Below are 72,089 nucleotides of genomic sequence, written 5' to 3'. Positions count from 1 at the left end.
CATAGATTGGCAGACCATTTTTAACAATCCTGTCATCAATAAATGCTCTGCAATCAACAAGCAGATGACAGACACAACATTACATACAGTCATATAATAGTTTGGTGTGAGGAACAGGACATTATTATGTGAAAAGAGAACACACACACACACACACACACACACACACACACTCACACACACTGTGGGTGGGCGGAGGATATTAATATAACTGCACTTCTAAATGTGATGCATGGAAATAAAATACTTGTGGCACAAACAAAATCAAAACTAAACACAATGGAGGAAACAAAGATGACTGATATCAGGGGGACAGAACACACACACAGACACATAAAACATCACGATATAACCTTTCTGTAATCTATATAGTCTACTAGTCAACAGTTTTTAACAGTTAGATGTTTAATGTTTTGAAAGAAGTCTCTTCTGCTCAACAAGTCTGCATTTATTTGATCCAAAGTAAAGCGAAAACAGTAATATTGTGAAATATTTATACTGTTTAAAATAACAGTTTTCTATTTGAATATATTTTAAATGTAATGTATTCCTGTGATCAAAGGTGTATTTTCAGCATCATTCCTGCAGTCTTCAGTGTCACATTAATCAGAAATCATTCTTAATTTGCTGATTTGCTGATTATCAATATTTAAAACAGATGAGTAATTTTTTAGCATTCTTTGATAACTAGAAGGATCCACAGATCAGCATTTGTGTGATTTAATTTTTTATTTGTTATAAATTATAGAAAGTAATACTTTTATTTAGCAAGGATTCTTTAAATTGATCAAAAGTGATGATAAAGACATAATTTTACGAGAGATTTTTATTTCAGATAAATGCTGCTCTTCTGAACTGTCTATTCATCAAAGAAACCTGAAAAATATTATACTCTGTTGTTTTCAACATTATCATAATACAACATCAATAATATATATATATATATATATATATATATATATATATATATATATATATATATATATATATATATATATATATATATATATATATATATATATTTAGCAGCAAATCAGTATATCAGAATTATTTCTGAGGGATTGTGTGACTGGAGTAATGATGAAAAAAAAATGAAAAAAAGCTTTGAACTCTCAGTAAATTACATTTTGAAATATATTCAAATAGAAAACAGATATTTTAAATAGGCTAGTAAATATATTTCAAAATTTCACTGATTTGCAGTACTTGGATCAAATAAATGCAGGCTTGGTGAACAGAAGTGACTTTAAAAGATGATATTTACCTCTCCACTGATTCCGGGGACTCTGTGGTTCTTATTCTTTTAGATTTATCAGGTGATTTTGATATCATAGACCTCTCCTTACTATTATCTAGATTAGAGTCTTGGGTAAGTCTAAAAGCAAATGCTCGGAAATGGTTTCAGTCATACCTATCTGACAGAAGGTTTTTAGTGAAACTTAAATACATTTTGGAAACAGATTATTCTATTTCCTTCTAAAACAATTATTCATCTCACATATTTCTTGCAATTGTACTGAACTATTCTCTGAAACACTATCTTTATTGTTTCCAGAATACTGTGCACACTTGCTAAGTCCTTTACACCACCCTCTGAATGTGTTTCAGTGTGGGCCGTACTCGAGAGCTGATCGAAGATCGACCCAGCCACAGACTCACTGGGAAACACTGCCGAGCTTTCCCCGGGGATGCTGCTTCAACAACACCAGCTGCATCACAACTTTCAGATCAGCGTTGGCCTTAGTAATCATATAAGTGAAACGCCTGAAACAAACAGTATGTTTCAACATATGTGAGTCACTTCTGATTGGGATCTTTTTGATTGGAGAAACTAGTTTATCATATTGGGATAAAGACGGAGTTTTGTTTACAAAAGATGGTAACTTTTACATGTTCATTGGCTTTATCTGCACCATCAAGAAACAAATCTACTGGAGCAGTTCTTCTCTGGCCAGACAAAACCAAACTAAACTTGAAAAAAAAAACTAAACTTGACTTTGCCGTGCTTTCTGAAACACATCCATATGGATCACGGCCACACGCACAAACTCATAGTAATAAGATATAACTCACTGTATAATAAATTTTTAAAAGGCATAATAATACAGCTTCCTTTAAATAATAACCTCTCTCTGTTTATTGTAATATTACTAATAATTTAAAATGTCAAATGTAACAATCTCCAGGAAAACAATTCTTAGAAATCATGTGTGAAGAAAATATTTATGTTATTTCTGAAAAAAAGCTTGGATCTTTTCAGGTCATCAGGACTAACAGCATATTTCTAATATTTGTGCTCACTGGTCTGGAGTCCCACGGAGAAGCTCAATGTCATCTACTCTCCACTCGTCACAGTATACAGATCAGTCGTAGAATTAGTAGCACAGTGAATGTCCTTGTCTTTTATCCTTCTCTTTTTGGTTTAGTACAAGCCGTGGGTGAAATGAGTGACTGGTCAGATTGTTAGCAGACAGAAATGACAAATCATTGGAGAATGTTCAGCAGTTTAATCAATGTTCAGTTTAATCGACCAGTCGTGGTGCATGAGAAGGTGGGATCTCCAGAGAACGTCCAAGTGATGCAAATACATGTACATTTTATTGTTTGACTGGAAGCGGCACTGAGCAGACTGATCGGTGCATGACATCAAAGTAACATGAGAGCGATTGAAAAGCACAAGAAGCCATCTGCTCTCAAGAGCTCTCACGGTACTTTATACAACAGTTGGTCTGTGCAGTGAAACAAAGCCAAAACCTGGATAGTGTTTCAGTATTTGGTGTGAACCATTTTGCAGCAATAACTGAAATACAACAGCTTGTAGGAGTTTGAGCCCATTCCTCAGTACCAAACCACTTCAGATCTGTGATATTGGTGGGTTTCCTCCTATAAACTACTGGCTTCAGCTCCTTCCACAACATTTTCACTTGATTAATTCCAGACTTTGACTTGAACATTCCATAACATTGGTTTCATTCACTAATAATTGCAATTATTATTTTTTTATTTGTATGCACAGGATACATTCGTATATACATGAATATGTTCATATAACATATTTATTAAGTACATTACATAGGGTCAATTCTAAATTATATATTTTTAATATATAATATTTTAAATGTACATAAACCCGAAGGAATCCAAGGTAATCTAACCAGATGATTTAGACGTCCAAAGGGCTAGATTAAAATTGAATGGTGACTGGACATTTGCAGTTGTAGCTCTGAAGCGTTGGAATAATTTGCCTTTATATCTTAAACTTTCCCGTTCACTGAGCTGCTTTAAAATGAACGTGAGATTATATTTATTAGAGTTAGCCTTTGGCTCAATAGATTGATCTAACAACGTTGCTCTTGTTTACCTCTTGTGTTGTTGTTATGAGTTATTGTTAGTTTGTTCTCTTTTACCTTTAGTTGATTGGACGGCACATTGGTCAACCTTCCATTGTTTTAACCTGTTAACTGTCACTCACATTTTTAACATAGACCTGAAAGTGCATGATCCAAACTTACATTTTTATAATTCATGACTGAAAACATTTTGTAACATGATTTTGATGTACCATTTTCATGGTAATGCAATGTTTGAATTTAAATTAGGTTTCATAGGATGAATTTTGAGATTTTAAGTTTTCAAGTGATATATAATTTCTGATTATTTCTAAAGTGTGATAGAGAGAAAGGCAACAAAGAAGACTTTTTTTGACAAAGGTCAGAACTCTTTTGAGGTGCACTCTTGCCATAAATTAATCTATTACTTTTCCTACATAATCTTTTACAAAAAAAGCTTGGTAAAATATTCATTTTATGTAATATTTAGTTTTAGACCTTTCCAACAACATATAGTTTGTCATGATTAGATTAGGATTTAATTGTAATATAGTGAAGTAATAATAGGCGTCCCACAGAGGGTCAGGGTGACAGTTAATGGTACTCTAAAAAAAAATTAAAACGAACAAATGAAATTGATGAAAATGTATGCACTCATGGTCATAAATGCCATATATTGTGAATTGTTTACCATCAGGGTATTTTTATATTTCAACATACTGCTGTCTTGAGATCCTGTTTGACAAGTTATTGAGCTCAGCCTTCAAGGACAGTTTTATTTTTGTGAGTTTTACTGTAATATGATCACAAGGAACTACACAATTGGTTTCACACCATTACTGGACTTTACACTTTCATCTGTTGTAAAATGTGATCACACACATACTTTGTTTTATGAGACTGGACTGTTTAATAAACGTGCATCTACAACACAAGCAAAATTATAGCACCTCTTTCCTTAAAATGCATAGAAATGTAGCCAGAGCAACGTATTTTAATGAGTCTGGATGGCACGGTTTATAAGTTGTGCTTTAGAGTTTAAGTGCATCTGAAATTTAGCATTTGGCAACATAAAGTAATATATTTGTCCGGTGGTCCTCCTCTGAATTCACATGCTTGAGATGTTTCAATTTAAGAATTAATTAAAATTAATTATGTACTATATAGTACTATCAACAATCCAAGAATAATCACTATTTTGTTGTTCATTTTACAAAGTGAAACAAATGAGATTAATTTTGTCAGAACTTCCCAGTTCACTGTTTTGTTATAATAATGTGAGTGGCAAACTATGGCACACATGTGACATACATTCACCTATATGCTACTTCCTCATTTTTCCTTCATTATCCATACAAAAATAATATGAATTACATTTGACGGCAGGTTCTGTTCAGTGCAACATACAGAGATCTTTTCTCAAGCCTCAGAGGAGGGGAGCAATACTAAACATTTACACCATTTCTAAACACAGGAGCATCTGAAGAACGAATCACTCTCAGTAATTTACACTGATCGGGTAAGGCATACTAAACTGTATGAATAATAATAATAATAATTAACACTATTCTGAATTAGAGAAAGATCAGAAAAAAAGTAATTATAAAAATAGATGAAAAACTTGTTTGAGAAAGCATAAGGAAACATATGAAAGCATTACAAAAAATAATGAAACCTTTATAAACTCATTAATTAAATACTACTACTACTACTACTACTACTACTAATAATAATAATAATAATGTTAATGGATCTTACTGTTGTTTTTCTCGGTCAAAAATAATCAGAGATGGGGAGCAATCAGTCAGTTCTAAAAGACAAAGGCTACACAATAGTGAGTGAAGAAGAGAATAAAACACTGTTGAAAAATGAAAGTGGTGATCAGTTTGTCATTAAAAAGCTGAACGCTAACCAGGTGAGACAAACACTTTGATTATATTATTGTTTAAATGCAAAGAGAAATTCTGATTTATTTCTGTCTGTTTTCAGGATGATGTATCAAATTTTCTCGAAAAGCTCAAACATCCGCACATAGTTCAGCATAAGGAAACCATCAAAGGTTAAAATAAATTTACATTACTTGATCTGTGCTCAGTTAGTTTGAATGTGTTCAAACTTTAATCAATTATTTTAAAGTACACTGTAATGCATTAATCTGCTTTCAGATGATGACTGTCTGCATCTTGTAATGGAGGTCTGTGAGGGTGGAGATCTAACTCACAAAATCTATCATGAAAAGGAAAGAACTGTTGCATTTTCTGAGGTATGTTTGTAGATTCATAGAAGATAAAATTTAACCCATTTCCATGACTTCAATAATTAAACTGGTTTACAGTTGGAAGAGATGAAATGATCAATGAGAAAGAACTTAAAAGAAGACATTTATCTACAAATGTAATGTTATCTGTAAATGTGAACTGATATTATTATTTTGTCGCAGTTTTCATGTGTTGTTAGGTTAAATGTTTTCAAAATGCTGGTTTTCAAATTTTTAAAAAGTTGTTAAAAAAAAAGTCAGCATGAGACAGAATATGTGATTGTCTTTCCTCTTGTGGCATATATCTGAAATGGCTTCTCAATCAAAAATAAATGTAGGGCTGGACTTGATTTTGTCTATGGGGAATTGATTGGTTGGCTGAATGGGTGGGGTTTGCTATTAGTCAATCTTTTGTGATTGACAATCAGTGCCATTTGCAAGCTCGCGCCAGTAAACATGTCTTCATGAAAAAAGAGAAGAGGTTTTGGTGCGAAAAGGAGGGGAAGTTGTTTTGATTATCCTACAAGTCAAATTAATAATAATAAAAAAAATAATAATAATGATAATTAGGGGAGTGATGAGACAACTCACAAAAGAGAGGAAACACGAGAAATCCTCAATGATGAAATTCATGACTGGGAAAATATTCTGCAGCCGCATTTTGCAAAGTTTTAACTAATCACCTTGAAATTAATGTCATTTTAGTTTTACTGAGTATGAATTATCATATGCATTAAAAGGCAATGATATCCAAGCACTGTAAAAGGTTTTGCAAGAGACTCAACTGACTGGCTTCTCTCCTTTGTGAGTCTCGTCAGACCTTAGAACTGTATATGAATTATGAATTATGATTTCCTAACTGAAGTCCTTTCCACAAACTGAACATAGAAATAAAAACAGAATAAATAAAAATAAATATCAGTTTTTATTTTAGTCTTATTAAGTTCAAACATACACAGTACTCTTTCAACATTCAAAAAGCAAATGAATTAGTGAAAAAAAAAAATGTTCAAGCATGATACAGAATAAAAGATAGTCCAGCAAAAGATGGGTTCGATATTGGGAGATATTTTTGTACGTAGCCTAATTTGCGCACATCAGGGACCCGTTCTCAAAATGCTGCCAATTGAAATCACTTTTGAATGCCTGTGTTTTACTTTCGCTTTCGTATTCGATCACGCACACTCTGTGTAAAGGAATTGGCCAAGCTGAATGCCTCCGTGCTTCCCCCTGCAGCCATGATGTTTTCATAAGGGGCCAGCAACCTTCATTATTTCAATAAAAAAATGTGATTTACTATAAAGTATTGGACTGTTTTAGTGCCTAAACACAACTGAGTACAATTAATTTATACTTGCTCGTAATTGAGATTTCCCATTCAAGGACAACTTTGAACTGCGTCCTCTAGGGGTCGCTATGGGGGACACCTCGTCGTGACCCACGTCTAAAGCATACATTGAAAAAACACCAACGAGTTGACCGGCGACAGCCTCTGACGTCACTACGTATAAAAGGATAAATGGTGAACCTGACAGACATCAAGAAGAAAGAAAAGGCTTTCTTCTCGAAGCTCAGGTTTCGCCTTCTAACCTTTTTGGTATCTCCGGTAAGGCAGTAATCGAGAAGTTCATGGAGGCGAAGGCGTGCTCAGCTGCTTTCAGATCCTTTGTTCCATGAAGGTACAGGTCCGAGGCCGAACAACATAGGGATCCTGGCCGGTCTCGATCTGAGGATCAGAGACGGGCCCAGAAGGCTACTGTCGTGCTCACTCACGCTCCTCCCCCACCTGCTGGTAGGGGTAAAATGAATCTTGGGTCACGGGGAGGTAGGCAAGATCTAAGAGATGTGATCCAGAGGAGGCATCAGTGTTCTCATCCGAATCAGAGTGATACTTAATATCTACTCATTCTCTTTGGGGTTTTTTACATCGGCCCTTATGATCCCCTTCCTAATTCCCCTGTAACCACCAGCTCTGCACCTGGACAAGGTTAGGTGGGAACTTCTTGCATAACAGTCTCCTATGCAGTCTCCTTTTGGTTGGTTCTATATGAATAGTAACCAACTTACTGATGGTCCGGACTAAAAGGAGTCACCCCTTGAGTGGGGCTCCAGCACAGGAATCAGGGTGGGTCAGTATGATCCATGCTGTATAAACTTATATATGTATCAAATTGCTGGTGGTTATATAGGCACTGTATTTCGTTGCCTTGTGCCCACATGTGCAATGACAATAAAGTTACGATAATAACAATCAGGCAGCTAGATCATAGATTTCTGCGGGAGCCTTGTTGATCATCAGGCCCGGCACGGCACTGCAAGGGATTTCATGGATGTCCGGACAGGTCACCCTGAGGGGCTTCCTGGCCGCTTGGTTGTTGCTGATGCATCAAACCGGAAGTGGAGGTATCAGTTACGAAAGTTTTCTTGAATATGCAGGTGATGCTCACCTCATCAGAGGTTTGATCATTTGAGCTTGCCTCTCCCGTGCGGTTCAGCACCTCTGCGATGCTTAGGAACTTTTAAGTACACTTTGCACACTTTCTAAAATCCACTTAAGTGGTAAATGTGCATGCAAGACTCTGCACACTTTCTGATACCCTTTTGAGTAAGGGTTATGCGCTCAGCTTCATTCCTTTTCTTGAGAGGGCTAATTGGGCTGTTCTCATGGTAATTTAGCAGCGCTCCCCTTTACCAAGAAGGGTTGCCTATGAGTGCACTACTCTCTTTCTGAATTCTGAGTTCTCCTCTCATGTGAGATTGAGTTCTCTGTTTTTTCCCCAGAGCGCTCCAGCATTATTTCCACAGATCGAGTTGATGACTCTCAAACATATTGTTTTGGGATGGACCATTCCATCTATGAGCTGCTCTATCAGAGTGTCATGAGAGCCCCCTCCTTAGAAAAGTATTTAAAATCCATATTATGTTAAGTGTGCATGTGAAGTCTTTGTGCACTTTCTGAAATCCACACTGTGGTAAGTTTGCACTTAAAAACAATTCAAGGCGTATGTGCGACCTACATGTACTCTTCCGTAATGCCAGATGAAGATTTATTCATCACATTTATATAATTCATTACACTTATATAGCGCTTTTCTGCTTTCTCTACATTGTAAAGGGCTTATCTTCTTGTTTATATATATATATATATATATATATATATATATATATATATATATTTGACAATTAAATCAATAAAAATATTTTAGCCCCGCTCATAAAATATTTTGTTTAATTACTTTGAAGGGGAATTCTTTTATATAGGGTAAATCTGAAAATACCTTCAACATCCAGAAAAATGTAGATTCAAACCATTTCTTTTTAAATAAAATGTTGGATAAAATCATGCAAGTTATATATGGACAAACCCCTGTGTAAACCTCCAGGATAGTCTAAAGAAAGGACGGAAACTATAAAGTGTGTTGTATGTGCAGTGTATGTATGTAAGTGCTCCTGAAGTGGTTTTTACTGGCTCGGTGCAGGAGAAAATCTCATTTTAAGAAAGTGGCCTTGTGTCGCATGTGTTGTATTTGAAATCTACAGACGCAGATAGTGTATTTTTGATGTTTCCTTTCCACCTTAGTGTCTCACCTTAATTATTTTAATTTAATATTGCAGCTATAACCAAAACTTTGCTAAAATGAAACTGACTAAATGTGTTTTGTCTTATAACAGAGTGTATTTTTCACTGCATGTGGAACCATTCATCTGGGAGAATTTGGAAAGATTCATGAATGGTACTGGATGTGCTCATTTAATTCAAAGTGTAGCTTGACTATGAGAAATTGACATGAAATATTGTGATCTGTAATGTATTGATGTTCCTATCAGGTCCAATGATGCACAAACAACAAAAACTGAAGCTCTCTCATACGTTCCTCCTGAGATTTTAAGCAACAGACCTTATGATGACAAATCGTAATAAACATAAAACATTTCTGATATTTATACTGTTATGACTAAACAGTTTCCATAGCTGAATATTGAAACTCTACCCTTCATAATCTTCACATCTTTACAGTGAAATCTGGAGTCTGGGCTGTATCATCTATGAGATGTGCATGCAGAAGTGTGCTGTAAGATTGTTTTTCTTTCATCAAATTGAACCTGTTTACATCAATGTTAAGCTTTAATATAACAATATTAAAAGTACACTGATTTTGCAATATAGATATATTCTAGGTTACTCTCATTGAGAATCTATCACTCAACTAGAGATACTAGCTGATATTAAACTATCGGTCAGTCAGTACATTCGTTGTTTCGCTCATCTTGTTTTTTATTTAATCATATACTGTAGCACCTTGCAAGCTCACATAAACTACTCACTACTCCCAATTGCTGTATGTTACAATAAAAAAAAAAAAAATAAATAAAATCATATCATGAATTATATTGCATTGTGAGTGAATTGTTACATCCATATTGTTTTTGTATTACAGTATATTTAAAGTTCTCTGCAGCCATTCAATAATTTTCAAATCTTGTATATTCACGATTGGTATGCTGAATATCCACACAAGAAGCATAGTTTGTGTAAAAGTAACTTATGGAACATGACAGCTCCTGTTACTTTTCACTTGTCTGGAAAAGTGGGTATGAAATAAAATAAAATAAATAAAATGAGCCAAAGGAATGAAAAAAAGAAAAAAAGAAAGAATAGAATAGTAGAAAAGTAGATAGAATAGAGAATGCTAGTGTTAGAGGCTTTACAATAGGAATAATAGAAATAGAATAGAGACTGCAAGAGTTAGAGGGTCAAATGAAGATTACAGAGATGTTAACTAATCTAACTCAACTTTGATTTGGACTTGAAATTGGGCTGATTGTTTTGTCTCAGAAAACAGATTTTTGTCCAGTGATTTTTATTATTATTATTCTACAAACTATCTACAAAAGACGATTTTTTTCCCTGTCTTTAGTTTTCAGGAAGAAACACAGTTGAGATTATTTCAAAGATACTGAGCTGCTCCTACAAAGCTCTGCCAGGTACCTTCTCTGAGGACCTTCGTCAGCTGGTAAAAGAAACACTTCAGGTTAATCCAGCGAATCGACCGTCTGTCAGTGAGATCTTGATGAGGCCTTTCATTATTAAACACCTTTATGAAAAGGTAAGTTTATTAAAATGTTCACTTTTTTATATATTTTGTCATAAAACACTGAATGTTTTAGACACTGGCAATGATGTAAATAAAATGTAATTGAACAAAACACTGAACTGTCAAACACACAAAAAATATTTCATAAAACTTTTTTTTTTTTTTTTCAGAGCACACAAACTATTAAAGAGCTTAATGTGCATAAAAATTCCGAAGACACTCTAGAGACACCTGAAGAGGCTAAAGTCAGTCTAAAGGTACTGGAAGAGCTGGCTGATGGTTTGGAGACAGTCCACTACAACACAACGGTTGGCAGTCTCACAGGAGGAGTAGTAGGTCTGGCTGGAGGAATCACATCTATTGTTGGACTTATTCTCACTCCTTTCACTCTCGGAGCCTCTCTGATTGTAACAGGAGTGGGAATCGGTGTGGCTGTCGCTGGTGGAGTCACAGCTGGTGTGAGCAATGTAACAAAGATGGTTAACCAGCTTTCAAACCGCCAAAAGATCAAAATGATTATTGCAGAGTTACAAGAAAAAATTGCCTCCATAAGCTGCTGCATCCAAATCATCCAAATAGCAGTGGAAATTGAACAAATGAGATTAAACAATAGCAGAATATCATTGTCCAATGCACAGTCTGATGAGAATCTGTTTGCAAGTGCTGGAGCTCGACCTGGACGAGGGCTGGGAGGGATTCCAGAGCTCATACGTTTAGCTGAAGTCGCAAGTATTGGGAAAGTTGCAGCTCAGACCGCAAGATCTGTTCGTGTGGCTGAAGCAGCTACAGGGGTTCTGTCTGGACTTTTTGTAGCTGTTGATTAAATGAAGATCTGGAAATACTTAGAACTGTGCTACCAAACAGTTACAATTAAAAATTACGAGAGTGGCAGTCTATATAATACTCAGTATATTCCTTCAGTATTCAAGTATTGATAATAGTAGAAGCACATAACTGGGAATAGTTGAGCATATATTCTGGGTTTTTATTATGTCATTTCTAGTATGGTTATTAATCAGAGAAAACTTTTCAAGAGGAAAATAAAGAATCATTTATCTCGCTGCACTTCCAGTGATCTTATTTTAATTATCAATTAATCAATTTAATTGAATTAGTGTTTGTATGGCTCAAGTGGTAGAGCATTGCTTAGCAGCGCAAGGTTGTGGGTTCAATTCCAAGGGAACACGTTACGTAAATAATGTTAGCCTGAATGCACTGTAAGTCACTTTGGATAAAAGCATCTGCCAAATTGCATAATAAAAAAAAATATATATCTAATCATAATAATTGCGTTCTGAATGTATATTGGGCCTTTTTCTATTTAGAATAATATTTTGCCTAATCATTATTTCCTTGATGTTTTTAAATCTAGAATAATTGAAAATGTAATCACAAAAATTTCTTGAGTATGCCATATGTCTGTTATTTTTTTATTTTTTCTGCAGAGTAACTACAATCACAAATGGTAATTTTCAAGAAAATATCAATTGATTTGTCATTAAAATATATGCTCAATAAACAATTAATGAGAAGACTTTAGGCTGTGTTTAGTTTTTCAAGAAACAGTTAATTTAGAACTGTTAATCATAACATATATAACAAATACAAATAAATGATAATAAATAAACATCATTTTGTTAAAGTGTGAAATATTTCAGGAATTAATTATGTCTTTGGATGCAAGTCAAGTAGCAAAATAGACACTGGTTACACTGAGTACCTGCATCTTTACCCCGAGATCCCAGTTTTCAACACATTTGCACTGATGCTCCCAACAAAGACAGTCACAATTAATTCTAGCAAATTCATCAAAGCTTGTTCATCCAGCTATTATATTATCTTCTTGGAGGCAAGTTAGTAAAATTTGCAACAGAAATGTAGAATACATCACTAAAAACCAACTAAAAGAATAAGACATGAAATAGGATTTGTTTTAAATACTGAAGCCTGATTTGTTCATGTTCATGGAGCTGAACAAACAAATGATGCTTCAACCCACCAAAAATAGTTGAGCTGGCTGCTATATACAGTATGTCGGCTCTCACTGTAATTTCATCAGAATTTGTCTCCTTCAGTGCATAGACTGCGAGCAGCTTGATTTCCTTCTGCGGTTCTGAGGAGGAAGTTGTCACAGATGACTCCATGTCACTGACAACTTCAGATGCAGAGGAGTGGATGAGTTCTGGAAAAATTCAAACTGATAACTTTGTGAAACAGTCCTGAAACTGATAGATTTATTTTTACTATTATTATTTTTTTTAATCATTATTATTATTGTTATTCAATAGTGTTATATGCCTATAAGTAAGTGTCAAGGTACATTTACAAAATGTATACATTATGTTTCCTAATTATTGCTTAATTTAAAGAAAGTCAATTATATATATATATATATATATATATATATATATATATATATATATATTTCTATAGTTGTTGGTATGTTGGACAAAGTCAACAAATTAAAATACCCAACATTTTTATTTTGTTCTAACCCTGGTTTTTAAGACGCTATTACAAGCAAACACCCCAGACATGTAGCACCACCTTGTGGCCAGTTTTAACAAAAAAAAAAAAAAAAAGGTTTCAACATGATTCACCTCTCTTTGAAGCTCTTCTCATCTCTACTTGTTTACTGCCTCAATATCATTCACAACCCAAAACTGCTATAAGTGGGCACATTGGGACGCAGCGTCAGTGAATTTGTAGTTATTCACACGTCACATTAATAACATTTTGACCTCATGATGTCACCATGCTAATTATGGCAACAACAGCAATAAAAATAAATAAATAAAAATGACATAAAATGCTGAAGTTCATTTTAAAAAAAGCTGACTAAAAGCAAAAACAAGGGAATCATTACATAAACTTAATTTGTAATGTTTTGAAGTTTGTCACGTAGCAGTTCATATGATCGCTGGATGAAGTGATGTCATGCGTCTCACTGAAGTCAGGGTTGATTGATCTTCCCCAAGTTCACAGGTCAGAAGTCTTCAACTTTAAGCGGCATTCTAGATGTTGTTTCCAAGTAGGGGTTTGTGAATTATCTGAATTATTTAGTTTCAAATAAAAAAATTGGCAACAAGGTGTTTTGTACTGAGAATCAAATTTGTAAGAGCATAATAAAATATAGGACAAGCAAGATCTGATGGAGAATGTTTTGAGTTTAGTATCCAATCTCACTGTCAGGGACCAGTAAAGCTCTAATCACCTGTCAGCTCACTGGCTCTGCATTCTTTTGGCTCCACCGAGGCCTGTCTGCCCAAGGACTCCTCCAGGCTCCCTTGTTCATCCAGACAAACCTCGGTTGGTCGTCGCTCAGCTACCCCCATGGACTTCCGGGTTTCCGGCTTCGCCTCAACCCTCCTCCCCTTCGGCTTCACCAGGCTCCTCCCTTCCTCCGGTTTCCCTATCGTCCTCGCTTGCTCCTACGTTGCCCTGGTCAACTGAATCTCCGGCTCTGCCTCAGGCACATGAGCCAACCGTTCAACCTTGGGCTTCCAGCCCTGTGATGTCGACTCTCCAGTTCACTGGGTCCGCCATCTACCCTTGTTCCTCCCACTGTCGGCTCCACCATGGTATTGGCCTCCTCAAAATTATCCAGGCTCCACATCCCCATGGCAGACCCCCACGACATCAGAGGGCAAGGTCCGCTGGCATGGATAGATTTTAAAGTGTTTGGGGATCCTGTAGATGTCTCTTCTGACAGTGACCAACTAATACAAATATGTTAAGAGGTTCCGGTCCCCGTCCGTTGTTCTTCCTCTGAAATCTCTCTTGTTAAGCCAGAAGAGGCTCCCAATCTCCTGTTAGGCACCAAAGAGGCTCCCGAACTATCAGATTTTCTGGTCCCATTTCCTCCACTGGTTTTAGCCAGTCCTCTGAATTCGTCGGTCCTACTGTTGTTGTCCAGCTCTTTGGCTCTGCCTCTGCCGCTAGCTTATTGCGGCTCATCAGCCTCACCTCAGGCTTCCCTTCCACCAGCTCGGGATTGCAGAGTCCCCTGCTGCACTTTGGCCCTCCAGACCCATGTCTCCACCGAGGCCTGTCAGCCCGCCGGCTCGGCACCAGCTCTGCATTCCTTTGGCTCCACCGAGGCCCGTCTGCCCAATGACTCCTCCAGGCTCCCTCGTCCATCCAGACAAACCTTGGTCGGTCGTCACTCAGCATCCACCTCGGACTTCCGGGTCTCCAGCCTCGCATCGACCCTCCACCCTTTCAGCTTCACCAGGCTCCTCCCTTCCTCCAGTTTCCCTGTCATCCTCGATTGCTCCATCATCGTCCTGGTCAGCTGAATCCCTGGCTCCACCTCAGGCACACAAGCCAGCTGCTCCATCTTGGGCTTCCAGGCCTGCGATGTCGACCTGGTCCGTCAATCTCTCTGATCCGCTGGTTCCACCTCCGTGGATCGGCCTCGGGGTGTCGCCCACTCCTTCTGTCAAACCTCCCCCCTGGTTCCTCCCACTGTCAGCTCCACCATGGTGTTGGCCTCCTCAAAATTCTCCAGTCTCCACGTCCCTGCGGCAGACCCCCACAAAGTCGTCAAGAAAGATCCGCTGGCGCAGACCCTGGAGGGGTGGGGTAGTGTCAGGGACCAATCAAGCTTTAATCACCCACACCTCATGCTCACCATTAGGAATTTCATCACAGCACAATATAAAACAATAACTACAGCTCCAGTTCAATGTCAATTCTCCAACAGGAACAGACCATATGATGTTGTCTCCTGACCAACAGATGCACCGCAGATTCTAAGACTTAACGTATACTCACCTTTGAAACACTAACCTCTATGTCATTGTTCTACTGCCCCCAGGACTCCTGAGCATTTCCCCGTTACCTGAAATCCAGCAGTCTCCTGTGTTTCCTCTGAGCTTGCTTGATAGCTTCCGTTTCTGAAAGAGTAAGAGACATTTATTTACGGTACTGCGACTATGTAGTATTGACATATCTGTAAAGGACGTACTCACCTGATTTCAACGCCGCACTGAGTGATCTGCACCGGACCTGCACCTGAAATCACTGACTACTTACCCTGCACTTGTGATTCTGAAAATAAACACTGTGTTTGGATTCACTTACCTCTGTCTCTCGTCTATACCCTGTCACCCACGGAGAGCATTCTGGGAGATCCACTGTCCAGTTTCAGCTCTCAGCAAAAATGATTAATGTTATCCCTACTCAAAAGCACTATACGATAACTTCCATCTTACAATTTATAGTGAAATCAAATCAATGAAACCAAATATTGCACCTTATTTCAAATAAATAAACTGAACAAGCAGCAAAAGTATTTGGAGTGTTTTAGGTTTTATATTCTATCAAATATTTAATAAAATTGTACTTACCCGCAAGTTTGTCTCTGTAATGTTTTAGTAGTAGGGTGATAAAAACCCTAAATGTGCATGTCAGTGTTATTTATATTAATATTTTATATATACATCATCAAGACAGTTTGGCAAAATCTCACATTTCAACTTCTGTAATTCTGAGACTAAATTAACAATGCTATTCATGTGAAACATGACATAATGCAAACTAAACGAAATACAGTTGAAATCGATCCAACCACAAAATTAAAGATCCCTGTTAACATCCTGATCACAAGGTCACACACATTAAGCATTTGATTACATGATAAGAAGTAAATTCAAATAAAAAAAATAAAAAAATCTGTTCAGGAACAAATGTTAAAGAACTAATAAACTTGTGAAACTTGAGCGCACTTTAATGAGAAAACACAACTACCACTTAATCAACTAAATCAACCATAATATGAGTGAATGCATGATGCACTAATAATAAGGACTTCCTGTGTTGAAAAAGGATTTATGGATTTATAGTTGAATATGATTAGTATGCATGACCAGTAATCAATGAAACACTTTACAGAGGATGAGTCCAATGTTTTTAGCACCAAAAAAAATGAACACTGATCTACATACAGACGAGTTAAAGCACTGTCTCTTCACTTACATTTTAGATTCATAGCAATCTGAATGGACCGATCTAAAGCTCTTTACTCAAAACTGCTACATTTTTTTCTGGATTTCCTGGTATCAGTGGGTCAGATTTAAATTCAATTCTGTGCACATTCATAGTTGCTAAGTCATGAAAATGGCAAACATTTTAAACATTTATTACCATAAATGTTGTCATCTATATACTCCGACTCTCAGTGTGAAAGCCTAATATGGGGGACAGATGAATATTTGTCTGTCACTTCACTGAATTGATGGTCAGAACTCATTTATTGACTTTTGCAAAAAGAAATTTATATGAGTTCACTTAAATAAAATACAGTTAGAGCTACACACACACACACACACAGAGAGAGAGAGAATGAGAGAGAAACAAACACTGTGTGAGACCATCACCAAACATTAAAGCAAGCACAATATGACAATAAAGAAATTCACTCATACGATTACTAGCTGATAACATCTAATTGTTTTAGTGGAAAAGTTTAATTATAATAATAATAATAATTATTACTTTCAATCCAATTTATATATATATATATATATATATATATATATATATATATATATATATATATATATATATATATATATATATATATATATATATATATATATATATATATATATAATAGCACAAGCTTATGTGTCAGGTTGTTATGATATAAAAGTAAATATATCCTAGGAAATGAGAAAATATTAAAAGGAAAATCTATCCTTGTAACAAGTAGTCTGTCTAAATATTGATTTAAGACAGGATGTGTAACAGACACTTTCTGCAGATGCAAAGAATGGAGTAATGATTTTTGTTTGTGTGTGTTTCTTAAAGTAAAGTGTCTAAAAGCTTTAGATCTTAAGTCTTCTTAAGTCATTGTATTTAATGTTGAAAACACATGTATTGTACTATTCTTTTCCTCTGTTAAAATGTAGAGAGGTTTTGCATTTTTGATGATTACGATGTGTTCATCTCCATGATTATTCAGAAGCCCTGTTGTCCCCAAAGGAGGAATTCAGGCCTTATTATTTGTTATTAAAGAATATACATTCACAAACCACTGTTAATATTAATAGAAAAGCAAGCATACATGAAGCAATTATAGGGATGAAAGAACCTGAGATACTTTGATTTCCTGAGAAACAGACAATACAAACACACACGGGCATCTTCGAGACACCCCACAGAGTGGAGGAGCAGGAGACCTCCTTCTCTTCTGGCCATTTGTTTCATTCTAAATCCCTTCACCCATGCTTCCTTCTACTCAATCTGCTCAAAATTATGACATGAAAATGTCAATGCAAATGAACTAACACTCATGTCTAGTATCATTTGAAATGTCTCATTGCAACTGGTACAATGGCCTCAATCATACAAAAGTAGATAAGAAGATAATACAGAACCTAAGAGTGAAGAGATATCTTGATTACTGTGATGGGAGTGAAATCTTTTGTAACTATATTATTAAAAACTGTGTAATACAGTGGGTCAGTATTTTTTATTTTCATTTTATTACTTAAAAATTAATACTTTTATAATTAGTACTTTTCATAATAATGTGTTAACTGATAATACTGATAGTACATATTGTGATAAATACTTTCTATTTTAAAAATCCAGTATCACAGGTTATAAAATAAACATTAAGCAGCATAACTATTACATTGATAATAAATCATCATATTAGAATAATTTCTGAAGGATCATGTGACACTGAAGACAAGAGTAATGATGCTGAAAAATGATGCTTCAACATAAATTTTTCTTAGGGCCTCCAAATGTCTAGAACCGGCCCTGGGCCCTTACACAGCAACACTTGAGAAGAAAGGTCTGAGAATTAGCAATCACACAGTAACTGTACTTTTTTAATTGTTGCATGAATATAATACAATAGGTATCAAAATATATTCTATTTGTGTTCTCTGAATGTAATATGTAACATTATGTGCTGCTCTGGATGTGCTGTTTTGGATCATTTTATATGGACATTGAAAGATTATTGATAGCCTATCTATCATCTACTGTATCATGTCTTGTTGCCCCATTAAAAAAGCTGTTGGATACACTGAAAACCGTGGTATTCTACTGAAGAAGAAGAAGAAAGCACTGGTATCAGCACTGGTATCAGATTAGTATTGGATGATACTCAGAATCTTGGTATTTGACTGGTTCTTAAAAAATAATATCGGTGCATCCCTAGGTATTTTTAAAAGGTGCTTTAAACCTGAATCAACGAACTGAACTAACAAATATTGCTACAAGTGTGATCATATAATATCATATAATAATTGCTGTTAACAATGTTCATCGTCTGGCTGACTACGTCTTGTATTAGTTTTTCTGAAAAATCCTTTCATATGCACATAAACTGACAATCACCACTTATAAGCTACTACTAAATATTGTAGAAACGTAATTTTCTGTAAAGTTGTTTTGTAATGATTTGTACCGTAAAAATCACTATACAAATAAGCTTGAATTGAACTGAATTGAATTTACTGTATTTTGAACTATGCATTCATTGTGCTGTGTTTAAGGATTAACAAAATAATAGATAATGTTCTGGGAGAAAATAATGTCCAGGCCAAAAACGTCATATTCCTGCAAAATACATTGCATAATGAAAACAACACTACACCAGTAAATGTACACAACCAGAGAAATTAAAGAACTCTGTCTACACTGAATACATAATTGATCAGAAGATGATCACACTTAAAGTGTCTGATTACAAACAACAAAGTATGGCATTAGATATCCTACGGTTATGGTTTCTGTTTACAGCAAATACATCAACTGATAAAATGTATAACTTGTGAACAATGCACTTTGGATAAAAGCATCTGCAAAACGTGTAAATGTATCTACAATAATCTTTTCTGATTCTGATACTGATATTTGAAGACCACACCACTGGCAGTGAATCAATATGACCTAAGCACATATCAGTTCATGCATCTCTACACACAGCTCTAGAGAAAAACCTTAATGTCATCATCCAGCTCAGTTGAGTTCAATTTTCATCCAATAGTGTCTGTGCAATCAAGTTGATAATATTGACAAATATCCAGTGTCCCCAACTGAGCAAGCCAAGAGGTGACAATGGCAAAGAACCCAAACCCAAATATGAAATTGTTTTGTGTGTAAACCAGGTCAAAGTGATGGGTCTTTAATTTAGATTTAAAATGACAGTGTCTGCCTCCAAAACAGCTCTAGGAAGACTGTCTGAATGCTAAATAGTAAAAGGAGCTAGTACTACAGGGCTAAACCTTTTGGGGCTTTAATTATAAGTAATAAGCAATATTTAAAAATGTATTTGTTGTTCAATATGGAGCTAGGGCAGAGTTGACAGAACCGGGCTAATTTTGTCATACTTCCTGGTTCTAGTAAAAACTCTGCTGCTGCATTTTGGACTAGCTGTAGTTTGTTTATTAAATGCACAGAGCAACCACCCAATCAGTCATTACATGGGGAAGTTGTGACCTAGTGGTTAGAGAGTTTGACTCCTAACCCTAAGGTTGTGGGTTCAAATCTCGGACTGGCAATACTACGACTTTTGTGCCCTTGAGCAAGGTATCGAACCCCCAGCTGCTCCCCAGGTGCCGCAGCATAAAAGGCTGCCCACTGCCATGTGTTTGTGGATGCAGAGCACAAATTCTGAGTATGGGTCACCATACTTGGCTGAATGTCATGTCACTTTCACTTTTTTTTCAATAATCTGACCTTGAGGTGATGAACGCATTAATTGATGCTTCTGCATTTGACATTTAGAACATATGTTAGATATATGCAAAAGAGAAAAATGCAGTATTACAAATGTTAGAAACATGGTTTTCAAATGAAGAATTGCTATCAAATAGCACACCTAGGTTCCTAACTGATGACTGAGAATTAACAGAGCAGACATCAAGCATTAGACAGTATTCTAGGTTACTACATGCAGAGGTTTTTGGTCAGTAATTAACAACTCCTTTTTTCTTTCTTTTTTAATCAGAATTTAGTAATAGAAAATTACTAGTAATCCAATTTTGTATATCTAATGCACTCTGTTAGCTTTGTGAATTGGTATGTTTCATCAGGCTGTGAAGAAGTATAAAGCTGAGTATCATCAACAGTGAAACTATATTTCCCAACAGTATAATGTGCAGGGTGCAACGGTCCTAGTACTGAGCCATGTGGAACTCCATACTGGATTGTGACTGATATAATACCTCTTTCATTTACTGCTACAAACTAATAACTGTCAGATAAGTATGACTTCAACCATGCCAATATAATCCAAAAAATATACCAACATAATATTTGAGGTTATTCAAAAGAATGTTGTTGTTGATGGTGTCAAAAGCAGCGCTAATAACATCCTGACTTAACATGAGGATTACGTTTATGGAGCAATGTTCCAAATTATGTACTGTATGTAATTGTCTCTTATCAGAATAAAGGCTTACAGAAGTGAGGGACACTTTTGTAATAGGTCCATTTAATGTTGAATATTCATATATCAGATACCGCATTTGGTTGGGAGGGACTTATTCAGCAATAAATAAACATAATGTCTGAGCACACACTTATTGAACTAGTCTCTCTTCATAGACTGCTGGTGTGTATTCATTGTAATACCTACAATAGCAAATTTTTTGGTTTGCAATTTTTTGTGAGGGCATAATATTCATCATGTGAATAATATATTGGATAAATTATAAATCTAACAATTGTTTAGAAACTAAAATGTATAATATAAAATGTATTATTTTCTTTAAAAGCAGATAACTGCTGAATTTTGAAGGTCTTCTGTGAGGCTGATACATTGACGGATTCCAGGTGAGTGAAATGTTTATGCACTCTCTACAGCAGGTCAAATTATAATTAGAATGAAAAATAAAATAAAATTATGACAGTATTTAAAAAAATATATATTATAAATTAGCTACATTTGTTTCATAAAACTGTCAACTGATCACAGTTGTAACAAAGCTCTTTGTTGAAAAAAAGACTTAAAGTAGCTGTGCTACTATTCTTTAATCATGTTTCCTATCACAAAACTGACAGTTTTATTAGGTGGCAATTGATCAAACTATCGACTGGGCTATATGGCATTTCTTTGTGTTAATGAGAATGATAAATTATTCTTTCATATGCTGAGGTGATGTAATGTGTTTTCTTAATCAGGATGGCCATACGTGTGATTTTGTTACTAACACTTTTTACTGGGCTGTGTGTTGCTAATTTGAAAGGTATGTTTAGAAAAAAATATTAGTAAAACAGATTTAAAAATCTGTAATCATTGTGTGTCTTCATATTACATATCAATCAGAATAAATTATTAAAATTGAATGGTCATTGAAACCTTGTGATAAACCTTTTTTTATCGACTGTGTAGGGAATCTTGCTTTTAATGCCAGGGTGGTGCAGTCCTCCTTAGGAAACTCACAGGGAGCTGCTGAACACGCAGTAGACGGAAACAGAGATGCAAATTACGCGAAGGGCTCATGCACCCTCACTAAAGCGGAGTTTAACCCATGGTGGAGAGCTGACCTTGGAAATGTCTACAGTATAAGCAATGTTTCTATCACTAATCGTGGAGACTGTTGCAAAGAACGACTCCGAGGAGCTCAGATTCGCATTGGTAACAGTCTGGAGAACAACGGAAACAACAATGACCTGTAAGAAATGTTTCAAATGTTTAATCCTCTTGCAATATTTATAATGTTTTGTCTAACAAAACGGGAGGCAAAATTGTACCTCCTCCATAAACCAACCACTCAGTGAGCCGCTGTCATTGAGTGTCAATTGTACTTTAACTTTTTTGTGATTAGACATTTATTAGTTTAGACCACTGTTTATTATAGCAGTGTGATATAAAACATGAACAATCATTTATGAATAGTCTTTTTATTTCAGTACAGTTGAATATATTTTTTAGGCATGTGTTTAGGGCATGTGGTTTTCACTTTTACAATGTTCTTTATGTATTTCTAGGGCTGCAACTGTTCTTACTGTTCCTAATGGAACAGTAACGTTTGTGTTTGAGCCGGTTAACGGACGATATGTCAACATATTTTTACCTGGGAACGATGAAATCCTTACTCTGTGTGAAGTCGAGGTGTTTGCAGGTGAGGGATAAAGAGAGAACACAACTCTGTGATAGAATGTGTTTATGTACTGACTAATGTGTGTATTATATTAACAGAAAAGGACAAACCATTGTACACTTGTGGTCCAAGTGAGTGCTCTTCATTTATTTGAATGTTGTCAGTAACACATATATGAGACCTGTGATGGCCAAATTAGTCAAAATGAGCACATTTTCAAAAATGAGTTCTCTTATTCACATTATACATTAAAATACCTAAATACCTTCAAAATGATATAAAACTTATATATCATATGTTATAATGATATATATATATATATATATATATATATATATATATATATATATGTAATGTTAAACAGGGAATCTTGCTCTTGGAGGCAAAGCTGTTCAGTCCACTACAAACAGTGGATTAGGAGTTGCTCAAAATGCTATCGATGGTAACAGACAGTCAATTTACGCGCTCGGGTCATGCAGTGTGACTAACGGGGACAAGGACCCCTGGTGGAGAGTTGACCTGCTGGACGTCTACAGGGTAACCAGGGTTAGCATCACTAATCGTGGAGACTGCTGTGAAAAGAGGATCGAGGGTGTTCAGATCCGTATCGGAAACAGCCTGGAGAATAACGGCAACAATAATCTCCTGTAAGTGCTGTCTCTGTCTCTTAACACTTATACAAACAAATTGCGAAAATTAGTAAGATAAAAATTACTTTGAAGAAATAATTTTAATACAACATTGCCTTTTATAGAAGTATATCTGATACGCCCCTCTCTTTTTCTCTGTTCCTCTGTACAGGGTTGTGACTGTTGGGCCCATCCCACTCGGAGACACAAAAACATTTGAGTTTAAGCCTGTTAGCGGGCGATACGTCAACCTTATTGTGCCTGGACGCAATGAATACCTCACTCTGTGTGAAGTTGAGGTTTATGCAGGTGAGAGATAAAAGGAGAGAGAAGGTGTTGTGTAGAAATATGAATGTGTAATTTTATTTTATTCTGATTTCATTTCCAGATTAAGTGGATGAAATGACGTAAATGACAGTCCACCGATCCTCTGACACTACTGTTTTCTGAGCAATACTATTATTGCACTTTTTTTTAATTGTTATCATTTTACTTATGCACCTTTATCCTTCCTCCAGGGGCTTTTGTATTTACACCCTTGACACCCTCATTTTATTCTTTATCTTTGCTTTCTACATTAATAAATTACTACAGCATTGAATGTTGTATTGAATGTGTCTGAATCAAAAAATAATTTGGATGTTTACAGTGAAGAGATTAAGAAAAGTACTCATGTAGCTATAAAAAACACATTCCCACTCATTTGACAGAAGGTATGCACAGATGATTGGAGTCTGTGTGATGAATAATGTTCTAGTTTTTTAAAAATAGGCAAAGGAAAACCATAAATTAATAGGTCTGCAAATTTATCCTAAAGCTCTTAAGGATGCAGAAAAAGTTGTGTAAGGCAACAAACACTTTTTAGCACTTTCAAATGACAATTTAAATGAAAAAAAAGTGGGGGAAAAAAACATACTCAGAATTTGTGCTCTGCATTAACCCATCCAAAGTGCACACACACACACACACACCCGGAGCAGTGTCCATCATTTAGCAGTTGGGAGTTCGATGCCTTGCTCAAGGGCACCTAAATCGTGTTAAGATTCAAAGATTCTGGCCCAAGATTCAAACCCACAACCCTAGGATTAGGGGTCAAACTCTCTAACCACTGGGCCATGACTTACTCATGAATTAAATGTATTTATATAAATGAAAGTACATATGCACACAAACAAATTGTAATTTATATTTATTATATAAGTATATTATGTAAAGTTTCGTGTTCCGAATCCAAATGCATTTTGTCAAATTAAATGAAATTAAACATATCTTCTAATGACAGTAGAAGGCAGGATCTTAAAGGGATAGTTCACCCAAAAAATTCAAATTTCCTGTAGATTAACTGTAGTTGTGGGTGAATTTATGTATTTATTTTTTGAGTAGAACATTAAAGAAGATTTTTAGCTGAAACCGTGCTCCTTGCAAGTCAGCAACTACCGGTTTTGAAAATAATATTAATAATAAAGTATATCATGCAACACAAAATGAATACCCATGGCTTCTATATTGATCTTATGAAGAGAAATAATCATCTGTGCAAGAGATTGAACTTTATTTAAAACATTATTCATTGTAAACAGAGCTTCAGGCAAATGGGCCGGAGTGATGTCCGGTTCATGAACAAATCATTATTTTGAAGTGATTCTTTTTATTGAAAGAATCAGTTTACCAAGTCGGACTGAACCGTCTGGAACCATTTGTGGTTCAACCAGCACAGATCTACAAGTTACTCAATCAAAACTCACTTTCAGACATCCAACAGTCACTCTGACTGTGATGAATGAACTAAGTCTGTTTCATTTGGAAACCAAGGTCCTAGAGTCTGGAGGAAGGCTGGAGAAGCTCATAGCCCAAGTTGCTTAAAGTCCAGTGTTAAGTCTTCACTCTGTGATGATTTGGGATGCAATGTCATCTGCTGGTGTTGGTCCATGTGTTTTTTGAAAACCAAAGTCACTGCACCCATTTACCAAGACATTTTGGAGCACTTCATGCTTCCTTCAGCTGACCAGCTTTTTGAAAATGTTGATTTAATTTTCCAGCAGGATTTGGCACCTGCCCACAAAAGTTGTTTAAATGACCATGGTGTTGGTGTGCTGGACTTCACCAGACCTGAATTATTGTCAAGAGGAAAATGAGAAACAAGAGACCAAAAATACAGATGAACTGAAAGTCTCTGCCCAAGAAAAACGGGGCTTAAATTTGTCATTAAATGAATGCTTAATTAAACAATTAATTAGAAGACTGTAGGCTGTGTATAGTGTTTCATTTAGAACTGTTAATCATAACATAAATGACAAATACAAACATGACTATTTATCCATTTAAACATCAATTTGAGTACCTGCATCTTTACCCGGAGATCCTAGTTTTCAACACATTTGTACTGATGCTCCCAACAAAGAGCTGTATAATATTATCTGCTTGGTTGCAAGTCAGTAAAGTTTACAATAAAAATGTAGAATACATTAAAAAACAACTAAAGAATAAGACATGAAATAGGATTTGCTCTGAATACTGAACCCTGTTCATGTTCATGGAGCTGAACAAACAAATGATGCTTCAACCCACCAAACATAGTGGAGCTGGCTGCTATATACAGTGGGTACGGAAAGTATTTAGACCCCCTTAAATTTTTCATTCTGTTATATTGCAGCCATTTGCTAAAATAATTTTTAGTTATTTTTTTCCACCTTAATGTACACACAGCACTTCATATTGACAGAAAAACACATAATTGTTGACATTTTTGCAGATTTGCTAAAAAAAGAAAAACTGAAATATCACATGGTCCTAAGTATTCAGACCCTTTGCTATGACACTCATATATTTAACACAGGTGCTGTCCATTTCTTCTGATCATCCTTGAGATAGTTCTACACCTTCATTTGAGTCCAGTTGGGTTTGATTATACTGATTGGATTTGATTATGAAAGCCACACACCTGTCTATATACTGTAAGACCTTACAGCTCACAGTGCATTTCAGAGCAAATGAGAATCAGGAGGTCAAAGGAACTGCCTGAAGAGCTCAGAGAGTTGTGGCAAGGCACAGATCTGGCCAAGGTTGCAAAAACATTTTCTGTCGCACTTAAGGTTCCTAAGAACACAGTGGCCTCCATAATCCCTAAATGGAAAACATTTGGGATGACCAGAAGCCTTCCTAGAGCTGCCCGTCTGGCCAAACTGAGCTATCGGGGGAGAAGAGCCTTGGTGAGAGAGGTAAAGAAGAACCCAAAGATCATTGTGGCTGAGCTCCAGAGATCCAGTCAGGAGGTGGGAGAAAGTTGTAGAAAGTCATCCATCATTGCAGCCCTCCACCAGTTGAGGCTTTATGGCAGAGTGGCCCGACGGAAGCCTCTCCTCAGTGCAAGTCACATGAAAGCCCCCATGGAGTTTGCTAAAAAACGCCTGAAGGATTCTCTGGTCTGAAGAGACCAACATATAACTTTTTGGCCTTAATTCTAAGTGGTATGTATAGAGAAAACCAGGCACTGCTCCTCACCTGCCCAATACAGTCCCAACAGTGAAGCATGGTGGTGGCAGCATCATGCTGTGGGGGTGTTTTTCAGCTGCAGGAATAGGACGACTGGTTGCAATTGAGGGAAAGTTGAATGCGATCAAGTACAGGGATATCCTGGACAAAAACCTTCTCCAGAGTGCTCAGGACCTCAGAACGGGTCGAAGGTTCACCTTCCAACAAGACAATGACCCTAAGCACACAGCTAAAATAATGAAGGAGTGGCTTCACAATAACTCTGTGACTGTTCTTGAATGGCCCAGCCAGAGCCCTGACTTAAACCCAATTGAGCATCTCTGGAGAGACCTGAAAATGGCTGTCCACCAACGCTTACCATCCAACCTGACAGAACTGCAGAGGGTCTGCAAGGAGGAATGGCAGAGGATCCCCAAATAAAGGTGTGAAAAAACTTGTTGCATTTTTCCCCAAAAGACTCATGGCTGTATTAGATCAAAAGGGAGCTTCTACTAAATACTGACCATGTGATATTTCAGTTTTTCTTTTTTTAATAAGTGTGCAAAAATGTAAACAATTCTGTGTTTTTCTGTCAATATGGGGTGCTGTGTGTACATTAATGAGGAGAAAAATGAACTTACATGATTTTAGCAAATGGCTACAATATGACAAAGAGTGAATTTTAATTTAAGGGTGTTATGAATACTTTCCGTACCCACTGTACATCGACTTGAGCAGCTTGATTTCCTTCTGCGTTTCTGAGGAAGAAGTTGTCACAGATGACTCCATGTCATTGACAACTTCAGATGCAGAGGAGTGGGTGAGTTCCGTTAAAGATCCTGACACCCTTCCCTCCGACACAACCAACATGGCCCAACATTGAGGTGATCCATATTCTGACAAATGCTTGGCTCCAGAAGAGCCTGCCCACAGCCTCCTTGACTAATGGTGCATTTCAGGCCAAGCTTCTATGCACAAAGGAGGAGTTTCGACACATTCTATGTATTTTGCAAAGTTTATATAAGCCAAAGCATTATGTTCTATAAAAAATGCAAATATAATAACCATGAAAACATGTCTTTACAATCCATAAAAAGGGTTTATATGGTGTTTTATCATAGAAAGATCCCAGGATTGCAGTCACTATGTCATGGAAGAGTTTCTTTTAATAAACTTTCTGCTAAAGATCTATTCTATTGACAAAGCATGCAACTAATTTTCATTAAAACAGCCATATACATAATTAATATAATTATATATTAATATAATTTATATTATATATAAAAATCTGGTCGATTGATAAAGCTATGTCTCAGGTCACATGCGACTTATGGATCACCTTTTCACAGGCGTCCAATCCCAGCTGACTTCTGGAAAAGCGGAATTAACCAATGTAATTTGAGAATACAGTTAAAACAGCAAGTCCTGCCCCACGACAGCCAAAAATAATAGTGTTCGTGCAAATAAAAACCAAGTAGGTGAAAAAAAAATGGAGCGCTAGAATGAGTGGGATGATCGTGCATCCTCTCCTGCGAGGGCTTGCCTGCGCGAGTGTTTAAATAGAGCTAACAGGCTCCCATTTCCTCATGTGTGGATCTATATCCTCTCTCGAAAGCAATTTACTGTGGGCGTAAATATAACTGGTGCACTCAGTTTTCTTTTTTTTTTGGAATAGATTTTCTGGCTTAGATGCCTTTTTCACAAGATGCCTCCACACCATTAAATGATCAGTATTTTCTGATTTGTGTGAGGATGAGGATCCCTCTTCTTGTAATGTGTTGTCAGTGTAACCTTTCTCCATTAGCTGCTGGATGAGGGGTGCACCACTTCCATGCCAAAAGTACTTTATACGTGACAGATATCACTGCAAATCATAGCCTCTCTCAATGGATAGTAGATGGTATAGCCTTGGCTTATGCCTCTGCAGGTTAACAGTGTCCTATATGAGAAAGGGCTAACTCAACCAGGGGAATAGCCTCTTCCTGGGCCTGGTTCAGCAGGATTTTGATTGGTGATATCTGTGCGGCCTCCGGCCGGTCGTCGCTGTCCACATTCGCCAGGATTTATAACTTGGACATCCCTGCCCTCCAGTTAGGGATTTTGTCCACTTAATAATAATACAAATATTAATAATAATGTTAAACTATAAAGTATTTATTAATTGTTCATGTGATCCAGCTTGTCTTTCTCAGTCTGGGCTCTTCTTTCTGATTGGTTAATAGTGTCATATTTACCACACAGCTCTTAAAAGGAAAATTTACACTATTTTGAGACTTTTTTTAACCAAAGCAATTCAGTGTTATCAGCTGTATAATAGTAATTTTCATCTTTAAGACACATAAGTAAACTGATAACTTTTTGAAACAGTCCTGAAACTGATTTTTCTTTTTATTATTCTTAATATTAATTATTGATATTCAATATTATTATTTGCCTATAAGTCAGTGTCAAGGTACATTTACAGTTCATGGTTCCTAACATCATCCTTAAAAATATTGCTTAATTTAAATGATGTCAATTTGATACCTTTTGTTTACTAATGTTAGTCTGTTGGGCAAAGTCAACAAATTTAAATACTTAACATTTTTATTTTGTTCCAACTCCTGTTTTTGAGATGCTATATAAGCAAACACTCCACACATGTAGCATCACCTCGTGGCCAGTGTTGACAACAAAAAAAAGGTTTCAATATGATTCACCTCTCGCTGAAACTCTTCTCATCTCTACTTGTTTACTGCCTTATCATCACAGTGCGTTTACATAATCAATATCATTAAAAAATTGCAGATTTTAATTGTTTTCCAGGTAATGGACTAGATGATGGAGGAGTGATGGAATGAAGAAGAATTAATTGGGAGTAACGAGGATCACCTCAAGTTTAATTAATTTAGCTGTTCATGTTCAGTTGATACAGGTCAGCTGAACTTTCAGGGTTACAACACAACACTGGTATAAGTAGCCACATAGGGAGCATCAGTGAACTTCTAGTTAAGCACACATCACATTAACATATTGACCTCATGATGTCACCATGCTAATTATGGCAACAACATCAACAAAAAAAGATAAAATAAATAAATAAAGATGACATAGAATGCTGCAGTTCATTTTGAACACAGCTGACGTAAAGCAAAAATTAAGGCATCATTACATAAACTTAATGTGTAATGTTTTGAAGTTTGTCACGTAGTGATTCAAATCATCATTGGATGAAGTGATGTCAAATGATGCATCTCACTGAAGTCAGGGTTGACCGATCTGCCCCGAGTTCAAAGGTCAGAAGTCTGACTTCAAGTGGCATTCTTGATGAATAAATATCTGAATTATTTTGCTTCTAATCAAAAATTGGCATTTTCAAAATCACTTATATCTGCCATTATTAAAACTGGATTTTTTAAGGATGATTGAAATGCATTTCTAAAGTCTAGAAAAGGCTGCATGGTGTGCATTGTTCCAATCTTATGTTTACAGAGCACTACATTTCTTCTTTATTCACTGAGAGAAGGAGAAAGTAAACACAACCAAAAACTGGCTAGTGTAACTGCACAAATGAAAGAGGATCATTTACGCATAGCACACACTCTTTATTCTGACATCAGAGAACCACACAGTAGTATTTGAGTATTTTTTCCTTTTCTTCATGGCAAGTGTTGTGATACGAGAACATAAATAATAATAATATTATTTTGAAATCGAAATGTTAGTATATCATGACACTGAACTGTACCAGAATTCTAGCAAAATCTTGTTAAGATGCAAAAGAACGTCACTTACAAAGTGTTTTGTACATTTGTAAGAGCATAATATAATATAGGACAAGCAAGATCTGATGGAGAATGTTCTGAGTTTAGTTTCCAATCCCACGCAGAGCATTCTTTGTAATCCACTGTCCAGTTTCAGCTGTCAGCAAAAATTATTCATTTTATCCCTAGTCAAAAGCACTATAAGATAACTTCCATTTTAAAATTTATAGTGAAATCATTTAAATAAAATCACTTAAATATTTCAAATAAATAAACTGAACAAGAAGCAAAAGTATTTGGAGTGTTTTAAGTTTCATATTCATAACAAATATTTTATACATTTGTATTTGCCCATAAGTTTGTCTCTGTAATGTTTTTTAGTAGTAGGGGGATAAAAACCCTAAATGTGCAGGTCAGTGTCACTTATATGAGTATATTATCTATACACTATCTAGATATTTTGGCAAAATCTCACATCTCAACTTCTGTAATTTTGAGACTAAATTAACAATGCTATTCATGTGAAACATGACATAATGCAAACTAAACTAAATACAGTTGAAATTGATCCAACCACAAAATTAAAGATCCCTGTTAACATCCTGATCACAAGGTCACACACATTAAGCATTTGATTACATGATAAGAAGCAAATTCAAATTCTTAATCAAATTCTGTTCAGGAACTAATGACAAGGAACTAATAAACTTATGAAACTTGAGTGCACTTTATATAAAAGCATTTGCAAAATGTGAAAATGTAATAATTAAATTAATCTTTTCACATTTTTTTTTATTTTGATTTGAGAAAACACAACTGCCACTGAATCAGCTAACTCAACCATATTATGAGTGAATGCATGATCCACCAATACTTAAGATTTCCTGTGTTGAAACGTGATTTATTTAATAAATATGGATTTATAAATTAATGATTAGTATGCATGACAAGTAATCAATTAAACACTTTACAGAGGATGAGTCCGATGTTTTTACCAGTATAAAAAAGAACACTGATCTACTGTACATACAGACGACTGAAAGCACTGTCTCTTCATTTTCATTTAAAATTCAATGCCTTTGAAAAAAAAAAAAATAATCATAATAAAATTTGAATGGACCGATCTAAATCTCTTTAGTTAAAACTGCATTTTTTTTCCTGGATTTGATGGTATCATTCAGTCAGATACAAATTCAATACTATGCACATTCATAGTTGTTAAGTTCTGAAAATGGCAAAAATGTTAAACATTTATTACAATAAATGTTGTCATTTATATATTCCAACTCTCAGTGTGAAAGTCTAATTTATGGGACAGATAAATATTTGTCTGTCACGTCACTGAATTGTTGGTCAAAACTCATTAATTGACTTTTGCAAAAATGTTTAATACAAATACACTTAAATAAAACACAGTTAGAGTTAAACACACACACAGAGAGAGAGAGAGAGAGAGAGAGAGAGAGAGAGAGACAGAGAGACAGAGAGAAATACTGTACGAGACCATCACCAAACAATAAAACAAGCACAATATGACAATAAAGAAATTTGCTCATACAAATAGCTGATAATCATTTAACATATAATCATTTCAGTGGAAGAGGTATTATTATTATTATTATTACTTGCAATGCAATTTACCTAAAAAAAAAGCTTCTGTGTCAAGTTGTTATCTTATAAAAGTCAATATATTCTAGACAATGAGAAAATATTGAAAGTACAAAGGGAAACTATATCCATGTAACAAATAGTCTGATTAAAGATTAATTTCAGACAGGATGTGTAACAGACACTTTTTGCAGATGCAAAGAATGGAGTAATGCTTTTTATGTGTGTTTTTCTATGATGATGAGCCGTCAAAGTCATGGAGGAAACCATATACTTCTTGCATCTACGTCCTCAAAGTTGACTTTTTCAACTATCGTGGATGCAAAGTCGCGGGGGTATTCGGAGATGTCTCGGGTTGACGAGATGCTTGCAAGCTATCTTTCGCCAGAATCTGCATCCTTGATTAAGAAACCTACTCTCCCCACTAAACCTTATAAAATAACGTAATTGTTAGTGGGTAAAGCTGACCAAGCTGTAGTTCAGGCTGGTGCTGCGCTGCACACTATGGCAGTGTTACAGGCATACCAGGCTGACCTGTTGAAGGACTTGAGTGTGGGCAGTACAATCGACGAGGAAGCGTTCGCTGAGTTTGGTCGGGCCATAGGTTTGTCTCTCTGTGCAACCAAGCAGATGGCTCGTGCCATTGGCCAGTCTATGTCAGCTTTAGTCAGCCCGGAGAGGCATTTGTGGCTTAATTTGATGGCCATTAAAGAAAAGGAACATTTGTGTCTTTTAGACTCTCCTATTTCTCCATCTGGCCTGTTTGGCGATTGGGTTAATATGGTTGTCAACAAGTTTGAGGAAGTAAAGAAACATGAAGAAGATTTCGTTTAGTTCTTTCCTTGCCGCACTCAAGGAGAGGGGCCATCAGCCACCCAGCCTTGCCCCAAAAACCAGAGAGGTTAAAAAGCAGAGTGTGGTGGACTGTGATCCCCCTCGTATGGATTGGGGACAGACCTCAGGACTATCATTAATAAGAAAAGGAAGTCCTGATGCTCTGGCACCCGTGCTGGTGGGGGTAGTCCCTCACGGGCTGGGGCGCGCTAGAGAGCTTTCGACCCACCCCGTTACCCTCACAAAACCCTTCCATCCCCGCCACTTCTTGTGCTTCGGGGGGTGGTGGTTTCCAGCGAGATATTAGATGTTCCAGTGTTTCCTGCTGTCATTCAGGACACGGAACATCTAACAGCCCCTCAAAAGGAAGTGTTAAAATTGGTACCACTCTCAGAGAGTCTGGCAGCATGGAAACTTCTGCTGGGCATTTCTGCGTGGGTATTGAGCACAGTATGGATAGGATACAGCATCCAATGTATTCATCATCCTCCACGTTTCAACAGTGTGGTCTCCTCTGATGCAGGTACTGTCTCAAGAGCTACAAACTCTTCTGGTTAAAGAGGCCATAGGACATGTTCCTCTTCCACGGAGAGAGTCTGGTTATTACAGCAGAGACTTCCTGGTTTTCCAAAAAAAGGTGGGGGAGTGCGTCCAATCTTGGATCTTCAAGGCTTAAACCGTACAGTCAAAGCGCTCAAGTTCAAGATGTTAACCGCCAATACGGCCGTGTCGCAAATTCTGCATTGCGATTGGTTCTTCATTATCGATCGATCATCACGATTTTGCCACAACACAGGAAATTCCTGAGGTTCGCTCTCGGGGGTGAAGCATACCAATTTTGGGTTATTCCATTCGGACTAGCCTTATCACCCCATAAGTATACAAAATGCATGGATGCAGCGCTGGCTCCATTACGACTCCAGGGCATTCGCATTTTGAATTATATCGACGATTGGCTCATACTAGCACAATCTCAAGAGATGACGCTACAACACAAAGACATCGTGTTAGCTCATCTAGTTTCTCTGGGGTTGAGACTCAACACAGAGAAAAGTGTTCTTTGTCAGGCCCAGAGAAGGACTTATCTCGGGATCATTTGGGATTTGATCACCATGTTGGCACAACTGTTTCCCACTCGGATCAAGACCATTCGGCAGACCATGAGCAAGATCAGGCTTGGCCAAGATCTTAAATGTGGGAGCAGATTTACTGTACAGACAGATACTACCGACGGGGGAATGGAAACTCCACCCAGAGGTAGTGAAACAGATTTGGAGAGAATTTTACGAAGCAGAGGTGGACCTCTTCACCTCCCATCAGACAGTGCAATGTCCCCTCTACTTCTTGCTGATAGCGCCATGTTGGCAGAACAGAGTGTGGTTCTCTGAGATAATATCTCTCTTTGACGGCTCGCCATGGGCGATTCTGGAGAGGAGGGACCTTCTGTCTAAGGCAGGGGGCACGATATTCCATTCCAGGCCCGACCTGTGGAATCTTCATGTTTGGCCCCTGAAGGGTAAAAACTGAGGAACACAGGGCTTTCGCCGGATGTTATTGATACCATTCTTAGTGCTAGGGCTTCCTCCACCAGACAGAGTTATGCCAGTAAATGGGGTGTCTTTGAGAGGTGGTTTGTGGTACACAATGTAGATCCAGTCAACTGCCATATTGCTTCAGTTCTGGACTTTATGCAAGAAAAATTATCAACAGGCACGTGCCCTGCTACTCTTAAGGTTTATGTGGCCGCTCTTTCGGCTTGCCACACTTTGATTGATGAGATGCCACTTGGGAGACGCCCTCTTCCTTCGTGGGGCCAGACGACTGAGGCCTACAGTAAAAACCAAGATGCCTTCTTGGGACTTAGATATAGTTCTCGAGGGTCTGGTTGAGACACCCTTTGAACCTTTAGAATCAGCGTCTGATAAACTTCTGACTCTAATTTTATTGTTTTTTTCTCATGGCAATAACTTCTTTGAAGTGAATTGGGGATATGCAGGCTCTGTCTATCTCGCTATAATGCTTAGACATTTCCCCAGGGAGGTTGAAAGTGATTTTGCATCCTCATCCTGATTACCTGCCAAAGATCAGTTTTCGGCTGTACATCCGGTCATTCTTGAGGCCTTCTGCCCTCCGCCGTTCACAACGCCAGAGCAGGAGAAATCTTATAGACTGTGTCCAGTCCGTGTTCTTCAGGCTTACGTCCACCGCACTAGCTAGTGGCGTAAGTCGGAACAACTGTTCTACTGTTATGATGGTGGTAACAGAGGAACAGCTGCCACCAGGCAGACCATGTCTCATAGGGTCAGGGATGCTATTGCTTTGCCTTATGAGGCGCGCAGTCAAGCTTCGCCTATAGGTCTTAGAGCTCACTCCACAAGTGGGGTTGCCTCCCCTAGTGCTTTAGCAAGGGTTGCCCCCTTACAACAGGTTTGTGATGTGGCAGGTTGGTCCTCTCCGCACACATTCATAAGATTTTATAGTTTGGATGTTCATCCTACTCCGGGCTCTCATATTCTTGGGTCAACATAACAAGCTAATGGCTGAGGCCTTCTTGTGGTTTGGTAGCACACCTGCACAACCTTAGGGGTGAATATGTCCCAGGACTGCTATTCAGACAAAATGTCCTGTTGATGCACCTGTGGCTTATCTATTTATAGCCCCATGTTGCGGGCACGCTCCGATGACGTCATCATATATTACCGCCGGGTCAATTATATCGACGTGTTACACACATTATTCAAAGCTGGTTATGAATAAGACGTTTCCCAATTCACTGAGCAGCGCTGCATCTCGTTACACTTTGTCAGGGAACAAGGTTACAGTTAAGTAACCGGGAAAATATACTACAGAAGAAGAAGAAAGTACTGGTATCAGATTGGTAAAGGATGATACTCAGAATCTTGGTATTGGACTTGCTCTTAAAAAATGGTATCTGCATCCCTAGATATTTTTAAAAGCTGATTTTTTGTTATGCATTCATTGTGTTGTGTTTGAGTTTAACGTCCTATTCCTGCAAAAGACGTTGCATGGTGAGAACAACACTAAACCAGTAAATGTACACAACCAGAGAATTTAAAGAACTCTGTCTACACGGAGTACATATTGATCAGTAGACGATCACACTTAAAGTGTCTGATTACACTATGAGGATTTCAAACAACAAAGTATGGCATTAGATATCCTACGGTTATGGCTTCCATTTAAAGCAAATATATCAACTGATAAAATTACGTTTGAATAAACGCGTCTGCAGAATGTGTAAATGTATCTACAATAATCTTTTGTGATTCTGATACTGATATTAAAAGACCGCATCACTGGCAGTGAATCAATTTGACCTAACCACATATCAGTGCATGCATCTCTACACACAGCTCTAGAGAAAACCTTAATGTCATCATCCAGCTCAGTTGAGTTCAATTTTCATCCAATAGTGTCTGTGCAATCAAGTTGATAATATTGACAAATATCAAGTTTCCTCAACTGAGCAAGCCAACATGTGACAATAGCGTAGAACCCAAACTCTATCGGTGACAGAAACGATCAGACTCTGTCGGGGGCCAATTCTTCTCTGGCCAAAGTTCCAGTTGACCTAATTTATGCAACATGACACTCTTTTAACAAATTGGAATTTTACAAATATGAAATTGTTTTATGTGTAAACCAAGTTAAAGAGATGGGTCTTTAATCTAGATTTGAAAAAGACAGAGTGTGTGCCTCCAAAACAGCTCTAGGAAGACTGTTTGAATGCTAAATAGTAAACGGATCTACTGACTGCAGGTGATTTTAATATTCTAGCTATTAGCACAGAGTTTTGAGATCGGATTTGAAGAACTTAAATGTGAAATGAGCTTGCTCAAGTACTGAAGGGGTAAACCTTTTGGGGCTTTAATTATAAGTAATTCTGCACTAATGCTAGTGCCGAGTTAACAGAACCGGGCTGATATGGTCATACTTCCTGATTCTAGTAAGAACTTTGTTTATGAAGTGCCCAGAGCAACCACCCAATCAATCATTACAATAATCTGACCTTGAGGTCATGAACGCATTAACTGATGCTTCTGCATTTGACATTTAGAACATACGTTAGAGATATGCAAAAGAGAAAAATGCAGTATTACAAATGTTAGAAACATGGTTTTCAAATGAAGGATTGCTATCAAATAGCACACCTAGGTTCCTAACTGATGACTGAGAATTAACAGAGCAGCCATCAAGCTTAAGACAGTATTCTAGGTTACTACATGCAGAGGTTGTTGGTCCGTAATTAACAACTCTTTTTCTTTCTTTTTTTTCTCAATTTAGTAAAAGAAAATTACTAGTCATCCAATTTTGTATGTTTAATGCATACTGTTAGCTATGTGAATTGTTATGTTTCATCAGGCTGTGAAGAAATATAAAGCTGAGTATCATCAACAGTGAAACTTCCCAACAGTATAATGTGCAGGGTGCAACGGTCCTAGTACTGAGCCATGTGGAACTCCATACTGGATTGTGACTGATATAATACAGTATCTCTTTCATTTACTGCTACAAACTAATAACTGTCAGATAAGTATGATTTCAACTATGCCAATATAATTCCAATAATACCATATAATACCAATACCATAAATACCATAATTTTTGAGGTTATTCAAAAGTATGTTGTGGGTAATAGTGTCAAAAGCAGTGCTGATAACATCCTGACTTAACACGAGGATTACAATTATAGGGCAGTGTTCCAAATAATGTATTGTATGTAAATGTATCTTATCATAATAAATGCTTAGAGAAAATAGGGGCTCTTTATAATAGGTCCATTTAATTTTGAATATTCATATATCTGATACCGCATTTGGTTGGGAGGGACTTATTCAGCAATAAATAAACATAATTTCTGAGCACAATCTTATTCAACTAGAAACTCCTCATAGATGCTGGTGCGTATTAATTTTCATATCAACAATAGCACATTTTGGTTTGTAATGTATTGTCAGGGCATTATATTCCTCATGTGAATAATATATTGGATAAATTATAAACCTAGCAATTGTTTAGAAACTAAAAATTATAACATTATTTATTTGTTACATAAAATGTATTATTTTCTTTAAAAGCCGGTAACTGCTGAATTGTGAAGTTCTTCTGTGAGGTTGATGTATTGATGGATTCCAGGTGAGTTGAATGTTTATGCACTCTCTACAGCAGGTCCAATTAAATCATTGTTGGATGTGTCCGGTCACAAATCAATCTTTAAAATGGGCTATATGCCATTTTTTTGTGTAAATAAGGATGATAAATTGAAAAATATCATTCATATGCTGAGATGATGTAATATGTTTTTTTTATGTCTTAATTAGGATGGCCATACGTGTTATATTGTTACTAACACTTTTTACTGGGCTGTGTGTTGCTAATTTGAAAGGTATGTTTAGGAAAATAATAGTAAAAATTCCTGGATGTAAAAATCTGTAATCACTGAGTGTCTTCATATTACATATCAGCAGATCAAATTATTAATTAATTATTATTATGGTCATTGAAATCTTGTGATTTGATTCTTTAGTTTTTTTTCATCGACTGTGTAGGGAATCTTGCTCTTAATGCCTGGGTGGTGCAGTCCTCCTTAGGAAACCCACAGGGAGCTGCTGAACACGCAGCAGATGGAAACAGAGACTCAAATTACGCGAAGGGCTCATGCACCCTCACTAAAGTGGAGTTTAACCCATGGTGGAGAGCTGACCTTGGAAACGTCTACAGTATAAGCAATGTTTCCATCACTAATCGTGGAGACTGTTGCAAAGAACGACTCCGAGGAGCTCAGATTCGCATTGGTAACAGTCTGGAGAACAACGGAAACAACAATGAGCTGTAAGAAATGTTTCAAATGTTTTATCATCTTGCGATATTTATAATGTGTGATCTAGTTTAACAAAACAGGAGGCAAAACTGTACCTCCTCCATAAACCAAACAATCAGTGACCGACTACCATGTTTCAACTAATTATTATAAATAGTAATTATAAATAGTTTCAACTAATTTTTTTTTATTTTTTTTATTCAGATTGTTATTAGACATTTATTAGTTTAGACCACTGTTTATTATAGCAGTGTGATATAAAACATGAACAATCATTTATGAATAGTCTTTTTATTTCAGTACAGTTGAATATATTTTTTAGGCATGTGTTTAGGGCATGTGGTTTTCACTTTTACACTGTTCTTTATGTATTTCTAGGGCTGCAACTGTTCTTACTGTTCCTAATGGAACAGTAACGTTTGTGTTTGAGCCTGTTAACGGACGATATGTCAACATATTTTTACCTGGGAACGATGAAATCCTTACTCTGTGTGAAGTTGAGGTGTTTGCAGGTGAGGGATAAAGAGAGAACACAACTCTGTGATAGAATGTGTTTATGTACTGACTAATGTGTGTATTATATTAACAGAAAAGGACAAACCATTGTACACTTGTGGTCCAAGTGAGTGCTCTTCATTTCTTTGAATGTTGTCAGTAACACATATATGAGACCTGTGATGGCCAAATTAGTCAAAATGAGCACATTTTCAAAAATGAGTTCTCTTATTCACATTATACATTAAAATACCTAAATACCTTCAAAATGATATAAAACTTATATATCATATGTTATAATGATATATATATATATATATATATATATATATATATATATATATATATATATATATATATATATATATATATATAACAGCCGTAGCTCAGGCACTAGAGCCAGCAAAGTAACACATTTTGAAAAATATATCAAACTTGCACATTTTCCTTCAGTTCTTTTCAATAAAATCATTCTTAATAACATAATTATGTAATGTTAAACAGGGAATCTTGCTCTTGGAGGCAAAGCTGTTCAGTCCACTACAAACAGTGGATTAGGAGTTGCTCAAAATGCTATCGATGGTAACAGACAGTCAATTCACGCGCTCGGGTCATGCAGTGTGACTAACGGGGACAAGGACCCCTGGTGGAGAGTTGACCTGCTGGACGTCTACAGGGTAACCAGGGTTAGCATCACTAATCGTGGAGACTGCTGTGAAAAGAGGATCGAGGGTGTTCAGATCCGTATCGGAAACAGCCTGGAGAATAACGGCAACAATAATCTCCTGTAAGTGCTGTCTCTGTCTCTTAACACTTATACAAACAAATTGAGAAAATTAGTAAGATAAAAATTACTTTGAATAAATCATTTTAATACAAACTTGCCTTTTATAGAATTAGAATTATCTGATACGCCCCTCTCTTTTTCTCTGTCTCTTCACAGGGCTGCGACTGTTGGGCCCGTCCCACTCGGAGACACAAAAACATTTGAGTTTAAGCCTGTTAAGGGGCGATACGTCAACCTTATTGTGCCTGGACGCAATGAATTCCTCACTCTGTGTGAAGTTGAGGTTTATTCAGGTGAGAGATAAAAGGAGAGAGAAGGTGTTGTGTAGAAATATATATAAAAATATATATATATATATAATGTGTATGCAGGCTTAATGATTTTTATTTCTGATTTCATTTCCAGATTAAGTGGAATGTAATGACGTACATCACAGTCCACCGATCCGCTGACACTACTTTTTTTCTGAGCAATACTATTGCACTTTTTAAATTTTACTTATGCACCTTTATCCTTCCTCCAGTTACCCTCTAAACACCCTCATCCTATTCTTTATCTTTGCTTTCTACATTAATAAATTACTACAGCATTGAATGTTGTATTGAATGTGTCTGAATCAAAAAAAAAAAACAAAAAAAAACATTTGGATGTTTACAGTGAGGAGCACAAGACATGTAGTATGTATGCTATGTATGTAGCTATAAAAACACATTCCCACTCGTTTTGACAAAAGATATGCTCAGATGATTCGAGTCTGTTTGATGAATACTATTCCATGGTTTTAAAAATAAACCATAAATTAACAGTGTTGCAAATTTATTCTAAAGCTCTCAAGGTGCAGGAAATGTTGTGTGAGGCAACAGATCATATTGCAACAAACATTTATCAATTATTTTAGCACTTTCAAATGACAATTTAAATGAATAAAATGTATTTATATAAATACACATACATATGCACACAAACAAATTGTAATTTATATTTATTATATAAGTATATTATGTAAAGTTTCTTGTTCCGAATCCAAATGCATTTTGTCAAATGAAATTAAATTAAACATATCTTCTAATGACAGTAGAAGGCTGTCACGCTGCCAGTCTTTGTTTTCCTGGGTGTTCCCTAGTGAGCTCACTTCCCCTTAGGCACTTCACCATAGGCACTTTAATTCCGCTAGTCTGGTTGTGTCTTCACAGTAATTGCACTCCAATTAGAATCGCACAGGTGTTGACAATACTCTGTCATTAGTTTCCCTATATAGAGCTGTCTTTCTCTGTTGTCATCATGGAGTCCTTACCCTATGTGTCTCATGCTCTCGTTCCCCCGAGACTTCCTCTACCTTCTCATTCTTCCGAGTTCCCCGTTTCATCCGGTTCCCTCTTTTGGTTACGTTTGTCTCTCATGACTGTTTATTTTTGTAGTTACCCCTCTGTTTAAATAAAAACCCTTACCTGCATTTGGATCTACCCTCTCTTTGTGTTTTCCCAAACCCAACCGTGACAAAGGCAGGATCTTAAAGGGATAGTTCACCCAAAAAAATTCAAATTTCCTGTAGATTAACTGTAGTTGTAGGTGAATTATTTTATTTATTTTTTGAGTAGAACATTAAAGAAGATTTTTAGCTGAAACCGTGCTCCTTGCAAGTCAGCAACTACCGGTTTTGAAAATAATATTAATAATAAAGTATATCATGCAACACAAAATGAATACCCATGGCTTCTATATTGATCTTATGAAGAGAAATAATCATCTGTGCAAGAGATTGAACTTTATTTAAAACATTATTCATTGTAAACAGAGCTTCAGGCAAATGGGCCGGAGTGATGTCCGGTTCATGAACAAATCATTATTTTGAAGTGAATCTTTTTATTGAAAGAATAACTTGACCAAGTCGGACTGAACTGTCTGGAACCATTTGTGCTTCAACCAGCACAGATCTACAAGTTACTCAATCAAAACTCACTTTCAGACATCCAACAGTCACTCTGACTGTGATGAATGAACTAAGTCAGAGCTCCAGATCCTCCAACAGTCACTGAACTGAAGAAACAGTTAAACTCAGACCGAAGACTGATGAATCGCTGATAGGTACATGCATGAACCGAGCACTTGAATGAAGGGCCAAATTCCTCATGGTCTATCTATGTAGCCTATGTGTTACATTAATGCATGACTGCATAAACAAACCAGTTCATTGAAGCAAACCATCTGAAATATCCAATTTCACAGAAAAGAACATAAGGATACAGAGCAAACATTAGCAAATAACCTATGCTAGTCAAGGTTAATAGAGTTTATTTGTGTGGGTGTATGTGAGGCTTTAAAATTCATTTGAATACTTTATTAGTACCTGATTGTCATTCTTTGATTCTAGTATTACAGAGTGTAAAACTTACCCTGGTCTGATTAATCTGAATCATTCCTGTTATTATTATTATTATCTTTGTAGATAGCCAGTGTTACATCCTCCACAGCCCAATCAGTTAAACCTCACTCCCCGATCTCAAGAGACACACTGGAGACAGACGCTAGTGGCTGCAGTCATTTAACCTCCTTGTTAGTGCGTCCTCCTCCCATGCCGAAGACCCGGGTTCGAGGCCCGCTCTGAGTGAATGTGAGGTGTGGTGGTGATGCCTTCAGAATTCGATAAGGAGAAAGTACCTCCTGAGACAGGAAGTAAAGCAGATTTTGGATTCAAACGTGCCTTGATGCCTTGTAAAGCTGCCTTTGAATGCAGTATTTTAGAGTTTTCTGATGCAGCCGTCTTCTGTCAGTTCTCTTTCTGATTGAATATTGTTTTGTTTCACATGATAATCTCCAGATCACAGTCCTCTGGGTACCCCCCACCCATCCGGATTTCTGATCATAAATAGTCAACATGTTGAATATTTGCGATTTGTGAATGGGGTGCCTCTTCCGAGCAAATTCAGGCACTCTTAACACACCTCAGACCACAGGAAAATCTGATAAAATAATCTTTGAGTCACTCCTCGTTTACATTGAGGCCATCTGGTGGTGGAAATGATAAATAAGCAAAAACAAATGTGAAATAATTTACTGAAACATGCTGTAGATTGATCTGCCTTTAAACATCACTTCAGATGTCAACAGTGAAATAATGAAACATTTTATAATGACAAGATTTTCCAATCCTCCTTTTACTTAAACATGTCTGTATTTGCAGACATTTATTTCTGTAAAACATTCAATCATGCCCTAATTTTTTTTTTTTAAATAACATTTTATATACATTTAATTTTATAACTAAGTTAATTTTATAAATGCTTCTACACATTCTGAAAGCTCATCTACATGTTTAGTTCGTTCCTGTGTAAATGTAAGCTTGATCAACCTGTTTTGCGGCGGAAGTGTGTATGAGGAAGAGAAGAGAAAGAAAGAAGGGAGGAGCAAAAGTTAGCTGTTAAATGTTTACCTAGCTTTAAACAATTTACGCCTGCTTTACCTTTTATGTGTATCACACATATGATTTAAAACTAAACTGGATATATTTATTGCATGTCAGGTCTTGTTTAGTCTCCATCATCTCAGTGTAAAGCACAAGATCTTGTATTTTGAGCTGGGCATGTGGAAGCTGAGCTGCTGTGTTCATCATTAGGATGCAGAACACAAGAGCTTCGATCAGGACTGCAGAAAGGTTGGTCTAGTGTTAATAGTGAGAATGTGCATGTGTGTTCACATGCTTGTTTGTGTGCTCTATATGTAGGATAATGTGCGGTTTGGATTAAGCTGTTATTAGAGTAGTGTCACGAGTGCAAGTAGTGACGCAAAAACAAGGGGCGTGGCCTCCATTTTAAATGATACATATATCTACACATGGACGGTTTTGTTTCAGTCTTCTGCCTTTTGTATTAAATTGTATTAAATGTCAGGCTTTCCCAATGTTATAGGCTACTGGAGAATACACTACATTGTAGCTGTTGTAACAAGTCACGCTGCCTGATAAACACAGATGTAGTGGCATAAAAATCTGAATTTAATAATAACAATCACCATCTTTATTTATTTATTTATTTTATTCATTATTATTATTATTATTATTATTATTATTATTATTATTATTATTATTATTATTTTAATAAAAAGGCTTTGGTAATATATCTGCAAAAAAAAAAAAAAAAAAAAGAAAAGAAAAAAAAAAGAAGAAAAAAAAAGGCATTACAAGGGAGTTACGAAAAAACAAAAAGTAAATATTTGTGCGGGTATGTTATTTTCTAATAAGGATGTGTTATTTCTTTATCAGAGAAATAGGCAGAGTTTAACAAGAATGCACAGCGAAGTATTCATCATTGTGCAGCCCACTGGAAAATCTAGAGGGAACCGTGAGGCTATGTCTTCAAAACGAAACCGAAACCAGACCCAGTAAACTATTAACACACTTTCGTGACGTAATGCCGCGTTGAATGTCGGGTAGAAGTCTGCCGCAGAGCTCGCGCTCAGTACACATCATGAAGGGGGCGCGCGAGAGCACGCTTCTGAAAGCTAAAATGACGGACATAAACAAATGTTATGTATTGATGGTGTAACGAAACTGAATAAATGAAATAAATGATTCTATGTTTATCAGATGACTGATGAGTTGTGAAGGTTCTCTGTGTGCTGTATACATGAGATAAAATGTGTACACTTATGTTCAGAATAAAATGTTTTACCTCCATTTTTTATCGATAAATACTGATTAATTATTATATTATTAATTAATTAAGGATTCATTATTATATATCCATTTTAAAATCGATGAATACTGATTAATTATAATTTATATTAATTGCATTGGTTATCATCTTGATAGTAAATTGATAATTCTGTAATGAGAACAAATAAATTGCTGGATGCAATTACTAATTAAATTAAGTACAATTTATTAAATTGTCTGAATTAAATACAGACCGGAGATCTAGCAAACATATACTTGATCAAAAACCTCATAATTTAATATTTTACTCATAATTGTGATACGTGATAACCTGATATATGCAAACAGAGAATGTGTTGTTTTCTTATTCACAGAAGCAATGTCATCAACTATTCAGCCCCGCCGACGAAACAGCAAGGATGTTCCTCCCAGACTGGCGTAAGAGTTGGTTGTTACTAATTTCAGAAAATGAGATTATTTACCATATTGCCTATGATTTGTTAATAAATGATGGCAGGAGAAAACTACAAGAAAAATATCAACCTTCTCAAGCTACAGACAAAAAAAAAAAAAAAAAAAAAGAGAGAGAAGATGACTCATTGTTTCAAAATGAACAAAAATGATATGTTGACTTAAAATATTAATTCAATATAGTTTTGCCTTTGTTCAGGACTGAAACGACACTAACAGTCATAAACAACCACGAACCGGTCACTGCAAATCATCTGTCCCTATAGACTAGATTATAACTGATTGAGATCATAACATGATGCTGAATCCGTTCTGTCTCTTGCAGATCACATCATGATGCCATCCTCATGAATCCAGGTCCTCCAGCACTTTACCGACTGAACACAGACAGAAAATATATTGATGGCAATCAGAAAAAGGTCAGACGATGGACATATGGAAAAAGAGACCGAAACAAGCAGAACAAAGTCATCCTGCTGGTGGGAGAAACCGGAGCTGGGAAAACCACCCTCAACAACACCATGATCAACTACTTCCTCGGAGTGAAGTTTGAGGATGAAGAGTTTTACCAAATCACAGAAGAAGAAGAAGAAGACATAGAAGAGTCATTAACCCAGACATCTGAGATCACTGTTTATGAGGTGTTTGTCGAAGAAAACCCAACATCTCTGACCATCATTGACACTCCAGGATACGCAAACACTGACGGATACGAGAAAGACCGAGAGATCTCTGAGTATCTGAGCAGATTATTCTCAGACGAGGATGGCATTCATTATATTGATGCAGTGTGTTTTGTGATGAAGGCGACTCAGAATCGACTCTCTGGAAAAGAGCTTTACATATTTCACTCAGTTCTGTCTCTGTTTGGTAGAGATATAGAGAACAACACAGTGATTCTCTTCACACATTCAGATGGACGACATCCAAGAGATGCTCTCAGTGCCATTAAGAAAGCCCAGATTCCCTGCAGAAGAGATGGGAAAAAACAACCCGTTCATTTCTTATTCAACAACCAGCAGAAAGAGAAAAGAGACAAACAGTGTGAGAGTGATCTGAATTCCGCCTGGGAGATGGGAGACCAAAGCATGAGGGAGATTTTGACACTCCTGGAAGAGAAGAACAGAAAAAGTCTTCAGATGACATTAGATGTTCTGAAAGAGCGAAGACGACTTGAGGCCTGTGTCTCGAATCTGAAGGAGCGAATCTGTGAGGAGGAGCTGAAAACGAAAGAACTGACTGGGATTCAGGAAGCCATCAAAGAGCACAGAGACAAGATTCAGAAATGTGAAAACTTTCAGTTTACAGTCCGAACATCTGTCAAAGAGAAAGTCTCCACAGATGATGAATGGTGGTGGAGCAGAAACCAAACCTGCTGCAATGTCTGTGAAGAGAACTGCCATAAGAAATGCTGGGAAGAACCCTCAAGCTGTGAAGTCATGAAAAAAAACCACTGCACTGTGTGTACAGGAAAGTGTCATTACAGTGAGCATGTCAGGGAGAATAAAAAATATGTGGTGAATACAAAGACCATCACGATGACATTTCACGAGCTTAAACTGGAGTATGAACGCACTGGTGAAAAGCCGAAAACCAGCTTTGATAAAAAAATATATGAAAATATTTCAAACGAACATGAAAGAAATAAGAAAGAATCTGAGAATAAAACCGAAGTAGAAGAGAAACTGGTCAGTGATCTGGAGAAGATTAAAAATGACGAGTCCAACCTGCTGCATGAAGCTTATATCATCGTTGTGAGTCTGTCTGAAATCGCACTGAAAGCAGACAGCGCTTTCACTCTTCAGCATCTGGATTTCTTGATTGACAGACTGAAGGAGGAGGGAAAGGATGAATGGATGAAGAACCTGAAGGATCTGAGGAAAACTGGAGAGGAACAGAAAAATAAGGGGGCTCTACATCATGTGATGGATTTCACTGGGAAAAATTGCAACCGATTTGACAATCGTGTAGCGGGTAAAATAATAATAATTAAAAAATAATAATAAATGCAACAAATCTGAAAATACAAGATGAAAAAAAACAACAGATGTAGATACATCTGAGAAAATATTTCACTTAAAAAAAGTTCCATTAAGAAATAACTTTTATGTTTTGTAAAATAAGAGTATCAGGAGTCAAAAAGAATGCATTACACTAAATTATCACATTATAACATGTGTGTGTGTATATATATATATATATATATATATATATATATATATATATATATATACTTAATACGCGTGTGTGTGTGTGTGTGTGTGTGTGTGAGTGCAGAAATTACACTGAGAGATAATTTCAGTGCTCCTCTGAAATAAAAGCAGCAATGAGACCAATGTTTCTATCATGTGACTTACGTCCTTGATTCGCCCAACACACACATTCAGTTTTGGCAATGTGCAAACTACACAAGAAGTCTTATTTCCATTTATTATTATTATTATTATTATTATTTTATTTTTATTATTATTATTATTATTATTATTAAAGAGGATTATTTATAGTGTTAATAGTGTAAAAAGTGCATGTAATATTATCTGAAAAAAGAACCTTTACATTAATTCTGTGTTTACTTTATTGTGATGTAGTTATGAGATAATCTCATGAAAAGGTATAATTTATACAATTTGTGTTTTTTTAATTTTATAATTTTTCATTGCAGCAGCAACAGCAGCATCCATACATCACCACCGGCGCAAAAGCATGGATGAACCTCCCGAAATAATGTGAGAAAACATTGCTACACATTGATTCAGAAGACTGGTGCTTAAAAAAAAACTTACATTATTATATTTTGGTGCAGTATTAATAAAATATCTCTTGAACTTAATACACTGCCTGCCACAAAAAGTCAATGCGTTTCATTAAGTAAACACTTTAAATGTTAGGATTTAATAATGTTTTGGATACAGTGATCAATGTTTCTGGTGTGTTGCATGTTTGGCACCAATTCTTTCAACTCTTACTGATGTGGTGTGTACATCTTCATTCCTTAAACAACCACACTGGAACATGCACATATGCCAGAATGACAATGTCAAGATGTATTGGACCCAAATAGTGAAACAGTGGTTCAGTAAGCATGAGGAATCATTTTATTTATGAACTGGTCGACCACAGATTCCTGATCTTTGCAGAGTGCTTCGACTTTCCAAATCTCGAAACAAGATCTCGACCAAAAATGCATGTTCTTGATGGAGGTAAATGTTGTGACATTGCATAATGTTCTCGAAACAATGCCACAATGAAAGCACAATGTTACACGAAGCTAAAGGCTGTCAAAGAGTGTGTGACTTTTTTTGGACAGGCAGTATATATAGAATAAAGTATCATAAGTAGCATCTGCTTATCAGCAAATGTGGTTACCGTTAATAAAAAAGTGTTTGCATTCAAAATTGTAAAATACTTTATATATCCTAATTATAAGCTCTTAATATTTCTTTTCTCTAGAGCCGGAGTTACTCGTCTGAAAGATGAATTTATTGAACTCTACGAGAAAGATCACCCTCAGCTTCAGCAGTGCACAGAGAGACTGTGTCATATCATCAAAAAGTTTGAAAATGATTGCAGATTTGCCTCTGAAGGCTCTAGATTAGCAGGATGGGCGGGCATAGGTGGATCCGCTGCTATAGCTGCAGGATTAGCTTTAGCTCCATTTACTGTAGGGGCTTTTTTTGTTGCTCTTGTGGTTTTTCTTGTTTTCGCTATATGTACATTCATAAGTGCTCGAGGTATAAGTGTAAACTGCAGCTCTAAGAAAAAGCGCCAGATGACAGGGTTAAGAAAAGGCATTGAATCTGAACTGAAGGGATTTCAGGATAAAATCAGCCCTATGGCTGAAAAGATGAAAGACATTCTTGAGCGCACTGAGACAATATTGGGAGAGCAAGATGCCACATGGATAGAAGACGTTACTGAACTGACCAAGCGGGTTTCTGAAACTATGGCTTTAATTTCAGAAGTTTATAGTGGGTTCAGCTTTGTGTTTAACATGATCTCGTCTGAAAACACCAGGACACTCGATGACATGGACAAACTAGCAGATACACACATAGATGAAGAAATAGAGGAAAGTGAGATGAACACAAAGGCTGGGAAATTCATTGTTAAAATGAGGAACTTAATTGATCAGTTACAAAACATTGTTAATGAACTTGAGAAAACAAAAGACAAACTAGCAGTTTATTAGAATACAAACTGAAAACTGCTGAGGCAAGTTATTGCTCGATCCACCTGAAGCATCAATTCATCTAGTGACCAGCATCTCATTACAGCTAATAAAGTCAAGCCACCTTTATTTTTTGTAGTGCATACCAGGGTGTAGAATTGGGGTGGGGGTGACTACCAAACTGTCCCTAGTAATCATTTTTATTAAACAATTACATATATGTATGTTTTTGTAATTTTGCAAATGTTCCATTGGTATTACTTAAGAGGTTAATGTAAATGTTAGAAAACTTAGAGAGCTTCCTATTGGCTGACATTAAAGAGAGGTGCTGTTATGTTAGAAATTCATTCCTGTTACAAACAGGTTTTATATTAGGCTGCTATGGTTTTTGTGTGACATGATACCATGTAACTCTCACTCAGTGATACAGCAAGTTTTCAATTCAAAACAACCATTTTTTGAGGGGAAAAAAAGTATAGTTTACATTGCTGAACTCTGTTGGTCGTTTAACATTTCTATAAAACAGTTGCCAAATATGAAATGTTTCGCTACTTCTGTCTGATCTCTGTGCATTCTATTTTGGTGAATAGGAACCCTGCTTACTTTGATCTGCCAAAAATGCATTTCTCAAACATATTTTTTCTGCTTAATGTTGTCAGTGCAGTTGTATATATATATATATATATATATATATATATATATATATATATATATATATATATATATATATATATATATATATATATATATATATATATATATATATATGTTCTGCTTTCCCAGAAAGGTTAAATCTTCCGGTTTCAAAGCAAAGTTTACAGTGCAAAGCTTTTTACATGAAAAATACTTAAAAACGTGGCCACACGATGTAAAGTCGTGGCCTTGAAATCCTGTGTTGAGGAAACAGCACCCATTTCTCACCTGTGTGACAACAGCAACCTGGGGTTATCAGAGATGAATTCATAAATATTTTATTTTGTATTTAGAAATTAGTATATTAATTTTTTTAGAAATTATTACATTATATTATATCAACCATAGGCCTCGGCTACCGGACTGCATTCAAATGAAGTTTATCACGTATGGTACAGAAAGTAGGCCTACATAAATAAAACATTTTTATCCATCCCACAATCACAAACTGATCGTCTTTGTGCTGTAATATTATTATTATTATTGGTAATATTTTTATATTCATTATGTATTTGATTTCCCCTTCATTTCGATCTCTTTACTTAATTTTCTGAATAGTTTTGTAAATAATAGCCTACAGTAAATGTTTGACATACCATTATGCTGTATGACTGGAATGTTTACTGGAAGCAGTTAAAAGGTTGAATTTAAGATATATTTCATTTTATTTAGGCTAATTATAAATACTATCATAGGCGCCGATCCCAAAAATAACCGACCACCCATTCATTCATTTTAGAGTGTGTGTGTGTGTGTGTGTGTGTGTGTGTGTGTGCATAATATTTCTTATAGAAGTTTTCGATATGCTTTATATAAATTTCTTGTGATTAAGCTCCGTTTTCTAATTGGAGATCGGTTGAAATGTGAATTATTCATTGGATTTTAACTAAACGTTAAGTAGCCTAAGAATGTCAAAATGTTTTAAGTTATCATTATTATTATTTTTATTTATTTTTATTTATTATTTTATAATAAATTATTTTATTTTATTTTTTTATTTATTTATATTATTTTTTTTTTGCATCTAGGTTGTGTCTGTTTTGAGAATCTGGAGCAATATAATTATTTGATCTATTATGGCTAATTGTTAAGTGAGAATGTTATGTTTAAGTCATTATTTGTTCGTGCAGAGACTAATGTAAAAACAAAATATGAAAATGTGTATGTGTTTCTAACCAAACCGTATAGGTGAACATGATGAGCGTTCATGATATCTTTATTAGGCTGCTTGTTGAAGATGACAGTGTGTGAACTTACAGCTCCATTTCTTTCTTTTTTTTCCTTTTTTTTGTGATCAATTTATTTATTTATTTTATTTTTTATTTTTTTTATTCATCAAAACAACATCCATTCAAACAAATAAAACAGGGAAGGGGGAGCAACAGACAAATCAATATTTTTACAATCTGGAAGAAGAGAGAGAGAAAACAAAACCTTTTTTATAGTGCTTCCTTTATATAATCCAAAATTTTGGTAGAAAAAACATTGCCATGCATCGATTTGACTAGGTTTAGCTCTGTTCATTTGTGCTGTTGTTTATTCACAAGTCACTATTTTAAGGGAGCTGTAAATCCAAAATGTTTTTGCAGACATGTGCGGAGTAAACCAGATTTGTATTATTGTCTTCTTTGCAGCTGTAAAACCAGAAAACAGCATTCCTTTCTTTAATGAACTTATACAGGAGAAAGAATCATCATTGAGAAGACATAAAACTGGATAAGATGTGTAATCAATTTCTAGGAAAAAGCCATAGGCCTTAGGTTGACGACAATTGGGCACTCCCAAAACGTGGACCTGATGATACAGCTTTACACATATAGCAGTTATAGGTTAATTGCAGATTCATTTTAAACCTCTTGTAATGAGTTATGTATGCTCTATGGATCAATCAATCAATCAATCAAACTTTATTTCTATAGCCCTATACAGCAGCCACAAGTTGTCCAAAGTGCTTCACATCAGATACAAATAACACATCATTTGAACTCAATATTCGAATAGAAGTAGAGAAAATACAATGTTACAATGTTACACCGCTACTGCGTATCAAATGCCAATTTAAACAAATAAGTTTTCAGTTTGGTTTTAAAGAGTACAACATCTGTTTCAGTGTGCATGTCAGGGGGGAGCTTGTTCCAAAGCTTAGGGCCAGCAACAACAAAGGCCCTATCACCCCACTGTTTATGATTCGACTTAGGGACCTGTAAAGTGCATTGATCAGAAGACCGGCAAGCGACGATTTTGTCCACCCAGAGTTAAAAGCTCAGACAGGTACTCAGGGGCTAGCCCACTTAGAGCTTTAAAAACAAACAATAAAATCTTAAAATCAATCCTAAAACGCACTGGAAGCCAGAGGAGAGTAGCTAAAACCGGAGTAATGTGTGCTCTTCTAGGAGTACTGGTTAAAAAGTGAGCAGCAGCATTTTGTACAAGTTGCAGACGGGAAAGAGATGTTTGACTCAGACCGACATAAAGAGCATTGCAATAATCAAGCCTTGAACTAAAAAAGGCATGTAAAGCTCTTTCCAAATCGTGCTTGGAAAGAAAAGGCTTAACTTTATTAAGCAGACGAAGTTGGAAGAAGCTCATTTTTACTACATTGCTAATCTGTGTATCAAATTTCATGCTGCAATCGAAAGTCACGCCCAAATGGATAAAGCGTTGAGGCAAGTTTTTATAAGTTAAGATTAGATTATACCACACTCTCTTAGTCGACCAATCAATCAAAAACTGTTAATTCAGAAATCCACGTATGTCTAATAGAAAGAGGCTTTGCAGTGTGATCATTAAGTTTACTATATATTAGAGGAACAGATGGCAGACCAGAGGATGGTGCGATCCTTTCCCACATAGGATGAGAGGAAATGGGGGATGCCCAGGAAACTCCATAGACCTTGAGAGCAGAGCGTAACTGAAATAAGGTCAAAATATGATGAAGCTGGTAAACAAAACTTATTTTATAGTTTGTTGGTTATCATATAAGTCACAGCATGTGTTTATGCCCAATGTAGACCAAAAGGGCTGGACTAATGGCTGATTTCCACATACAAAAATGTAAGTTGTGCCAAAATTTGAAAGATCCTCCCATCAGGCGTTCCACCTTTTTCCAGATCCTCATAGAACTGGCCACAACCGGGCCAAATTTATATTTATCATTTTTTATTTCCTGTGCCAGCAAATAATATATCTTGGAGTCTATGTGGTTTAACCTTGTCAGATTCAATTACTCTCCATGAAGCTTTAGATTGAGGATCAACCCAGATATGAAGAGCCTTAAGGACAAATACAATTTTTTTTAACTTACAGCCAATCCTCAATTTATAGCTTAGTTTCTGAAGGAGCACCACCTATGAATATTTTAGTAGGCTACTATAATGTTTCGGTGAGGAATTAATTGTTGTCAAAGTCCTTTCAGACAAGTCGTGCCACTCGGCCGCCATCTTGGCAACGCCTCCGGGCAGCTATTTCAGAATAACCAGACCAGCTCCTATCTAAATGAAAGGGCAGAGAGTCAGAACTGCACTTTCACTGGTCACCGGGACATAAAAACAGCATGTATAGAAACAGCAGTGAAATATGATAAAAATCGCTGAAAAAAATTGATGACTTTGCCCCAAAATAAGGTTTAAAACGACTTATTCCCCACAGGTTATACTTTTACTACGCATGCGCAAGGGTTCCTCAGCTGTGCGCATACGTCAGTGGAACCAGACGATAGGCTTAAATGTTTCCCGGCTTGACTGTTAAAAGCAGATGATTGGCTTTCCAGCGGGAGGGGCGGGACATGTGCACACAACCGCCATCTTTGCCGTTACGGGTTTTCCTTATATAGTTGGATTGAGGATTGAGGAAGTGACATGTCTCTTATAAACTGTCTCTGTTATTGTGTATCATTTGTAAGTGAAAACACAGCACGCTCATTTATCGTCACACACGGCCGTAAATACAATCATAAAGTCAAACCTTTATTGGCATAATTATCAGGCCTTTACAGTATTTGCTAAATATATGGTAATATATTAATGATAGCCTATGTAAATAATGTTAAAGCCATACATGAACTGAAAGGGGAAATGCAGCATTAAATATATAAATAGGCCTATATCCTTAACCAGTTTCTATTCCTTCGACGTCACCGCCAACAGCAAATATGGCAGAGATTATATCAGGTAATGATTTATTTAATCTTGAAAGTGTTTAATGTGGAGTTTTTTATTTTATTTTGCATGACCTGCCATGCTGAAAGTATCAGTGGATTTAGAAAAAAATAAATATATATATTTTTTTTTTTACAGGAAACAAAAATGTCGCTAGTAAATCAATACTTAAAAATACCTAGAAACGATACTGCATTTCTGTAGTATGACTCTATGATAAGTGATCTTCTTTGTCCTATTTCCTCTTTACATTCCAAAGTGTTTCCAAAGGCATAATTTCCGCATATTCATGACACTCTGGCAGGAGCCTGTTTTTAAATGCTCTGGTGTGTGTCATCTGCATACAAAACGTTTACACACCCACTCATCAGAACAAACTTGAGCTCATTTTAAAGTATTTTATCTTTATGACATTAAATGTCATAATATTTATTTATTTATTTATTTTTAAAATGCTTTATACATAAATAATGAAATAATACTTTTAGGGATTATGATTTATGTATTCTCATATGAGAAACAGAATACAGTCATGCCAGTGGCTTATAAAGAGATGTTTTATTTAACATATGCACTAATAAATGCATTAACTGTCAAAGCTATACCAATAATTCACAGAGAAACAGAAGCCAGAACTTGTCTTCAATGGAGCCCATTTCTGGAATACATTAAGGAGACAAATATGTCCCAGTATTTTCTCTCTCTATCTGTATTTTTTGTTTATTTACATGTAGTTTTTGCCCCTGTACAGCATTTTACGCTCTCATTCAGTGTGTTTAGTGTGTAAAACTGCCTGCCTGGAATTTTGTTTTATTTATATTACATGAATGCAAATTATCTTTCATTGTGATCCTTTCATATTTTCTTCTTCTTCTTTTTAATTTTCTCTTGTTTTCTTCAAATATTTTCAGTCAGAAAAAAAGAGTCAGGTTTAAAGACCATAAAAACAGCAACAACTACTTATATGAATAACATTAGCTCCTCCCTGAAGCATCTAATATAAGTAAAAAGAAAGTGAAAATTAGGGCATTATAACTTCAGTGTTGCATTCACATAAACTACCCTCTACCATTTATCCCTTGAGTTTAAAAAAAAAGGAAGCAATGTGAGTACTTTTATATTTAATCAGATCTAACAAAACTGTATTGTTTCCAAATTTGTGCATAACCGTATTTCCACTTTTTTTTTGTGTTTTTTTTTTATTTTTATTTAATACATGGCTAGGTGTGCATTAAATTATTTATATGTGAGTGTCTCTGTGTATTTAATGTTGATATTTTTTTTTTTTTTTTACATTTTAAACCTTTTAATTACATGATAATGTAATTTTATATGATTTTGTAAACAAATATATGAATTATTATTGCTCAATGCATTATTGTAATGAAGACATTCCAGGGAAGACTTGTACATGTCAACAGAGCTGACAGTGTATGAGAGATTCAGAGCACACAGAGTCATGAATAACCTCCATATTATTCATATTGCAGAGACTAAAATCAACATCAGAAAACGAGAATGGGAAGTAAGTGATGAGGAACAATGGCTGTAATGCTAGATATCAGCAGAGTAGCTAAAACAAACCTTTATTTAAATTAACACTAAACTGCAGATATATCTGAATTATATATATATATATATATCTGAATTATATATATATATATATATATATATATATATATATATATATATATATATATATATATATATATATATATATATATATATATATATATCATAAGTCGTATAAAGTCATATAAAAAATTTATACAACTTTTTTTTTTCTTTCTTTTAAATAGATGTTGTGTCTTTACCAGAAAAAAAGATTGTGCTTCTTGGGAAAACAGGAGATGGCAAGGGCAGCTCTGGAAATACAATCCTCCAAAAAAATGTTTTCAGACCTGATTCTTCACCAAATTCCACAACATATAAATCTGTAAGAGAGAATGGGACAGTGAATGGAAAAAAGATTGCAGTTATTGACACACCTGGACTCTTTGACACAAACTATGATGATGACGAGGCCATTAAAACTGAGATGATTAGAGCCATTATTGAATGTGCTCCAGGTATATATTCCTTTGTCATTGTTCTAAAAGTTGACAGGTTCACTATACAAGAAATTGAGATTGTGAAAAAAATTAGTGAGTATTGTGGAGAAGAAGCCTTTAAACATGCAGTGGTTTTATTCACTCACGGCGAACAGCTAAAAGGTTAAATCATCGAAGAATTTGTTCAGAAAAGTCCAAAACTGCAGGAGCTTGTTGATAAATGTGGAGGTCGCTGTCACGTTATCGACAACAATTACTGGAATCAATGTCTCCATTGCCCCTGTAGTTGTGGATACAAGAGTAATCATTTCCAAGTGAAAAATCTGCTGGATAACATAAATGAAATGGTGCAAGAAAACGGCTGCTACACCAATGAGCTGATGTAAATTGCAGAGCAAGAAATTCACAAGGAGATGAAAAATAAAAATGAAATCAATTTATCTTCAGAAGAGAGACGTGAAAGAGCAAAGAAGAATGTTTATAAAAAATTCCTCATTCAGCTTGCAGGAGTGACAACAGGGACACTGGTTGGTACTTTTCTGGGCATTGGTGTTGCAGTGGCCTCTGTTGTTGCTTTACTGAAAGGAACAATCTGCAATAAAGCATTGAAGCCGGGAATTGAAGCAGTAAATACAGCACTAGCAGTTGCAGGAGCAGTAACAGCAGGAGGAGCAGGAGCAGGAGCAGGAGCAGCAGCAGCAGGGGTAGGAGCAGCAGCAGCAGGAGTAGGAGCAGCAGCAGGAGTAGGATCAGCAGTAGGAATAGGAGCAGGAGTAGGAGCAGCAGCAGGAGTAGGAGCAGGAGCAGCAGCAGGAGTAGGAGTAGGAGTAGGAGCAGCATCTGGAGTAGGAGTAGGGGCAGCAGCAGGAGCAGGAGCAGCAGCAGGAGTAGGAGCAGCAGCAGGAGTAGGAGCAGGAGCAGCAGCAGGAGTGGGAACAGGAGCAGCAGCAGGAGTGGGAGCAGGAGCAGCAGGAGCAGCAGCAGCAGGAGTAGGAGCAGCAGCAGCAGGAGTAGGAGCAGGAGCAGCAGCAGCAGGAATAGGAGTAGGAGCAGCAGCAGGAGTAGGAGCAGCAGCAGCAGGAGTGGGAGCAGTAACAGCAGCAGGAGTAGGAGCAGCAGCAGCAGGAGGAGTGGGAGCAGGAGCAGCAGCAGCAGCAGCAGGAGCAGGAGCAGCAGCAGCAGGAGTAGGAGTAGGAGCAGCAGCAGCAGGAGTAGGAGTAGGAGCAGCAGCAGGAGTGGGAGCAGGAACAGCAGCAGGAGTAGGAGCAGCAGCATGAGGAGTGGAAGCAGGAGCAGCAGCAGCAGGAGTAGGATCAGGAGCTGCAGCAGGAGTAGGAGCGGGAGCAGCAGCAGGAGTAGGAGCAGCAGCAGGAGTAGGAGTAGGAGCAGCAGCAGCAGGAGTTGGAGAAGCAGGAGTAGGAGCAGGAGCAGCAGCAGGAGTAGGAGTAGGAGCAGCCACAGCATGAGTAGGAGCAGCGACAGCAGCAGGAGCAGCAACAGCAGCAGGAGTAGGAGCAGGAGCAGCAACAGCAGCAGGAATAGGAGCAGCAGCAGGAGCAGGAGCAGCAGAAGTAGTAGGAGTTGCTGCAGGCACTGGCATTGGAGCAGCAGCTGGTACAGGAATTGCTGCAACTGTTGTTGCTGGAACTGCAGCCCTTGCAGGAGCAATTGGAGGAGGAATCACAGGATACAAATCAACAAAAAAAGCTGATTCTGTGCTTGATGCCATTAAGAGTTCAGCCAAAGCCAACTATGAGAATGCAAAAGGGGTTGTTAAAAAGGTAGAACAATTACCTTTAAATGTTCGTAAGAAGTTTCAGTAGAATTATTTTTCAAAATAAAGCATTACAAATTGATTTGGAAATAAATGTTAAATTTCCCTTTAATTCTAGTTTCTTTCTGAAAGATTTGGTCAGAAATTGAGATGGACTGAGTTTTAAACATTTGCCATGATAAAGAATGAGAGAGCATGTGTACAGTAAATGAATTATGGAAAAATAGAATGAGAGAGGATTTGTACAGTAAATGAATTATATAAAAATAGGAAAATATAAGCAGATGGAGCATTGACAGTAAAAAAAAAATAAATAAAAAAAAATAAAAAACGTGGGAATAAAGAATACTGATGAACCATTTCAGCATAAAATATAAATATATATAATATAAAGAATATTTAAAGGACCATTTCTTTGAGTGTTTATTACACTTAAGTTTATGCATTCAGCAGACACTTTTATCCAAAGCAACTTACAGTGCATTCAGGCTAACATTTTATTATATATATATATATATATATATATATATATATATATATATATATATATATATATATATATATACAGTATTGTTCAAAATAATAGCAGTACAATGTGACTAACCAGAATAATCAAGGTTTTTTTGTATATTTTTTTATTGCTACGTGGCAAACAAGTTACCAGTAGGTTCAGTAGATTCTCAGAAAACAAATGAGACCCAGCATTCATGATATGCACGCTCTTAAGGCTGTGCAATTGGGCAATTAGTTGAATTAGTTGAAAGGGGTGTGTTCAAAAAAATAGCAGTGTGGCATTCAATCACTGAGGTCATCAATTTTGTGAAGAAACAGGTGTGAATCAGGTGGCCCCTATTTAAGGATGAAGCCAACACTTGTTGAACATGCATTTGAAAGCTGAGGAAAATGGGTCGTTCAAGACATTGTTCAGAAGAACAGCGTACTTTGATTAAAAAGTTGATTAGAGAGGGGAAAACCTATAAAGAGGTGCAAAAAATGATAGGCTGTTCAGCTAAAATGATCTCCAATGCCTTAAAATGGAGAGCAAAACCAGAGAGACGTGGAAGAAAACGGAAGACAACCATCAAAATGGATAGAAGAATAACCAGAATGGCAAAGGCTCAGCCAATGATCACCTCCAGGATGATCAAAGACAGTCTGGAGTTACCTGTAAGTACTGTGACAGTTAGAAGACGTCTGTGTGAAGCTAATCTATTTTCAAGAATCCCCCGCAAAGTCCCTCTGTTAAAAAAAAGGCATGTGCAGAAGAGGTTCCAATTTGCCAAAGAACACATCAACTGGCCTAAAGAGAAATGGAGGAACATTTTGTGGACTGATGAGAGTAAAATTGTTCTTTTTGGGTCCAAGGGCCACAGGCAGTTTGTGAGACGACCCCCAAACTCTGAATTCAAGCCACAGTACACAGTGAAGACAGTGAAGCATGGAGGTGCAAGCATCATGATATGGGCATGTTTCTCCTACTATGGTGTTGGGCCTATTTATCGCATACCAGGGATCATGGATCAGTTTGTATATGTTAAAATACTTGAAGAGGTCATGTTGCCCTATGCTGAAGAGGACATGCCCTTGAAATGGTTGTTTCAACAAGACAATGACCCAAAACACACTAGTAAACGGGCAAAGTCTTGGTTCCAAACCAACAAAATTAATGTTATGGAGTGGCCAGCCCAATCTCCAGACCTTAATCCAATTGAGAACTTGTGGGGTGATATCAAAAATGCTGTTTCTGAAGCAAAACCAAGAAATGTGAATGAATTGTGGAATGCTGTTAAAGAATCATGGAGTGGAATAACAGCTGAGAGGTGCCACAAGTTGGTTGACTCCATGCCACACAGATGTCAAGCAGTTTTAAAAAAACTGTGGTCATACAACTAAATATTAGTTTAGTGATTCACAGGATTGCTAAATCCCAGAAAAAAAAAATGTTTGTACAAAATAGTTTTGAGTTTGTACAGTCAAAGGTAGACACTGCTATTTTTTTGAACACACCCCTTTCAACTAATTGCCCAATTGCACAGCCTTAAGAGCATGCATATCATGAATGCTGGGTCTTGTTTGTTTTCTGACAATCTACTGAACCTACTGGTAACTTGTTTGCCACGTAGCAATAAAAAATATACTAAAAACATTGATTATTCTGGTTAGTCACATTGTACTGCTATTATTTTGAACAATACTGTATATATATATATATATATATATATATATATATATATATATATTTTTTTTTTTTTTTTTTTTTTTTTTTTACCTAACATGCATTAGTCTACCACATGAGCCACAGGAACATTATTTATTCACATATGTATACATATTATGTGAACATTAATGGGTCCAAACAGCAATGGACTCGTGTTGAGTGTGTTGAGAGCTTCTCATTCTGATCTTAAAGTGTCTGAACATCAGAAACAGTAAAGCAGATTCAGTCGAGTGTACAGACTCCTGCATGACCCTAGGTGGCGCTATAATACAGCACACTTCTTTTCTTTTATCTCTGTTAAAACATCATCTTCTCATCTCATCATTTTGAGATTTTCCTGTTTGGGATCAAACACAACATTTTATACCCAATCTTCACTTCTGCATTTTTAAGAATAAACCAGATTTATTTCTGCTGTGACACAATATTCTTCTCAAGAGCTGCTTAAAAGTATTTTGATTATAATACATACAAACCTTTAGGCACCAGCATACAGAGATTCTTAAAACACATAAGAATACAGAAATGAATTAATATGATAATAAGTTATGATTTTCATAATTTAATTTAATTGTACTTTAAAACAGTACATTGTATCAAGATTAAACGGAAAGAAAACAGTAAAAGGTTTTCTCTAATGATGTGTAAATATGGGGCCCTTATGACCTGTCATAGAATTAAAGAACAATCTCATGATTTTGCAGTTACTAAATAACACAAAGTGCATGTTGAAAAAGTGTATAAAAGTTATTACCAGTGAGGCTCTTCAATGGAGCAAACAAAACCCACAGGAATCGCATTGATGCATCAACAGAATTGATGAGAAACATACTCTCAACAGAACAATTTAGACAATTAATGCTCAATTACAGTTTACTGAAGAATAAGTTTGAAATATAATAAAAAGCAGCAAAATATTTGTCTTTTTAACCCCCAGGTGCAACTGTCTGTTGAGACAATTTCTATATGGAAATATATGAAACATTTACTGTATAATTTATAGGAGTTTACTGGCAAAAAAGCTGGCAATAAAATCTTGTAAAAATTATGTTAATTGCTGAAAAATGGATTACAGTACATTACTGCAAAGCAAATTACAGTTAATTGCGGTGTTCAAAATACATAAAAAATACACACACACACACACACACACAAGTGGAGAAAAAAAAGAAACATAAAATAACTGTAGGGAAAATAAAATCACAATAAGTCCAAATTCCAGCTCAAATAACAGTCTCAGTACGAGTTAGATTTTACTAAATCTCAGTTCCAGCTTGCATGAGATCCTTTTTCCGCAAATGTAGTTCTGGTCAACACAGTTCAGTCAAAAAAGGGAGAAAAAAAGGTACACAATCCTACCACTCTGTCCTTAAGAGATGTCCGTCCGTTAACATCTCAAAGTGACTTTTAACTCTGACCTCCTTAGTGACCTGAGTTACACCCATCCCCTCTTGAATACATGCACGTCCCCGCTGCATCTGCATATTTTTCTTTTCTTTTGGTTGAGTCACAACCATGGGCACATCATCAATAGGAGGAGCATTAACCTCCTCTAAACAGAACTACTCAGACCTTGCAACAGAAATTGAATCACTACGGTAAGTGGACTCCCTAACTGGGGATACTCAAGCCTTTATGCAGGCTGTCTCTCTTTTTGTGAATGCCTGGGAATAACCTCTACCCTGAACTCTGTGTCATTCTCTCGTTCACTCTGATCACCTCCAGCATTCATAGTTCTCCTCAGAGCTGCATTCTCTTTAGTTTTGTTCTTATCCTCACAATCAACTTCTGTTTGAGCCTCCTGAGAAGGAAATTCATCTACAGACCTAAAACAGAGATCCAATCCTGGCTCTTCCCTCACTGAGCCCCCTGAATCAGTATGACCAAATTCCGGCTCAACAGAAGGTATTTCTACTTCCCCAGACTCAAGCTTCCCCTTACAGGTTCTTCTGAATACTCCTCTTAGAACTCACAATTAAGTATGCTCTCTCTTGTTGGTTCTTGTTGGTTCAACCACGGGTAAGTCAATTGAGATTCTGAGGTTTTGGGCAGGGTAACTGCTCAAGGCTCACTTGAAATTGAGTGTCAAAGTCCAGTGTGTCCACAAGTATGGTACTGAAAAACTGATCAGCCCCAGACTCGTACTCACACTCTGAGTCTTGTGACAGTACCCCCCTCCTCACGGCCCACTCTTGAGGACCGAGGACTCAAACGACGTGGTGGACGTCCTCTTCCCCTGGGAGCTGGTCGGTCAGGATGATTGGAGTGGAAGGTGTTGAGTAAGTTTGGCTCCAGGATGTCGTTGTGTGGGGCCCATGAACATTCCTCTGGACCATATCCTTCCCAGTCCACTAGATATTCAAGTTGTCCACCACGCTGCCGGGAGTCCAGAATGTCTCTTACTTCATAGGCAGCACCGTCTTCTAGTAGGAGTGGAGTGGGTCTTCAGCTTCGGCAGGTTATGTGGAGGGAGAGACAGAGGGATGGTGAGGTTTCAGGAGAGGCACATGGAAAGTGGGGTGAGTCCGGTACTCATGAGGTAATTGCAGTTTATAAGTGACTGGATTGATCTGCTGAAGGATGGTGAATGGTCCAATGAATCTGAGACTTTGCTTGCGGCAGGGCAGGCACAGGCGGATGTCCCGGGTGGACAGCCAGACCTTCTGACCGGGTTGGTAAGTTGGGGCCTTGGATCAGCCAAGGTCAAATGTCGTTCTACGTCTGCATAAGGCCCACTGGAGTCCCAGACCCTCTCGCTCTCCCGGAACCATTAGTCGATGAAAGGGGACATCCGAGGGTTCACCTGACCAGGAGAAGAGTGGAGGTTGGTAGCCGAGTACACACTGGAATGGAGTGAGTCCGCTGGTAGGTTATCGCACGGAGTTTTGTGTGTACTCGGCCCACCCTAGGAATTGGTTCCAGGAGTTCTGGTGGCCGTGACAGAAGTTACAGAGGAAGCGACCAATCTCCTGCACCTTCCTCTCCGTCTGCCCGTTCGACTGGGGATGGTATCTGAGGACAGGCTGATGGCCAAACCTAGGAGTGAATGGAAAGCCTTCCATACCCGGGAGATGAACTGAGGACCTCTGTCCGAGACGATGTCTTCTGGGATGCCGAAGTACCTGAAGACATGGTTAAATAATAACTGGCCAGACCTTTCAGGGGGAGAAGATGACATGGTTTAGAAAATCTATGCACTATGACAAGAATGCAGGTATTATTATCTGAAGGAGGAAGGTCAGTAATAAAATCCACCCCTAGGTGTGACCACAGGCTCCTACTCCAGTTGTTGAGGCGTCGACTTCCAGGTTTGGCTGGGACAGGACAACCAGAGATGCAGCTCTTGAAACAGGCTCCACTTCAGGACTTCAGCCGTTTTGAATGACAGGATTGTGCTGCTCCAACTATGGGCACCCTAGAATGACGTCAGCGGTGGATTCCTCCAGAACCAGCAGATGGATCTCCTTATGGTGGAGTAGTGCGGTTTGGAGGGAATTTTTTTTATTTTTTTTTTAAATGTCTGCACAGTAGAGGCATAGATTCTGAGCCAGCCGTCGTTGTCTTTCAGTCATCGAGAGTCGATATGAGTCCACTAGCATGGGTTCGCTGGCTGGTTCTGGGGAGCTGATGGCTTCTGGTTGGCAGAGTGGCGAGGTGGAATACGCCTGGCCCTGGTGCTCTTCTAAGCACGACTGCATATGGATGGCGAAGTGGATGGAAAGCTGGATGAATCGTTCAGGTCCAATGGTGTCCTCTTATGCAGCGAGATGCAACCGCACTCAAGGTTCCAAACCCTGATGTTAGGTAGTCAGTAAGGCCTGTTCATTCCATCCACTGGAGGCCGCTAGAGTCCTAAACTGAAGGACATATTCATTGATAGATATTTTCCACTGTTTGAGGTTATACAGCTTCTCACCAATTGACGAGTCCCAAGCTGGTCTGCCAAAAACTTCTCGGAAATGGTTGATGAAGCTGGAATAAGACTGGATAACTGGGTTATTTTGAGTTCATATAGAATCTGCCCACAGCAGTGCTTTACCTTGCAGTTGAGAAATTACGAATGCTACCTTGGATCTCTCGGTGGGGTATAAGTGCGGTTGTATCTTCAGGACCAGCGAGCATTGAAGGAGGAATCCGCTGCACTCCTTCACCAAACCAGAGTAGGGCACCGGCCTGGCCATTGGACTGGCGTGAACGGAAGGTGAGGAAGTGCTGGCATCGTTGGTGGAAGTGCTCGCTGGTGTTGGGGATGCGGATTGAGCAGTGAGTGTCCTACGGAGTGCATCGACCAGATCTTGAAAGGAGTCCGTGAGGCTCATTCTTGTGCCAAGCGATGTAGGTCCGGTCTTCTGATACAGAATACCCGGGAGGCTGAGGAGTAACAGAAAGATAGTTTATTACTATTATTATTAAAGTGGGGACTTCAGCTTCAATGCCTACAAACACTTTCAGAAACCTCAAGGCCAACTTGATGTAGCCCAAATATAGCGCGGGTCTCCCATTGACTCCCTCCACCTCTAACAAACTTTCTAACGACTTCAGCGGGTGATCAGACAGATGTGCCTCATAGAACGACTGGGGAACCGTAGTAACCTGAGACCCTGTGTCTAGGAGACAACCTACCTCTTTACTGCCAATAATGATCTGCACAGTGCACTTTACTTCTACCAACCTCTTCGGTACTCTTTAAGGGTGACTTATGATGATTGCTTGTTACAGGGACTTGCCTATAACATTTAAGGTGGCTACTTTTAAACCTTGACTCTGTATGCCCCACTACAGAGACTTCCTGTATTTTAAAGGCAAAGAGAATTTCCCATGCAGATAGTCCCACTGGGCCTGTTGCTTCTTCAACTTACGCCACTTTTCCTCAACCTTTGGGAGGTTTGCAGGATTATTGCAGGCAACAGACAAATGGCCATCTTCTCTGCATCGGAAACAAAATCCAGGGCGAGGCCGATTGGCTAGCTGATTGTGCAACTCTTCCACTACTCTCCTCAAAGTGTTCATCTCTGCCTGCTCAGGGCACCCACTCAGACGCTTCTGGCCTGGGGTTTGACCTAGAAAGGTCAGTTTCAGAATTGTCAGAATTTGGTGTCTCCTGTGAATAGACAGACACTTGATGAGTGGCAGATCATGGTCTCGGGTAGGCAACAGGAGTTTTGGAAAAGCCAAGGTGCTTTTTCAACCACTCTTGTTTGGAAGCGTGCATAACTCTTCACTCTTCACTTCACTCTTTCATAACTGCAGGCTGTCAATGAGACCATTGTCCCAACACCCTCTCATATACTGTTTCAAGAGGCAACGGTCATGATCTCTCCTGATCGTTGAACTCAGAAGATCTTGCAACTGGTGCAAAAAATCTGATGACTTTTCACCCTGGTTTTGTAAGGTGCCCATGAACTTGGCCAACAGTTCATGACCATCCTCTACAGAACCATACACTAACTTTAGTAACTCAAGGTATATTGCAGGCAAAGCTGGAGCTTGCACATGCTTCACTACGTCTGCGGCCGGAGGCAACAAGCTGTCCAAAATCCTACATACTCTATGTAAATCTGAAACAGATGGATCACTTAACAAAAGGTCTAAACTTGCAAGTGTCAAAATCAGTTCATTTGGAGGGCGTGGGCACCTCCCTGAGAAAATCCTAAGACGAACTGAGGTTTGCGTACGATTACAGCATCAACTGTCTTCACTACGTGCTCCAAAAAAAACCCGGTGGGTCTACAACGTTCAGTGGGAAACCAGGGCTAGTAGTCAATGTGACACCATCAGCTATGGTTTATGGATTTGGTCAGGCCATTGGGGCCATCCGTCTCTTGGTTGGGTCTTTGGATTCTGGGGCTCACATTCCTTCTATTTCTGCATTATTCGACAGGAGTATCGGGGAACAAGAAACCTCTGAACCACGGGAATCATCAAAACGTGCATTTTGTGCTCTTTCTGAAGTACAGTTAGCAAAGTAAGCTTCTTGGCATTTTTTCAACTCCTCCTGAAGCACATCTGTGAGAGCCCTCTCACGCTCTTTAGCAAGGGCCTTGAATTTTCCAATATACCCCTCAGTGACTTCATCACTAGCCATCCGGTTACAGACGCTAGCCAGAGCTCGTACTTGGAATGTGACACTTGAGTTCAAGAGGCTTCCCAGGCTTAAGGGTAACATTGGTGTTAAATTTAGCATTGCAGAGCTGTGAGCATATTCCACAATAGCATGCTGATGGAACTCAGAAGCCTGATCATGAATAATCAAGTTATGTCTAACTGAGCCAAACTTTTGCAGGTAGCTTACCAGCTCATCGTCTGCATCGGTCAATGTGAGGCCTTCAACTATAAGCACATTTTCCACATTCACATTCTCTCTCTCTATGATCTCCATTATCAGAGTGTAAGGTCAACACTTTGGGGATTTTTTTCTTGTTACAAATTTGCTCGTTTTCTGCTTTTCCTACCTTTCCAACTGTCCTTGTTGCTAAGCAACAGCCTCCTGGCTGGCTCGCCAACTTTCTGTAACATGTGTCAAGGTGAGAATGCCACCCTCACTCTTAAACAGTGATATATGCAAATGAAAGGGAAGGGAGTGCACCCCCTCAAGATTTGGACCAGCAACCAGAAGATTAGACTCGCTCAAGAGACTGTGTCAGCAACGAGGGGAGAAGGAAATGGTGACAACACTAGCTGCAGTAAAACAGGTATGTTGTATTTAATGAACATAGGGAAGGAATAAAATGAGGAAAAACATAATAATGAATACAATTAACCTCTTACCAGTCACCCCCCTTTTTTGCCATGGAGATAGAAATGACATACCACAAATAAAAAAGTTTCTGCTCATGATTCTTTCTGACTAGATACATAATCAACATTTTTCACAAAGCTGACACATCAAAGTTTACTGTTCAGGAATCAGAATCACTCAGACTATTATGATAATAGAGATATATGAGGTCAAACATAAAAACAAAAATATTAAAAACATATTTTCTAAATGTATTTAAAAAATTGTTGATGTAAGATATGAGTTGATGTATTTGTAATTGTTGTAATTGTTGATGTAAGACAAGTCTTTTAAAACTTCTTTATAACTTTTATAATTTAATCTGTAAAACTGTGAATTTTATGAAATATTCTTATTAGCAGTGAAATTCAAAACATCACCATAAAACACAAGGAAATAAAAATAGATATGTATAAAAGTACATATAAAAGTTTGCTCCAAACAAATAACAAGTCCTTCTTATAACTCTTATTTATATAGATTTATAATTCCTATTTAGTTAGTCATTATTTAGTTATCCTTATTTTGATTCAAGCTAATACATTTTATTGATCCTTACTCTATTAATATGTATACAATTTATTTTATCTTTTTTATTCAAATTGTTTCTAATTTGCTCATTTAAAGTAAATAACTTTTTTTAATTTGAATACAATTCTTCCAAATAATAACACTTAAAATACCCTTTTACTCTCGTCCTCAAAAAAAAAAGGAATATATATATATATATATATATATATATATATGATGTATGATTTGATGCAGGGACAGTACACGTAAAAAATATTTTCAGGAATCGTCCAGTGTCCAGGGATGTGCAGCATCCGACTCAGAAAATCATGCCTTGCAACAATATGCATCATTAAAGCAATTAGTCTGCATATAAACAACATTTCTACATTTGTCCCCTTAATTCTCATTTAACTTTAGCAAATTTAGTTTACATAAATGCGCGCAGAGCTATTTCTCAAATGAGGCCTCATCTACCTGTATTATATGTGCGTCAGACGATCACCCATCAACTCACAGCACAAATACATGCAAAAACCATTAAAATAACGTCTGTTAACATCTCAAAGTGACTTAACACTGAAGCATTAGTTATTCAACACATTCATGCAATGTTCTTCCCATGTTATAACAGAATATTAACTCTTATGCATCTTTACAAACAACTGCATAGAACACAATCATTTTACAAAAAAGAAAAAAAAAAGAAAAGAACGTTAGTAAAGAACGTTAATAATTACACTTACCAAGAGAACTCAATTTCTCAATTATGAAAGGCAAAAACTCCAATAAACGGATCCAAATTACTGTTACACACGTATTTTCATTCTGAACTATTTACATTCATTTTGTTATGTGGAGGGGTAGCAGACGGGAAGTACAACACAAGATTTATTTACACGAAAAAGGGGAAAACAAAACCCACGAGGGGGAAAACAAGGACTAGGGCAGATACAAAATGACTTAACAGGACTGAGTTAACAAGATAAACAAAGACTCGCAACACGAGAACACTAATTACAATTAAACACTTACGGTTATACAAAGACTTCTGAAAGGGGTTACAAGGATACAATATCTCACGAGGCTGACATGTAGAAACACATAAGAGGAACAATCACATTGAACCGACAAAAGACAGAGCACACTAGGGGATCTAAATAGGAAAACTAATTAAGACACAACAGGTGGCACAGATAAGGCAATCACGACAAGACTAGGATAACAAGGAGGGCGGGGCAAGGGAACGAGACAACACAAGCACATGGCCCAAAGACAAGGCCATGTGCTTGTACACAAAACACGGGTCTGTCATGATCCTGCCTCAAGACTAGAGAAAAGTCAGGACATGAAGGCAGAATCATGACACATTTATTACATGACCTACGAATGTATACATGAATAATAACCAAGCGCAGCATTTTGACACATTTTTGCTTGTATTTGACCGATTAGGCGCACACTTTGAGCTAAACGATTACTTTAAATGTCCGTGTTCTGTTCTGTCTCTGAGCACTTATATCTTCCTGAGGAGCAGCGAATGTTCTCTTTCATGCTTTTAAAAACATGAATAAATATACTTAATAAAAATTTAACCACATCCCATTTTGCAAATTTCATATTAGATGATTTTACTGATTTGCACGGGAAATTGGGCTTTTATGGAGGAACGAAAGTGCAGCACTGCAAAGGCTAAGAGGGAGGAATGGAGCACAATAATCGATTTATCTCGATTATTGGATTTTCATAATCGCTGGAGGCCAAAATCGAAAGCGAATTATTTTTTAGATTAATTGCACAGCCTTAAATAATGATTTTTTCCCTAATAATTCAACAGCCCTGAGTCAGTTATTCCGCTTATGGTTATCAAGCCAATGATTTATTTAAAGGGATTCGCCCGATTTTTGCACTTAAATCGCTATTGTGAGTAGGACTATTTCTTCCACATCTCATCCAATGCCTCTTTTGCTAGTACCAAAACGTTGTTATAAAGTTAGTAACATAGGCTTGAGCCATTGATAGAATTCTAATGCAGTTATTAATTAAGTTATTAGAAAGAGAGCGACAGTGACACACACACACACACAGAGAGAGAGAGAGAGAGAGCTTGTGTGAATTTGGCTACCTGTGTCTCTAAACTCTTCTGCTGCAGCGTCTCTAAACAGCGCTGACATGTCATGTGTAGCCTTTAAGTTGCTACACTGTATAGACTCACCGATAAAATCGTCAGGGCAGTGCTGACAACACCTTCTTGTGCAAACTGTGTGACTTCCTCTTTGGTTTATTGATGAGCTGTATTAATGTACAAACTTTTACGTTTGCATCATTATATCAGTTAGGTTTAAAATTGAATACATGTTTGAGTTTTTCTATTTTTATTAAATTATTGTTTTTTATTATTATTATTTAACATTGTTCAAAACAACCAAGGCATTTGTGTTTGCATTTGTCCCTGGTTCTCATGCTTCATGTCAGTCTTAGGTATAGTGGCTGCAGAAATATTCATGGATCAACTTTTTTTCTTTTCTTTTTTAATCATCACACATATGTTCATCTTTAGCATTATTAATGGTCACACTTATTTTATTAGAAGCCTTGTACTTTGTCCTGTATAAAAGTGTATATGTGTACTATTATGTGTACAATCCATTAAACGCTCCTGTAATTTGTATGGCCCAAATCTTGTTATATGAATAATCACATCAATATATTATTCCAAGGCTGTGCAGTTGCCAGATCTTGTATGAAAAACATACTACTCACTCAATCGACATATAATACAATTTTCTTTTTTTTACTTTCCCTCAGTGTTTTGCCCCTTAAAGGGTTCACACACTGCCTTTATTTAATTTAATATACTGTTTTCTTCCACTTATAAAATTATCAGGATGTATACATAAAAATAAAAAAAATAAAAAGAAACATCATAATTTAGCAGCAATAGGCTATTTCCTGTCCTGTTCTGACCCCTTCATCAGAACACTCAGTTTGAATAGGTGTGGTGGATTGTAGACTCAGAAGTAAATGCTCACAACTATGATTGGCTAACAGTTTTGCTTATTGCAAGTTCTAAAGGACACCTGTGTGCCCACCATAGACTGTAAAAAAGATGGACGACGTACATTCACTCTCTTCCATTGAATAAAAGTAAAGCCGCACATGTCCCAGTAGGGCACGGACATATTGTGCTGATTTGGGACATGAGTCTGAGCAGTAGTGAGCTGCAGTGATTTACAGTAAGTAGACATTCAAAAGGCCCTTTTTACCATCGCAAGTTATCAAACAAGCGCATCAAAGCACATTTTCGCAAATAGACGTCAGTTTTGCCTCACTGATGTGTTACATTTGAGTGCTTCAGTCACGGAAAATGAAAGAAAAACACTATAGTCTAAATATTTAATATACTTAATATTTAATATTCACAGATTAAAGTTTGGTATTCATGAAGTTATGTGCATTTCTTAGAACGAATTCAAGCAGGATAAATGTCAAGCCTGTGCCTGAGTCTGTGCTTATATTTTCTAAGCTACATGGTATTAAACCATATTTTAGATTTGACACATTTAAAAGGTGTGCAGTATTATTTATATTATATTAATTATGCGTTATATTATAAAAAAAATGTGGTTTACTTTGCATCAGAGCATTAAAAGTGGTAGCCTATTTTAGGGGGGGGGGGTAGGCTACATGGATAAATATACAAAATGTCAATATTTTCCTATATTTTAATTTATTCTGTAAATATTTAATTATATGTTTTACTTTTAATAAAACAACATGCATTTTTGTTATCCGTTACCTGTCCTTTATTTTGACATAACTTATTGAGAAAAAGACATTTGTCTGTAAACTAATTAAGAAATTGTTGCATGTTTAAACGTGAAGCACTGTATAATTTTGTTCCCATTATTTAGGCCTAATTTGCCTAAAACAAATTAAACCTCCACGATTAAATCTTTGAAACTCTAAAGAATGGACGGATTAATAAAACGTCCTTACGTTTAAACTCAAGATTTCTCATTATAATCAACAAAATTCACAAGATGTAAAAAATAGCTTTAGTAATTGACAACATAATTGATTTTAAAGGGAGCCTTCTTTACTTGCTTTTAAAGTAGGGTAATATCATATAGCCTAATATATATATATATATATATATATATATATATATATATATATATATATATATATATATATATATATATATATGTATGTATATTGTATTATATATTGATTTTTAAATCAATATTCAAATTATGAAGAAATTTTAAAAAACAAGTTTTAACGTAGTTCTTTATCATGCATTTAGCAGTCAAATTTATAACTGCAACAACAACAAAAAAAACAGTACTGTTATTATCTTAATGCTGGAAAGACCTTTATTTTTATTTTTTTAGTTATTTATTTATTTATTTAATACTAGCCCATCATGCATCTAACCATCCACTCAGCTTTA

The 72,089-nt window shown here is 36.8% G+C and overlaps 4 protein-coding genes and 1 pseudogene across 5 annotated transcripts; all 5 read left to right on the top strand.

Moving 5' to 3' along the window:
• Window positions 1-5,118: 5,118 nt before the first annotated feature.
• Window positions 5,119-11,506, top strand: LOC113079648 (serine/threonine-protein kinase Nek3-like). The gene is made up of 8 exons (XM_026251889.1): window positions 5,119-5,244; window positions 5,319-5,388; window positions 5,495-5,592; window positions 9,259-9,320; window positions 9,415-9,501; window positions 9,605-9,659; window positions 10,506-10,698; window positions 10,908-11,506. Exons 1-8 carry the CDS (start codon window positions 5,119-5,121, stop codon window positions 11,504-11,506), a joined length of 1,290 nt encoding a protein of 429 aa, XP_026107674.1.
• Window positions 11,507-21,423: 9,917 nt separating this feature from the next.
• On the top strand, window positions 21,424-23,971 carry LOC113079660 (fucolectin-4-like). The gene is made up of 8 exons (XM_026251908.1): window positions 21,424-21,482; window positions 21,831-21,895; window positions 22,042-22,324; window positions 22,641-22,774; window positions 22,852-22,884; window positions 23,118-23,400; window positions 23,555-23,691; window positions 23,771-23,971. Exons 2-8 carry the CDS (start codon window positions 21,832-21,834, stop codon window positions 23,773-23,775), a joined length of 939 nt encoding a protein of 312 aa, XP_026107693.1. The 5' UTR covers window positions 21,424-21,482; window position 21,831; the 3' UTR covers window positions 23,776-23,971.
• A 14,166-nt stretch (window positions 23,972-38,137) lies between these two features.
• Window positions 38,138-40,863, top strand: LOC113079657 (fucolectin-5-like). The gene is made up of 8 exons (XM_026251905.1): window positions 38,138-38,195; window positions 38,381-38,445; window positions 38,609-38,891; window positions 39,259-39,392; window positions 39,470-39,502; window positions 39,880-40,162; window positions 40,319-40,455; window positions 40,568-40,863. The coding sequence occupies exons 1-8, from the start codon at window positions 38,185-38,187 to the stop codon at window positions 40,570-40,572; spliced, it is 951 nt and encodes a 316-aa protein (XP_026107690.1). The 5' UTR covers window positions 38,138-38,184; the 3' UTR covers window positions 40,573-40,863.
• Window positions 40,864-43,527: 2,664 nt separating this feature from the next.
• LOC113079653 (uncharacterized) lies at window positions 43,528-50,102 on the top strand. Of its 2 annotated transcripts, XM_026251899.1 has the most exons (6): window positions 43,538-43,572; window positions 43,683-43,814; window positions 45,188-45,251; window positions 45,610-47,258; window positions 47,947-48,010; window positions 48,735-50,102. In XM_026251899.1, exons 3-6 carry the CDS (start codon window positions 45,193-45,195, stop codon window positions 49,471-49,473), a joined length of 2,511 nt encoding a protein of 836 aa, XP_026107684.1. In that variant the 5' UTR covers window positions 43,538-43,572; window positions 43,683-43,814; window positions 45,188-45,192; the 3' UTR covers window positions 49,474-50,102. The 2 variants fall into 2 exon arrangements, with proteins under 2 accessions (XP_026107683.1, XP_026107684.1); XM_026251898.1 differs by having other exon boundaries at window positions 43,528-43,814.
• Window positions 50,103-55,820: 5,718 nt separating this feature from the next.
• LOC113079647 (GTPase IMAP family member 7-like) lies at window positions 55,821-57,346 on the top strand (annotated as a pseudogene).
• The last annotated feature ends 14,743 nt before the right edge of the window (window positions 57,347-72,089 follow it).

Source organism: Carassius auratus, unplaced genomic scaffold (genome assembly GCF_003368295.1).
Source record: "Carassius auratus strain Wakin unplaced genomic scaffold, ASM336829v1 scaf_tig00028952, whole genome shotgun sequence".
Classification (NCBI taxonomy): domain Eukaryota; kingdom Metazoa; phylum Chordata; class Actinopteri; order Cypriniformes; family Cyprinidae; genus Carassius; species Carassius auratus.
The sequence above is the reverse complement of the archived record's forward strand: the minus strand, read 5'-3'. Positions and strand labels throughout refer to the sequence as shown.

Bases quoted from the DNA above. Each gene is read 5' to 3' on its own strand.
- LOC113079648 (XM_026251889.1), top strand. From the start codon at position 5,119: ATGGGGAGCAATCAGTCAGTTCTAAAAGACAAAGGCTACACAATAGTG. The intron at 9,502-9,604 runs GTAATAAACATA...ACATCTTTACAG, and splicing joins AGACCTTATGATGACAAATC to TGAAATCTGGAGTCTGGGCT. The intron at 9,660-10,505 runs GTAAGATTGTTT...CCCTGTCTTTAG, and splicing joins TGTGCATGCAGAAGTGTGCT to TTTTCAGGAAGAAACACAGT.
- LOC113079653 (XM_026251898.1), top strand. From the start codon at position 45,193: ATGTCATCAACTATTCAGCCCCGCCGACGAAACAGCAAGGATGTTCCT. The intron at 45,252-45,609 runs GTAAGAGTTGGT...TGTCTCTTGCAG, and splicing joins GATGTTCCTCCCAGACTGGC to ATCACATCATGATGCCATCC. The intron at 48,011-48,734 runs GTGAGAAAACAT...TCTTTTCTCTAG, and splicing joins GATGAACCTCCCGAAATAAT to AGCCGGAGTTACTCGTCTGA.
- LOC113079657 (XM_026251905.1), top strand. The intron at 38,892-39,258 runs GTAAGAAATGTT...ATGTATTTCTAG, and splicing joins AACGGAAACAACAATGAGCT to GGCTGCAACTGTTCTTACTG. The intron at 39,503-39,879 runs GTGAGTGCTCTT...AATGTTAAACAG, and splicing joins ATTGTACACTTGTGGTCCAA to GGAATCTTGCTCTTGGAGGC.
- LOC113079660 (XM_026251908.1), top strand. From the start codon at position 21,832: ATGGCCATACGTGTGATTTTGTTACTAACACTTTTTACTGGGCTGTGT. The intron at 21,896-22,041 runs GTATGTTTAGAA...TCGACTGTGTAG, and splicing joins GTGTGTTGCTAATTTGAAAG to GGAATCTTGCTTTTAATGCC. The intron at 22,325-22,640 runs GTAAGAAATGTT...ATGTATTTCTAG, and splicing joins AACGGAAACAACAATGACCT to GGCTGCAACTGTTCTTACTG.